The 72089-nt window shown below is 37.0% G+C and overlaps 2 protein-coding genes across 9 annotated transcripts; one reads left to right on the top strand and one right to left on the bottom strand.

Annotated features, from left to right (window-relative positions):
* Positions 1 to 45812: 45812 nt before the first annotated feature.
* LOC114272975 (kinesin-like protein KIN-14K) lies at positions 45813 to 57856 on the top strand. 8 transcript variants are annotated; one of them, XM_082909678.1, is made up of 24 exons: positions 45813 to 46093; positions 46593 to 46670; positions 47898 to 48124; positions 49674 to 49811; positions 49909 to 50066; positions 50171 to 50281; positions 50434 to 50713; positions 51108 to 51235; positions 51504 to 51602; positions 51725 to 51802; positions 51886 to 51978; positions 52085 to 52114; positions 52281 to 52622; positions 52703 to 52784; positions 52870 to 52965; positions 53045 to 53224; positions 53882 to 53988; positions 54075 to 54253; positions 54667 to 54831; positions 54925 to 55178; positions 55718 to 55881; positions 56410 to 56534; positions 56988 to 57204; positions 57560 to 57856. In XM_082909678.1, exons 3-23 carry the CDS (start codon positions 48010 to 48012, stop codon positions 57070 to 57072), a joined length of 3009 nt encoding a protein of 1002 aa, XP_082765804.1. In that variant the 5' UTR covers positions 45813 to 46093; positions 46593 to 46670; positions 47898 to 48009; the 3' UTR covers positions 57073 to 57204; positions 57560 to 57856. The 8 variants fall into 8 exon arrangements, with proteins under 8 accessions (XP_082765804.1, XP_082765802.1, XP_082765805.1 ...); XM_082909676.1 differs by having other exon boundaries at positions 45814 to 46093; positions 56999 to 57204; XM_082909679.1 differs by having other exon boundaries at positions 45815 to 46093; positions 57141 to 57204.
* A 3700-nt stretch (positions 57857 to 61556) lies between these two features.
* LOC114272987 (uncharacterized) lies at positions 61557 to 64344 on the bottom strand. The gene is made up of 4 exons (XM_028214729.2): positions 64249 to 64344; positions 63990 to 64152; positions 63831 to 63894; positions 61557 to 62331 (listed from the first exon to the last, which is right to left on the bottom strand). The coding sequence occupies exons 2-4, from the start codon at positions 64121 to 64123 to the stop codon at positions 62041 to 62043; spliced, it is 489 nt and encodes a 162-aa protein (XP_028070530.2). The 5' UTR covers positions 64124 to 64152; positions 64249 to 64344; the 3' UTR covers positions 61557 to 62040.
* Between the last annotated feature and the right edge of the window lie 7745 nt (positions 64345 to 72089).

Here is a 72089-nt window from a genome sequence, read left to right on the forward strand (position 1 = left end):
TTTATTCGACAGCATATTACTCGTGGCACTGTCTATCTTCTTTTTCTTACTTCTACTGATCAGCCTGCTAATATCTTCACCAAGGTTCATCCTTCTGGCCATTTCAGTGACTTAGTTTCCAAACTCAAGTTGGTTGATGTTTATGATGATTATAGAGAGTAACCAGCTTATGGTTTGATAGGATATCATCCCCTATTTATATAAATGAAGATTAAAGTTTGTAAAAATTACAAAGAGCCCTGAGGCATAGAATAATTACAAACTAATAACTCAGATAATAATATAATATGCTAACACTCCCCCTCAAGCTGGTACAAAGATATTTCTCATGCCCAGCTTGCTTAATATGTCATGAAATGGCTTATTCCCAACCCCCTTGGTGAGAATGTCAGCAAGTTGTTCACCAGACTGGACAAAAGGAGTACAAATGGTACCACTAGTGAGTTTCTCCTTAATGAAGTGGCGATCAATCTCAACATACTTTTTCCTGTCATGTTGAGCTGGATTGTAAGCGATGTTGATGGCGGCCTTATTATCACAGTATAACCGCATGGAGTCCATCTGATCAATACCTAAATCACTCAACAATAACTTGATCCATAAAAGTTTACACACCCCTTGTGCCATAGCTCTAAACTCAGCTTCTGCACTTGACCTGGCAACCACATTCTGTTTCTTACTCCTCTAAGTAACTAGGTTGCCTCCAACAAAGGTGCAATACCTTGAAGTCGATCTTCTATCAGTTACTGATCCAGCCCAGTCAGTGTCTGTATAGGCTTCCACACGAAGATGATCATATTTTGAAAAATAAAGACCCTTACCAGGAGCAGACTTCAAGTACCTCAAGATTCTCATGACAGCCTCAAAGTGAATTTGATGAGGAGCATGCATAAACTGACTAACCACACTGACAGCAACAACAATATCAGGACGGGAGTGAGATAGGTAAATAAGATTACCCACTAATCGCTGATAGCTTCTCCTATCAACGGCTTCTTTTCCTTCATCATCCCCCAATTTCTGATTGGGTTCCAATGGAGCATAACGTGCTTTGCAACCAAGCATCCTAGTTTCTTTCAACAGGTCAAGCACATATTTTCTCTGTGAGATAAATATCCCATCCTTGGAGCGAGCAACTTCAATTCCCAAAAAATACTTCAAGCTTCCCAAGTCTTTGATTTCAAACTCACTAGCTAAATATTTCTTCAACATAGGTATTTCCCCACTATCATTGCCCGTAAGAACTATGTTATCTACATAAACAATAAGTGCTGTAGTCTTACCACGTGAGAAATGTTTCACAAATAAGGTGTGATCTGCCTGACTCTATTTGAAACCATATTTAAGCATAGCCTGAGTGAATCTTTCAAGCCAAGGCCTTGGAGACTGTTTAAGACCATATAATGACTTCCGAAGCTGGCATACTTTGCCTTCTGTCTAATGATCTTCAAAATCAGGAGGAATGTCCATATATACATCTTCTTCGAGGTCACCATGGAGAAAGGCATTCTTGACATCAAACTGATAAAGCGGCCAATCTAGATTAGCTGCTAGGAAGAGAAGTACTCTGATTGAATTCATCTTAGCCACGGGTGCGAAAGTCTCCTAATAATCAATGCCATATGTCTGAGTGAACCCTTTTGCCACAAGTTTTGCCTTGTAACGCTCAATAGAACCATCTGCTTTGTGTTTCACAGTATACACCTATTTACATCCCACAGGTCGTTTGCCCGTAGGTAACTCAGTCAATTCCCAAGTGCCATTCTTCCTAAGTGCTTTCATGTAACGCCCTCAAAATAATACACAAAACCCACCATTCCTGACGTGCATTGATATAAGAGAAATAAACCTCTTTCCATTCATCAGAGTAGTCCTTACAAATGTATTACATGTTGACAACAAAAGTAAATGCCCAACGGCTTACAACTTTCCAAGCCAACACTTGGTTACACAAAAGAGAGTACTAACTCATATCATATTAAGCCCTTGGCCTGAACTTACATGTAATACAACAAAAGATAACAAAACAACAAAAAGAGTCTTCAACTTCCAAAACCTTCCAAGCTATGTCCTTGGAGGTGGCATATCACCTAGACCTGAAAATGATGTCCCATATTGGGTGAACCACAGCCCAGCAGAGATATACTAAACCAAATATAAGTAATGACTAAAACAATAGCATTTGATAGATGGTTAACACTTATAAACCAGTTATATCACAATACAGTTCCATGACACTTGTGTCCATGTTACATTCCATTTTCCTTTGCTGATCCAAATCATTTCATATACATGGCTCAGACCCTGGCCAAACAATTCAATGAGGCTATAACTCATATTCTAACACTTCCATATTTCACAATAGATACACATATTTACTGTATCAATATCATATTAAAACACTTCCATACTTCACAATAGATACACATATTTGCTGTATCAATACTTCAATTTAATACACATATTTGCTGTATTAATGGAGTCCATCCCCTATCTCCTCCCAAACAGGTTTGAGAGTCCATCCCCTATCTTCCCTCAAACCATGGAGTACATCCCCTATCTCCTCCTACACATTACACATATTCCAAGTATGTAAACAATAATCATATACAGGGATCACTCAATACACATATTTAATGTACTATTCCAACCGTCATGTTCAATGACATAATCAATGTGATTAGTTTCAGTTTTTCCTAATCAACATACAGTGTCTACAACAATCAAGACTATCCTCCACCGATAGCCCAAAGCAATTATTTCTAAACTGAAAATAAATGCATCAAATGGATATAATATCAACATTTTCATAAGTGAGTGATAAATTAATCCAACTACACCATTTAATCCCACAATTTTCCAATTTCAATATTCTCAACTCAATTTCTCATTTCCCAAAATTAATTATACAAATTAATTTATCATAATAATTAGGGCATTTTTCCATATTTCACATATCAACCTTAAGGTTTGATTTCACCAATACAACAACATTAATTCCATTTTTGTTGGTCTCATACACCCATAGGAGTTAATACCTTGAAAACCCCCTTTCCATAATTTACAAATCAATCCCTAACTTTTCCAAAATTGCCCAACAACCCCAACATATCAAAATGCCAAAAATTAAAGACAAAGCTCATAAGATGGAGTAGGGTATCCCTACCTTAAAATGAAGAGCTCAAATGGAGAAGATGACCAAAACTTGAAGTGCTCCAAATCTGAGATTTTTCAAATTAAAACGAAGCTAAAGCCACCCTCTATCTTTCTTACAAAGGACTTAGGGTAGAGACACTCAAGAACTAGATCAATCCCTGGAGAGAAAGTGTGTAGAGAGAGAGAGAGAGAGCTCGGATCTAGGGTTTTGAAATCAAAAGAGATGAAAAAGTGAAGTTGTAGACACCCCATTTTTGACTGCCCTTAAGACTTGGACGCGACTGGTGGTTTACTTGATGGAGAAAGGTGTGCAGAGCAAAGGTTCAGTTTCTTCAGCAAGGACAGAGTCAAATCTCAACTTCATACCCTTTTTCGACTGAAACAATCTTGATTAAAATATTTTAGACCGTAAAACCCTCTCTTTCAAAACGTTTTTGAAATAAAGTTTTTACGATGTTCCAAGGCTCGCATTTTGTCAAATGTTGCGCTTTTCAGTAAACCGAGGAAGGACAAAGTGGAAATGAACGAAAGAGAGATGAAATCTTTGAAAAATCTTTCAAATCACCTTGTCTAGGGGTTTGGAGTTGAAGAAAAGAGGAGAAGAGAAAGCAAAACTAGTTTGGGAGAAGTTTGGCATGAATTCGGATAGGACCAAATCTGCGCGACTTCACCGAAACGGGCATAACTCTTTGCACATGAGGAATTTTAATGCGAGGTTGGCACCATTGGAAAGCTAACTTCTGGGGCTTCAATGTGGCCACATGGAAAACCAGAAAATCAGATGGCCGACCAGTTTTTTTGGTCAAAAGTGGTTCAGCATGAATCTGGGAAGGAGAGAAAACATCTGCGCGGCTTCACCGAAACGGGCATAACTCTTTGCACAGGAGGAATTAAGATATGAGGCTACCACTGTTGGAAAGCTTACTTCTGGGGCTTCATTTTTCAATCAATAATCTCCTAAGAAAAAGTCCGGGTGGAGGAGATATGGTTGGTTGAAGTCCGTTTGGACCGAATCTGCGCAGCTTCACCAAAACTGGCATAACTTTTTGCACAGGAGGAATTTTAATGCAAGGTTTGCGGCATTGAAAAGCTAACTTCAAGGGCTTCATGGACAACCAGCTTTGGGGCTTGAACCGTTTGACCCCTGGTCGGCCGACCAGGGGGAGTGGCCGGCCGGCCACTTGAACTGGCCGGCCTGCTTCTTGCTTTTTGCCCTCTCTGAATACTTTATAGCTGTGCCTGCTGGGGGGCATTTGGTGCATCCTCCATACATGTGTATGGAGGATCTTTGAAGCTTCCAAGAGAAGCTTTGACCTCTCTTCTCTATAAGAGAGGCCCTCCTCTTCATATCTAAGGGTTGAACAATTTTGGTGAAGGCTCATAACCTCCCTCCTTCATTGTCACTATTCCAAGCTCCAAAATCATTTTCTTGCTCCATTTGCACTACAACCCTTAGCACCACACCTCCATCATCTATTCCAGCACCTTGGAATTCATTTGAAGAGGTTGAAAGCTCACTAACTTGGTCCAAAAGCTGCTGGAGGTCGGCTCTTTAAGGGTAAGTGCCTATTTCCCCTAAACTCATATTTTTTTTGCATGATTGGTTAGCCTTATTTTCAAGCATTTCTGGGCTTAGACCCAAACTGTAAAGTGTCTTATTTTGACTCTCTCTTCAACTTTGTTTAAGGGAACTTTTCCATTTGAGGTCATTTACTTCCCCTTATCCTCTATCTCTTTTTCAGGGCTATTTTTGCATCCTATTTTAGCCTTACTTGTGAGCATTTTTGAGATTATCTATAAACTGGAAAAAGTCTTGTTTTGACATTCTCTTCAAGTTTTGTTAAGGTCCTATTTCTGTTTGGGGTCATCTTCCCCCTATGCATGCTTCATCTCTTCATGATTAAGGCCATGCATTAGAGCACTTGCATTGGCCATGGTTTGGCCTCTTAGCCACTAAAATCTAGTGGATTTTTAGTAGCTTTGATGCATTTTTTAGGGCCAAAATTAGAGGGGGGTGACCCTCTCTCTCATTGTCTTGTTTGGGGGTCTTTTGGGCCTTTCAAAGGGACCCTATTTTTCATGCATCGAAGTCTTGTTTCAGGCCTCATTCTGTGAGTTTTGGGGTCTGCCTTGGCTCTATCCAAGGCCCTTTTGGCCATATTTTATACCTACAATGCATGTGTAGAGCAATCCCATCCAAGGCTCTTCAAAGGGGCCTTTCATTGTATGCTTCCTTGACTGATTTCAGGGCCAATTTTGTGAGTTTTAGGGCTGTCATAAATCATTTCCAGAGGTGGTTTTGACCTTTTATGTGTCCATCATATAGGTGTAGAGTAACCCCTTGCATGGCCTTCCAAAGGAGCTCATCATTTTTGCATGCATTGACTGAGTTTCAGTGGTTATTTGGGCATATTTTGGCATGGCATACATTTATTTTTGGCTGGTTTAATGAGCTTTCATATGCTTCATATAGTTGTAGAACAACTCATGGTTCACTAGCTTTCTTTGCATGCTTTGTTGGACCTTGATTTTAGTACATTTTGGCCATGTCTTAAACTGATAATGTGCTTATTTTGGACTACCCTAGCTCTGTTTTTAGGTCTCATGTTTGAATGATGTTTGTTTTACATGCTTCTAGTGCAATACCCATGCTTAACTTTGAGGTTTGAGGTCCATTGCATGCATGTGCTGAGGTATTTTTATGCTTTGGGGTCGTTTTGCATCACATTTCAAAGCCTATGTTAATTCCATATTGCCATGTTTTGCACTCCTTAAATGCGTTTGAGAGTCGGGCTTGTATGCCTCATTTCCCGACCATTGAATGAGCTTCATTTTGTTGCATTTCGAGCCATCATTTTAGGCTATTTTTCCACTGTTTCAGACCTGTCTAGGGTCTGTTTGGGATTGGTTTTGCCACTGGTGCATTGCTTTGGGTACCTCTAGTGTAACACACTTCACTAGTTTCGGTATCCGGGCCCCCTAGCTTGCATTGTGTGACATGTTTGCATGTTTCGGGACCATTTTGTATCATGTTTCAGAACTAGAATTTGTGTGTTTGTATGCCATATTGCATCATTTTCCATGCTTTGGTAGAGTGACATTCGTTGCCTTAGGATCGATCCCTTGCATCGTGCATGTTTGCATGTGTTTCGATTGTCTCATTTTCATCTAATGGCCACTGATGTGAGTGTGGCTGAGGTCCACTCATGTTAGTGTAAGTCCGTTGTGCATTGTGTATGCTGTTTCAATTCATAGCATTGCGCATGCTAGGTTACATGTTAGAGCATTGCGTATGTTGTGTTACATCGAGCATTTGTGTATGCCATTTCATAGCATTGCATATGCTAGGTTGTATGTTAGTCACATTGTGCGTGCCACCTCATTTGCATTGTGTTTGGGATATGAGTTAGCCCAAGCACGGAAAACGAGGGACGTTTTGTACTCCAAGTGACGGAACGTGTCTCAATTCCCGGTTACCGACACTCCAGATTACCCATGATGGAGTTTAGGTCTTGTTATGTTTTCATGTGTATTCATCTCATATTGAGTCGTGCAATTCGGCTCCTCGGCCATCATGCATCGATATGCGTGCTTGGTGGCACGAGGATCGAGGACTACACTCCCTGAAGAGTAGTCATGCATACATATATGAAATACTTTGCCATGCCCCTTTGTTGCTCCCTGTTGCAGTAAATCAGAAATCAGCGGCCTTCTGGAGCGTTGCGCAATATTCCAAAAACAATTGCAAATAGAGGCGAATCGAGGCATTGCAATGGATTTCCGCGTCAGGCTTTCATGCATCATTCCACCATTCAGAACAGAGCTGAGGCAGTCCATAGGCTTACATGCTAGTTTGTCACTTTCCTAATTAATTTGTTAATTAATTAGGGTTTGTAATATTTAATTATTCATTCCGGACTGTAATTATTTATTCGGACTGTATTATTCTTTCGAACCCTCCTAGCGAGGGCAATGTTGTAATAAGTGTACGTGCGTGTGATGTATGTCTTCCAACCCCACGTCTTTCTCCATTTTATTTACCAGCTTATGATGGTTAGATTAGGGCATGTTTCAATTAGCATACTTATGCTTGCATGTTTGCATCATTCATCTGTCTTGCATGCACTGGGCTCGGCGCATCATACTAACTGCATCTGTATTTCAATTCCAAGTTGAATACGTGTTAGCTGTAGCATCATCACATGCCATCTTTAGAATAGCCGAGCCTATCTTAGTTGCATTTTGCATGTGTTGCATTAGGCATTTCAGCATAGTTAGGATCATGCATTTGATTTTTAACATAGCTTCTATTTTGGCATGGAGTACTAGGTAAGCTTTTTATGCTTTAGCATCCTTGAATGTGTGTGAGTGACTGACATGATAGCATGCTTTACCATGAGGCTATTTGCTTATGTGATATACCTGCCTGAATGCCTGTGGGTGAAGTTGGGTTATTTGAATTGGAACAATTCGTCAATTGTGAGTTTTAAGCCCACTAGATAGTGGCAAAATCATGTTTTTTTCTAAGCCCATCCGAGGGTGGCAAATCCACGTCTTAGCCTACTTACGAGTAGCACCATCAAACCATTTTCAAAACAAACATGAGATGTGTTGTTCCAATTCAGGCGATCCAGTCTATACTTGTATACTGTGCGCATCACATAGTAAATCTAGGCTAATAACCGGAATAAGAATGCATAAAGTTTTCAAAACTAGATATCATGGTTAGTAGAGGCCGATCTTTGATCGGGCGAGCGGGGGTGCTCACGAAGTGACCTTCCCCAATCGTACCCAAGTTCCCGAGCCGAGGTAACTTTGGTGATGACGGACACGTGGCCTTAGGCAACGAGTCAGGGTTTCCTAAATTTCCCAAAATAAAATATTTAGGTGGCGACTCTGTATCTGGCAAAGCAGTCCATGTTTGGCACTTCTTTCAAAAAAATCTGTTTTCAAAAACGATTTGTCGGATTTGGACTCTTTGATGATTTCATTGGTCTTGCATTGCACTCTGCGAGATTAGATACAAGACCGTGACATTGAGTCGTGAACTGTAGTGAGCCCAATGAACAAAACGGGGGGGATTCCCTCCCGGGACGTTCGGGGACGTCTACAGAAGTGTTTACCCGCTGCTGCCTACTGATATAACACAGGCTCGCTCGAGCGAAGGATTAGTCGCTCGAGCGACCAGACACAAAGAACCCTCGTTCGAGCGAAGAAAGCCTCGCTCGAGCAAAGAAAGTCTCGCTCGAGCCAACAATTCGATGCTTCAGGTTTGCAACCCAGAAGCACGCTCGATCGACAGAATGCTTGCTCGAGCGAAGAAACTCAAAACATACACCTTGCTCGCTTGAGCGAAGGAACGCTCGCTCGAGCCAAGAAATGCAACTCTCTGGTCCAGAACCAGACGCAGACGCAAGCTCGAGCGAAGGACTTCTCGGTCGAGCCACCAGATACAAAACTCAAGTCTCGCTCGAGCGAACAAACCCTGGCTCGAGTGAAGGATCTAAAACAAAGAGCTTGCTCGAGCGACAAAGTGCTCGCTTAAGCGAAGACACCAAAATCTAGGCAGCAACCATTTGCTCCCAATCACTCCCAACCTGTAACAAACCTGCCCAACACATCCTAGAACTCATAAATAAGGAATTAGAGAATGGCAACAAGATATATACAACAACAAGCTCCACGGAACTTAAGTCCGGATACAACAATCAAATGGGGAAAGACCGGGATCGCTATAACTTTCATTTCCTCAATCATGGCTAGTTTCAACTCAGAGGTGGCAGGAGTATCCTGAAAATGGTTAGGAATACTAACAGAGAAAATATTTGACACAAACGCTCTATATGAGGATGACAAATGAGAGTAGGACACAAGATGTGAGATAGGATGTTGAGTACAAGATCTCACACCCTTCCTCTTGGCAATAGGAACATCAAGATCAGTGGACTCAAGAGATTCAAAGTTACCTAGACTCTCATCAGAAGCAGGAGATGGCAGTGGAGGAGCAGAAATGGTCCCTTGTATCTAGTTAACTTTCTGTCTGTCTGTGTCCCGGACATAAACATGCCCTTCCCTATCCTTGGTGACATTGGGTTCTATAGTTCCAGTAGAAGAGGGTGGTGCAAGAACAACTAGGTCCACCATAGGAATCACAGGACTCACTTCCACCATAGAAATCACAAGACTCACTTCACACCAAGGTTCCCCCAGAAATGAGGACTGGGACACCGGAGAGGACAAGAAATGGGACTGGGGCTCAAAGAATATAACATCCATGGACACAAACCACTTACGAGAAGGAGGGTGGTAACACTTATACCTTTTCTGAGTATGAAAGTAACCAAGGAACACACATTTGAGGGAGGGAGGGTCCAATTTACCATGAGTAGGAGAGTAATTATGAACAAACCAGACACAACCAAATATTTTGAGAGGAATAAAAAACAAAGACTGGGAACCTAGAAAGACGTGAAGAGGAGCTTGTTTTTGCAAGAATTGGGTAGGAAGACGATTAATAAGATGTGCAGCGGTGAGAACAGCGTCGCCCCAATAGGGCCGAGGCACACTCATAGAAAAACACATGCACCGAGCCATGTCAACAAGATTCCGAATCTTGCGTTTCGCCACCTCATTTTGTTGAGGGGTATTGGTGCAAGAGGTCTGATGGATAAATCCATAAGTAGAAAAATATTATCCTAACCCAGAATCTATATATTCCCCGTAATTATCAGAACGAAATAGTTTGACAGTGGCCCCAAACTGAGTACAAATCATCTTATGAAAATTGCGAAACACAAAGAAAACCTCACGCTTATCTTTCATGAGATACACCCAAGTAGTACGAGAAAAATCATCAATAAATGCAACAAACCATCGATGACCTTTCACAGACATAACACGAGAGGGACCCCAAATATCAGAATGTATTAATGAAAAAGGAACTAAACTTTTATTAAAACACAAAGAAATTCAGACACATGATGATTTGCAAAACCATATGGAAATAAATGCTTAAGTAAACAAAAAGAAGGATGCCCAAGACGCTGATGCGATAGCCATGACTCAGCGGGGGTAGTAGAAGACGTGGTGGAAGAATAAGCAAGCTTGTCCGGTTGATCTAAGAAGTAGAGACCATTTTCTGCAATACCACTGCCAATCGTCCTTCTTGTGACAAGGTTCTGAAAAAGACAATGATCAGGAAAAAAACGTCACACTACAATTCAAATCTTGGGTAAGACGACTCAAGGATAATAGATTAATAGAAAAATTGAAAACATGGAGAACAGATGATAGAAGTATGGTAAGAGTGACTTGGACTAAACCTTTCCCAGAAATGGAAGACACAATACCATCTATAATCCTAACTTTGTCCTGACCTGAAGAGGGCTTATAGGCAGAGAAAAGATCAGAGGAGCCAGACATATGATCTGAGGCATCAGAATCAATAATCCAAGGCAAAGACTTATGACACAGGAAAACACAAGGAGAAAAGGCTAAGTCACCTGAATGGGCAAAGGACAAGGAAGCTGTACTAAAAGCAGTAGAAGACCGGCGGTCCAGCAATTGGCGCAGAGCCTCCTCAAGCTCAACATCAGAAGCTTGGCCAACAGAAGTAGAATTAGAATCAAGTGTATCAACGGCACTAGACTGATGAACCCGGGAATAGGAGCCACGTTCTCTAGACTGGCCTGATCGACCTCCTCTAGAACCAGACCGATCACCTCGACCCCCGGATGGAGTCCCAGGAAGCTTCCAACATGTCTCACGAGCATGCCACGACTTTTTACAATAATCACAGAATACAGACTCCTTAGCAGCAGACGGAGGGATGAGAGTCAGGCTGAGGCCATCTCGAGGAGTAGACAGTAATGTTGAGCGGTCAGTAGAGACAGGGGACATCATAGCAGACCGTCGACTCTCCTCATTCTGTACATAGGCAAATGCCTCCTGAAGTGAAGGAAGAGTGTCCATACCAAGAACTCGACCCCTAACTAGATCATACTCCACATTTAGGCCCACTAGAAATTTAAAGATCCGTTCATGTGCGATGAACTTCTTGTGCCCGACAGAATCAGCAGGGCAAACAGGCTTATAGTCTTGCAGGCGATCAAGGCGTTTCCAACCATTGGTGAGGAAGGTGAAATACTGAAGAACAGTCTGCTCCCCCTGAAGAGAGCTCTCAATAGAGCGGCGCAACTCAAATGCCTGTGAGAAATTCCCTTTGCGGGAATAGGTGGCAGCCACAACATCCCAAACATCCTGGGCAGTCTCCATAGACAAGTAGCCCACACTGTAGACGCGTCCCGCGAGGGGGGACCTTCGCTGCTACTACAGTTCGGACTCGCGATTTTTGTTGTCGCGGTTCTTAATCTGAACCAAAGAGTCCAAATCTGGCAAATCGTTTTGAGAAACAGATTTTTGAAAAAGTAGTGTCAAACATGGACTTCTTTGCCAGATACAGAGTCGCCACCTAAATATTTTTAAAATGGGGAAATTTAGGAAACCCTGACTCGGTGCCGAAGGCCACATGTCCGTCATCACCGGAGTTGTCTCGGCTCGGGAGCTTGGGTACGATCGGGGAAGGTTAGCTATGAGCACCCCCTTTCGCCCGGTCCGAAGACCGGCCTCTACTAACCATGATATCCGATTTTGAAAACGTTATGTGTTCTTATTCCATTTATCAGCCTAGAATTACTATGTTATGCGCGTAGCAAACAAGTATAGACTAGATTGCCTAATTTGGGAATAAACATTGCATATCCGTTTGCTTTGGAAATGCTTTGGATTTTGCTACTCGCAAGTAGGCTAAAACACGGATTTCAATGAGTTTTTCCAACTCAAACAATCTAACCTTCACCCACAGGCATTTTAAACAGTTTATCATATAAGCATTTAGCCGCATGGCAAGCATACTGTCATGGCAACATTCACACGCATGTGGGATGCTGAAGCATAAATACTTACATCGTACTCCGTGCCAAAACAGTAAACTAGTTAGCAAACATGCGTGTCCTAGTTCATGTTAAATTGCCTAATGCAACACATACAGGATGCAATTAGATAGGCTCGGCTAATCCAAGCATGGCATATGAAATGCGATCAACTATCACATATTCAATTTTTTTGAATTGAAGTACAAATGCAGTTAGCGTGATGTACCAAGCCTAATGCATGCAATACAAATGCATGGATGCACACATGCATAGCATAAGTTATGCTAAATTAAACGTGCCCTAATCTACCATCGTAAGCAGGTAAATAAAAGGGAAGAAAGATGTGAGGTTGGAAGACATACATACACTCACGCACACTTATTACAGATTTGCCCTTACTCGGAGGGACCAAATAAATATTACAAATTAATTAACTACGCAAGCTAATTAATAATTACAAATTGCTTAATTAATTAACAAATTAACTAAACTAAGGAAAAACAGTAAATCGCCTCGGGGCGAGGGCCAGATGCAACACATGCTCGGGACTGGCTCGGAATCGCACTGCCATGCATAGTTTGCCTCTGTTTTCCCTGCTCTGCTCCTCTGAAAACTGCCAAAGTCTCAGGGATGCCTCTCAGGACACTGGGGGATATCATCGGCTGAGCAGAATTACCACCGGCAGTGGTTTGTGGCCATCGGCACAAAATAGATCCACCGGCCATCGATTGACTGCCGGTCGGCACTAAATACTGCCGGCCGGCAATAAATTCCTGCAGAACCTGCAACTCACAGCAGCAGAGGGGAAAATCTTGCATGGCAATGCAATTCAAGCAATTTATGCACCCATCACATTCCTTATCATGTTAATGACTCAAAGGAGGATGTGCTCTAATTCTCGGACCACCAATCACGCATTTCCATGCATGATGGCCCAAAGAACCAAGTATGCAACTTTGATTTCAAATGCAATACAAACCAATCAAACCAAACAAGGCCCAATTCCTATCATCAAGTCAAGGAACAAGGCATGCATGCAAGATGCAATGCAACCTAAGCATGCAAGCTAAGGATGCAACATGGCATGGCAACTAACTTATGCAAGCATACAAGCATACATGAGACAATGCTAGCCAATGGAAAGGTGGTCTTAAACATGATTTTAGGCAGCTCCAATAAGGCCTAAAACAAGGGCCAAAGTGCTATAATGAGAGACCAAATACACATGCACACATACACATGTTGAAAGGCCAACACTTAGGCATAAATTGAACAACCCTCAAACACATTTGAAAGGGGGAATTATGGACTAATTAGCATGCAACATGAGCTCTAAAAATGCATGTTAGGATGGTGCCAAACCAAGCAACAAAATCAAGCCAAACATGCAACAAATAGTCCAAGTGTTCAAAGCAAGCCAATGAGGCATTGAACTACACTTAGTAAGACCAAACATGGCATGGACTAAATGACTAAAAACAGAATTTTAGCACATAACATAAGGCCCAAAAGACCACTTAGATGGCATCTAAATGGCTCAAAAACAAATGCATGTGCAAATGGCCAAAACAAGGAGCATGCAACACATGCTTTCAAAGCATCAAAGGGGCATGCAAGGCAATCAAGCAAGCATGAAAATGGGACTGAAATAGCTTATAGGGTGGCCCCAAATCACCAAAACAATGCAAAGATGCCATGCTATACATTCGTATGCTCAAGGCCAACAAGCCTAAATACAAAGGAGCTATATGATGCATGCCAAATTCGACCCAAACAACCTAGGACAGACCTAGAACATGGCAAAACATGCACAAAATCTTCACAAGACTAAGCCTAAAACATGCTCCAACAAAGGCTAACAACCTAAGACATGTTAAGGCATAACAAGGCATTACAAGGCAACTATGCTAAGCATGCATGGAGTACCAAAACCAAGTAAAAACAGAGGCATAACATGACATATTAAGCATAAAAAGCAGTCAAGTCATGGTCAATACACCCTCAAACATAATGCTCTCTCAAGAGGCCAAAACATGCCATTTTCAAGGACAACAAGGAGAGGGGGTGGCCCTCTCCTTCTTGGGACTTCAAGGCATCATCTTCACCACTGAAATCCCTCAAGATTTCAATGGTGAAGAGACCCCAACACCAAAATCCCGGAGCTAGCACAAAAGGGCACAAAATGAGGCCTTTTAAGGCCTAAGGGTGTTCAAACTTACCCAAACCACAAAACACTCTTAATAAACAATCAAGAGGACTAAAAAAAAGAACTTTTTTATGTTATACAATAAGCACAAAAACAGCTCTAAGATAGGTAGAAAATCAATGCAAAAATGGGGAAAAAGGAGACTAGGTTCTCACCCTTGAAGACCCCTTCACAAATGGTGCTCCAATGGCCTCCTTTAGCTTGAATCCAACACCAAAACTTCAAAACCAGTCCCTTAGAACCTCAAGAGCCAAAGGAAGGTGAAACACTATGTGTTTGTGTGCAATAGTATGGACTAAACACACTAAAACACACACAAGAGGGAAAAAGAGAGAGATAAGGTGTAACAAACCCTAACCCTAGATCTCAAACCCTAACAATGGCTGTCTAAGTTCTCAAAATATCTAAACTCTCCTCTCCTAAGCCAAAAGACCCCTCTCTCTCTATATGGCACTTCTTGTCTTGTAAAGCTTACAAGACAAGCTTCATAAGAGGGAGATCCCTCCATACACGTGTATGGAGGGGAGCAAAAGCAAGACAGCTGTCTTAAAATATCTGCAAAAGCAAATGCACAGTAATCGGCCGGCCAAAAATGCCATCTTGGCCAAAAAGAGTGCCGGCCGACACTAAAAAGTGCTGACCGGCAACAAATAGTGCCGGCCGGCAATATACATTGCCGGTGGCAGCAAAAACCAGCCGGTGGCCTCTAGCCACTGCCGGTGATGGGTGGGGATGGTCTACAAGCCCTACCCTGCCTCTCAAAGGCAAAACACAAGTGTTTGGTGTGAAACCAGACACTAAACAGCCAAGTTCGGAGATCCTGAGGCAAGGCGCGCGAGCCGAGACCTCCGGGAACTCCAAACGAACACAAACATGGATGATCACCGAGTGTTCAAATGGTGACGTCCAAGTCTTGAGGACGGTCAAAAATGGGGTGTCTACAGTTGCCCCTCTTTGACAGAACTCAAAAGTCATAACAATGACGGGAGTGAATGTCAAAGCCCAGAGACGACCCATTTTTGACGAGGCCGAAGACTTAGACAAACATGCAGGACAAACAAGATATGCGCCCGAAGGCAGGGGCAAAATGCAAGACAATGCAAAGAGCCGGACATAACTTATGATCATGCAAAGAAAGCTGTAACGAAGCATACATGCGACAATTTTAAGCTAGCATACACCAAACTACACTACAATGCAGAAAGGATGTAAGAGAATTATGTAATTCTCCATACGTCTCACTCGGGAGATACAATACCTGTGCGGCTCGTCTGGTTGCACCAACCTCAAATGAACCGTACATACAATATCGTGCCTGAAAAGAAAACAAACTTAACAGGTACAATATTGTTAGCAACGTGCATGACAATGCAAATGTGGATGCAAAGCGAAATGCAATATATACAAAACAATGTATAAACAATGCAAATGAAGATGCAATGTAATTGAAATAAGACAAACTACATGCAAAGCATTTGAATCATGATCCAATCATGAGCGATTCGAAACCACACCTATGTCAAATAGATTGATGGAGATAACAAGTCTGTCTACCACAGAACGGTCAACTGAACTGTGAGCATTGTAGACAGACGCAAGAACAAGTATTGGGTGGAATTGACATAAGTGGGAAAACGACCCGCTGGAAAAAAGGACTACGATCCTAATGCCGGATGCAAAAATTACACTACAATGTAATATGTATGGATATGCTAGGAAGATGGCAATGGATATGGCACGCAGGCCAAACCAAGTCTTGCCTAGGAAAGGTATGTACGCATACAGGTCGTGTGTAACACAGAAAAGGTGCCGCAACCCTCAACCAACATATCAGCGTGGAATCGGCGCGATACACATGCAGAACTGTGTTTTAACATGAAAAGTAAGGGCACATACCGGACCAAGCTCAACCTGGAAAGGCGCAAGCCATAGGCGGAAGGCGATGCAATGAATGCATGCAATCTACAATGCAATATCTACAAATATGCAATGGAGTGGATATGGATACAATGGATATGGCACGCAAGCCAAACCAAATCTTGCCTAGGAAAGGCATGTACAGGTACGAGCCATGTGTAACACAGAAAAGGTGCCGCAACCCTCAACCAACATATCAGCGTGGAATCGGCGCGATACACATGCAGAACTGTGTTTTAACATGAAAAGTAGGGACACATACCGAACCAAGCTCAACCTGGAAAGGCGCAAGCCATAGGCGGAAGGCGATGCAATGAATGCATGCAAACTACAATGCAAATGCATGACAATGCACTATGATTGTGTTTTTTTTTTGTTTTTTTTGAGATGCACATGATGCAAGTACGACGTGCATGCCATACGGAATGTAAGACGATACAAATGAACCACGCATGCCTCATAAGATGCAAAAATGATATGAAAGAAGATTTTGACAATTGGACTTATACGCTACGCGAAGCTGGTTTGTGTTCAAAACAATGCAATGTACTAACAAGTACAAGCGAGGTGCGCAAGATAGCGCGATAGGATGCATGCAAGATGCTAGTGAGATGCACAAAACAGTGCGATGCGCAAAACAGCGCGATTGAAATACAATGCACAAAACAGTGCGATGCGCGACACAGCGCGATTGAAATACAATGCACAAAACAGTGCGATTGATATGCGATATACATGGGGCAACTTTTGGACCTTGTAAAAGTCAAAAGGATACGAAAGGGATACACCTTGCATGGGTTGGAGTGCTACGCACGACAGATGCAGTCCGAAGTCAGAACGGAGGCCGGTTGACCATCGGAGGTACACTTTCTTGCACTTTCTTGAGCTATGAAGACCAAAAACTCCTCATATGGCCTAAACAAGGCTGTGGGAACATCACCGGCCGGGAGGGGAGGCCACCGGCTGTCCACCGGCTGAAGAATGATTCCATCGGCACAAAAAAAGTGTCGGCCGGCACAAAACATTGCCGACCGGCAAACAGTTGCTGAATCGGGGCAGTTTCGACTTTTCACTTCGGGTGTTTTAAAATAGGGTTTCAAAACCCTATTCCTCACTTCTCCACCGCCGAAAACTCTAACCCTCTCTCTAGAATGTTTTCTCCTTCCCGTTTCTCCGTTTCTTCGCGTTCTACGCCCGTTTCGTCGTCGGATTCGCGATTTCCTTCGCGTTTCGGACATTTTCAACCGATCACATTTTTGTTTCGGTGCCTCGTTTGGCGTTCCTGCCTTTTCGGGGTTTGTTCCCCTTGCTTCCCTCTTTATTTCCGTGCCTTTTCACATTCCGGCCTTTTCGGCCATTTTCGACCCTCTCGGGAGTCGACTTTTCGGTTGACTCTTCGTATTCCGGTCCGATTTTCCTTCCTCCGGCCATTTTCTCATCATTTCTGATATGGCGGACGATATTCCACGTGGCGGGACTCCTCCGGACCACGAGATGGATCCCGGGGTCGAGCTCCTACCACTGAGCGAGCGCCCATTCGACCCAGCGACCTACCGACCGGCGATCCATGTTCTGCCCCCCGACGGCCTGCGTCAGTTCCGGAGCTTCGAGAGGCACGTGGCGCCTGAGCTACTACTGCGCGAGCCTACCTCCCACCTTTCATTCGGCACTTCCGAGGTAACTCTCTTTCTTCTGCTTTACTTTCCGTAATGTAGGATACAAAACTGTTATAGTTAGTTGTACTCTTTAACTGCTTGAATCTGATATACCGTAGACCGTAGTTGACTGTAAACATACATACAACTGATATCTGCTTGAGACTGACACATGCACACACACTGCACTAGCCCTGAATTACTCAAACACACTGCACTCACTGTATTCTACTGCATACACACTGGCACCCAGTATTTGTCTGAATCTGTTAGATTTGCACACAATGCTATATCTGTTCTGAAACACCCAAACACGCTGACACAGCACACGTATTTCACTGCAAGCACACCGGCACCCGGTATTTGCCTGAATTTGTCAAACTTGCACACATGCTTTATCTGCTTTTTCAGAACTGCATTTTGAATGTTGTCTTGCAATTGTTACTTTCTGTTTACAGGAGGGTTCCCATACCATCCGTGGGTATGGGAATACTGGTGCTCGGGAGTGGTACGGTGAGCTCCCTGATGCAGTCCGGCGCATCGTGGATCGAGCGGGTTTTGGCGCCTTCTACCGAGGACTCTCTAGGCTCTCCACTTGTAGGCCTCTCCTTGCCGCTCTGGCGGAGAGATGGTGGGACACCACAGATTCTTTTCACTTTTCCACTGCAGGGGACATGACGATGACCCCTTACGATTTCTCGATGCTCACTGGCATCGGGGTAGGGGGGGATCCGATCCTTTTTGACATCGACATGGATGAGTGGACCGCCGCTCAGGTCCATCTACTGGGGGAGGCGCCACCCCTAGCTCGCCCAAGTTTCGTTCGATACTCCTGGTTTGAGGTCCAGTTTCGAGTCCAGCCCGTGTTGGAGGAGGAGGCGCAGATGACCCCGGAGGACGTGGAGAGGTATGCTCGCGGCTTCCTCATGTTCCTGTTCGGGACTACCATCTTCGCCGACCGGGCGAACACCGTGCCTCTCTGTCTTCTCAGCGCACTAGTGGACGTCCGGGACATTTTGCACTATGACTGGGGCGGCGCCGCTCTGTCCACTCTCTACGGGTACATGAACTCGGCTTCTCGCGGCAGCGGCCAGCTACTCGGAGGCTACTGGCGGGCTTGGGAGGTACACTTCTTTTCCGCTTTTTCATTTCTGTCTCGTACTTTCTGTACTCTGTACACTGCACACACTGTGGTCTGTTTTACATTTGCTGTATACTATACACACGGCACACACATACATTCTGCTTTACACTGACTGTACACTGCTCACACTGTACACTGCACACAATACACTGCACAACACACGGCTCTGCCATTTCTGCTTTATTCTGCATTCTGCTTCAACTGATAAATGCACTGGTATTTATCTTGCAGTTGTGGGTTTACGCCTACTTCCCTAGGCTCGCTCCTGTGCCAGTTGCGGAGACTCCTCTGGCCGTCCCGTTTTCGAGTCGCTTCGACGGGAGATGCACCCGGCGACCACGGGAGACATTCGGCTTCTTCCGCCGATACTTCGATACCATTACCCCTGCCGAGGTATGTTTTACTTACAGTTCATTTAAGCTTCACTTTTTTTTTTTCACTGTATATTTTCAAAATAGTAGATAACAAACTGTCTGTCACTTTCAGATCACATGGCGTCCGTGGGCTCCCTTGCCGGCGGCGATGCGGGATCGGTTCACTGGTGCGGAGGAGACCTCACGTTTCCGGATCTTGCTTGAGGGCCCGGTCTGTCAGTCTTGGTACCTGGGGGAGCGTTTCCTACGCCAGACCCTGGGGTTACCTGAGCAAATAGTCCCGGTTCACCCCCCGCAGATATGAGGGAGACCGAGGGGCTCACCAGCGAGTAGATGGACGACTACACCATTGGCTGGGAGGAGGCCGGCTTCAGAGGTACCGGCGACTATCAGGAGTACGTGCGGACGTACCTGATGCGACCTTTGAGCGGTCGTCGAGCAGAGGGGGCCAGGCCTGTGGCATCGGCGGCTGGGGCCGGAGCGGGAGTTGGAGTAGGGGCTGCGAGGAGGGCCCGAGTCCGTGGTAGGGGCGGAGTGCAAGGAGGACGGGGAGCTGGCTGGCCTGGCCTGCCCGCTGTACTGACTTTCCAGGGGCAGGGTGGGTCGACCTATTAGATCCCCTTCGCCCCTCCACCGGCTGGTCACGAGTTCATCGATGTCCCCGACTTACCTCCGGTATGTATTACTGCATTTTGTACAGTTATTTCATTTCCAGTTATTTGATATTCCACAGAATATTGATGCATCTGATACTTTTGCAGGCTTCTTCTGGGTACACCCGTCAGTCGTTGGCGATGAATGCCTCGATGATGGGGATGCTCCAGCGGACATTTGATCTCCTAGCCCTCTACAGCATACCGGTATGTCCTTCTGACACTGGCCTCAAACCATTCATACACTGCTTTACATAATCTGACGCACGGCACAACACCTGATACACTGATCTCACAGTATCTGACACACTGCATACACTGCATTCTGCACTGTTAAACTGCCCACGGCATTCATACACTGTACTCACATTGCATTCTGCACTGATAAACTGCTCACGGCATTCACACACTGTACTCGACATTGCATTCTGCACTGATAAACTGTCTATAGTATACTGATGCATTTCACTTTTGTGTACTTTTTCAGCCTCCTTTCCAGATTCCCATGGCAGGAGGTGCTCCAGCTGGGCCTCCTGTCCCTGCCCGGGGGAGAGATGAGGAGGGCCGGATATTTCCCCGTACCAGGGGAGGGCGTACTCATGTCGGGAGTAGCTCGCGAGCTCCAATCCTGGACGATGATGATGACGAGGAGTCAGAGGCGGAGGCCGAGGCGGAGTCCGAGTCATCGGAGGAGGAGTCCGGAGGCAGTTCTAGCTCGGGCTCTGACGATGACGCTGATGATGCTCCTGGACCCTCGTCCAGGAAGAGGACTAGGACGGACTGACGGCCCTTGGAGTTGCTTGACATGGATGCAGATTTTTGCTATCTTCTTCTTTTTGTACTTTCCTTTTGTTGGTAGTTAGATTACCTTGTACTGCCGCAGGCAGATTCTTATTTCCAAAACTTTGTACTTGAGAAAGATTATGAAATGAACAGATTTTTGCTTAAAAAGTGTTACATTTACATATCTCATGCATTGCATCGCATTCCATCATGTTACACCTCAATGTAAATGAAATTGATTGGTTATCTGAAAATTGAACACTTGCACTTGTAATAATCAGATAATTAAACAGCCAACAGCAAAATAACCCAAGCAACCCACTGCCTGATTCGGGATACACGACCCTTACTCTGTTGGGGATTAATCTGCATACAGCCCATAACATAGCATTCGATTCATTCTGCACACAGCAAATTCTGAACAAACGGCCCAATCTAACAGGACGGACCTCAAAGATGGAACCGGTTGGAGTCGAAACACATTCAAATGTAGAGAATGGCACAACATTCTGAGCATAAACGATTTTTGAAATCGAATGAGGGTTTTTCAAACTAGGATATCGAGCCTACAACTGAACAGAGCGGGGAGGACTCAAATATAGGTACACGACCTGAACACAACGAGACACGCTCGAAAAAGACCTAAACACAGGTTGAGATAAACAAAACAAAAGACACGACATACAGACGCGTTGATGAAGACGAGGGACCTCAGATCACGAGGAGCCAGTTTCTCTAGGCACTGTTTCCCACCCTGTCTGATTTGTGATTCTCACATCACTCGACTCTCAAGCTCGGATTTTCTCTCAAAACCCTATTCCTCACTTTTCTCTCAACTTACACCTCTCTATTCTTCATTCTCTCATTTTTCATCCTTCCCCGGGGTGATTGATGGATAAATAGAACGGTGTGGGTTCATGCTAAACACCATTAGCTCACGGCCATTTCTTCTGACGGGTAGAGCGCTCTTCTGGCAAGTACGTCGATGACGGGGGAAAGACAGAACGCCTGGCTCAACTGTGCCCCTAGTTCATCATTTTAACCATTTTTGTTTTTGCTTTCTACTAAAACAATTTTGATCAAAATGAGAGTCGGATTAACGTACTTGTTCGATTTTTGATTTGAAAAGCATGCAAGTCAGGCTGCAAGCACTGAAAATTTTCCTTTTTGGGTCCAAGACAATGGTTCAGTTTTGGAAAATGGGATAGTTTCCGAGAAAATAGTCAGCCTCAGTAAAAAATTTTCAAAAACTATTTTTCAAACAGCTGATGCTCGACGAGCATGGAGCTTACTCTTCGAGATGCGCAACCTTGGATCGGAGGCAATGGAAAATTGCCCCTGGTTTGAAGGGGGGTGGGAGGCAACGGGAAGTTGCCCCTAGTTTGAATGGCGGCTCACGGCGGCTCGCGGCAATGGAAAGTTGCCCCTTGTTTGGGTGGTGCCGCAGCAATCCGCAGACAGTCTTCATTGGCGGTGGTCGAACTCTCGGACACTGAGATGACGAAGACAGTCACAAAACATATATGGACACAATCACCTTGAAGGGTGTTGGCCACTGGACTTTGGGGATGAAATCGAAACCATTGCATGGACTGAGACGCTATGAAAGCGTTGGGGGCTGGACTTCGTGATGAAATTGCCTACGTATCCCAAACATGGGAATCAAGCCTTACGTAGTTCCGGTTAAGGTACACTCGGGTATTTTAACCTTCACTTTTTAGGCTCTCACTTTTGCCAAGGTGCCCGATGCGGGTTTTCGACCTTGCGAGCTTCTTTTTATTTTCTTTTGTTCATTTCTTTTTTTCTTTTCTTTTTGCATTTTTTGTCCTTTTCTTTTCTTTTCTTTTCTTCTTTTTTGTATTTTTTGCTTTTTTGCTTTTTTGTATTTTTCTCTTGCTCTAACTTTTGCCTGGGCCGCCCTTCCGGGTTTTCGGCCTAGCGAGCCTCTCAAAGGGTAAAAGTGTAGCAAGTCTATGTCAAATGGTTCCTGAACTGGAAGCCCCTCTGTGTCTAGGAGAACGGCTGTTGCAATGATTTGCAGAAGAATCCATCATGGTTGCTCTACGAGCTTCTTCCGGCGAGATCTACTCCTTCTGATTCGGCTTTGATGCTTCTTGATCGAAGGCTACTTCAAAACTGGCCACACGGGCCTTTCATGGTGTTTGTCCGTTGAACTTTCTGAACGTTCTGAACGGGTTCAAAGTCGGAAAGCAAACGGGTTCAATCTTGAGGCTGAGAGCGATCCTAGGCCGCGCAATCTCAAGAGCGGTTCCACACAGGTCTTCACAGGGCCGTGTAAAATATTTGTTTTTGAAAGTTTTTAAGAAAGCGACAAATCGCTCGCGCCGAAGATAGTGTGGAACCAATCTGGATCCAGCCAGGATCCTCCTCAGTACTCACGCCGACAAGCATGATTTCACTCATTAAAAGGCTTAGCACGCCTCTCTTTCTCTCAAAATGATCAAAATTTTGCAAAATCCGAGGAATTCCTTCCTCTTCGTTTTTATCACCGCAGTGTTCAAAAGGTTTGTTTTTTGAAAAACTTAGGTTAATGCAATGAGTTTGGCGCACAGGAGAGCAGGCGAGATGTACTATCAGCCCAATCAAATTCTCTGGCATTTATGCTGAAAGCAAGCATGACGTTGAGATAGCAACAGCTGTTCCGTTCGGATTGATTGGTGTAACTGGCTCCTTGGCAGAAACAGACTCAAAACAAAAACAGATAATAACAAAACGGCGTTCGGGACAACAACCCCAGAATCACCTAGTATTATATACAAAGGGGACTGACTCGATACAACAAGACAGACCCTTAAGCAAAAGACTGACTCAAGACAAAGAGACAGACTCAAAACAAAAGACTGACTCGATATCCAAGCCAGGATTTACAAAACTCGGTTTCACCGATGCTCAAAAATGCGTGCCAGACGCTACATCCAAAATACACCAAATGTCGCCCGCAGGCGGTCCACTTCACATACTCGCAGTATCTGAGCCCTCGAAATCCAACAACTGGGTGGCAACGGACTTGGCTGAGGTGGGTGGAAGGATAACCTTGTTGTCGATCAAATCCTGCACTTCATGACGAAGGCGGGAACATCCATCGGTACTGTGACCGGACTGTTGGTGGTACGCGCAGTACAAGGTAGCATCATGCGTGGGAGGGAGATTCTTCGGGAGTGGCCGAGGCTCCAAAGGCTTAAGATGCCCATTCTTCGCCAATATTAGTAATGCCCTAGACAAAGGCATGTGGAGGTCGTGAAAGACCCTGCGCCCTCGGGGCAGGTACTTTGAAGTTTGAGGATTCTTGCCAGATGCGCTAGCGAAAGGGTCGGCTGGCGTTGCCTTGGCTTTTTGACCATTTCCCGGTGCAGGGTTGGGAACGACAGGAATTGTCTGGGCATGACGGGGCCCATCCCGGTTTTCTGCCTGGCTTGAACTACCTTTGATCGGAGCGGGGAAAGCATCATCCACAGCTTTGATCACGATCGCAGATGTTTGTTGCTTGTTCATCCCTCTGACTTTCAGAGCCTCGACTACCCACAGCAGTTGTTCGATAGGATCGGCATCTACCTTTGCCTTGTCTTTTCCTCTGGCCTCAGCCTGATCAAGGGTCTGGGTTGGTGCTGGCATGTCGTGGATGTAGCTGGAAGCCACCTCTGGCTGGCTAAGCTCTATCACAATCCCCCCCCAGGAGCGGGGGCTCCTGTGGTACGAAATTCCCGGCATATGGCGCTGCTGGCGGTGAAGCCGACATTCCATAGGCCAAATCGGCCACGGACCTCTGGAGGTCACCTATCATTCCCATCAATTCAAAGGTGGTGGGCTCTCGAGCCTGATATAACTGGGGAGCCCAGACCGGGTGCACAACGGGCGACCTGGGCGGGTGTGACATACTGATGCTGGCCTCACTCTGCGGAGCGGTCCCCTGCTCCAATGCAGCCGTCATAACCACAACTTCTTCTGAATTTTGTGCTGCCATAAATCCTGCCTCGGCAAGGGGAGACACTGGCTATTCTGTATCAACTCTGTGACTCTCTGAGCTGAAAGGAAAAACAGGCAGCATTTCAGTCCAAACTGATCAAACACGGGCGTAGCCAAACAACTGTACCCTAATGCTGATCACTGTCCCCAGATTTCTGTTCCCAAAATACTGAATCTGATACCCGCGGATAACTGATTCCTGATAACTGATTCTCAACAATACTGATTCTGGTGCCCTCGGGCCCGATACTCAAACTCGCAAACTGGTATATGCGTTCCTGTAGAGATACACTCTAAAAGCACATAGCAAGTAAGTGAGAGCCAAAACACCCCTATGTTGGGGTAGGGTTTCCCTGTCCTATTTCGTCAGGAGCTAGGGTTTCACTACGCACACAGCGGTTTTCAAACAACCTAACATCGGGTAAGCAACCTGTCCTATTCTTGGAATGGTCACTATGGATCCGAACATGTACTAGGTCGAATGGTCAGAAAGGGTGCCCCGGTAAACCGGGGTTTGTGTTCCCATGTTGTCAGAGCCCATAGCCGGTCAGCCTTATGGACATGCCTTGACAAGACAAGCCTCTGGCAAACCGTTCAGGAATGGCAGATGGCAAACACTATGTTCCTAGGCGCACCAATGCACATGCAATGCAAAGAAACACATAAATGAGATCAAAACAGGATATCATGAGTTCGAGTCAAGCTCTCTAAAAATCCCCAGCGGAGTCGCCAGAAACTGTAGACGCGTCCCACGAGAGGGGACCTTCGCTGCTACTATAGTTCGGACTCGCGATTTTTGTTGTCGCGGTTCTTAATCTGAACCAAAGAGTCCAAATCTGGCAAATCGTTTTGAGAAACAGATTTTTGAAAAAGTAGTGCCAAACATGGACTGCTTTGCCAGATACAAAGTCGCCACCTAAATATTTTTAAAATGGGGAAATTTAGGAAACCCTGACTCGGTGCCGAAGGCCACATGTCCGTCATCACCGGAGTTGTCTCGGCTCGGGAGCTTGGGTACGATCAGGGAAGGTCAGCTATGAGCACCCCCTTTCGCCCGGTCTGAAGACCGGCCTCTACTAACCATGATATCCGATTTTGAAAATGTTATGTGTTCTTATTCCATTTATTAGCCTAGAATTACTATGTTATGCGCGCAGCAAACAAGTATAGACTAGATTGCCTAATTTGGGAATAAACATTGCATATCCGTTTGCTTTGGAAATACTTTGGATTTTGCTACTCGCAAGTAGGCTAAAACACGGATTTCAATGAGTTTTTCCAACTCAAACAATCTAACCTTTACCCACAGGCATTTTAAACAGTTTATCATATAAGCATTTAGCCGCATGGCAAGCATACTGTCATGGCAACATTCACACGCATGTGGGATGCTGAAGCATAAATACTTACATCGTACTCCGTGCCAAAACAGTAAACTAGTTAGCAAACATGCGTGTCCTAGTTCATGTTAAATTGCCTAATGCAACACATACAGGATGCAATTAGATAGGCTCAGCTAATCTAAGCATGGCATATGAAATGCGATCAACTATCACATATTCAATTTTTTTGAATTGAAGTACAAATGCAGTTAGCGTGATGTACCGAGCCTAATGCATGCAATACAAATGCATGGATGCACACATGCATAGCATAAGGTATGCTAAATTAAACGTGCCCTAATCTACCATCGTAAGCAGGTAAATAAAAGGGAAGAAAGACGTGAGGTTGGAAGACATACATACACTCACGCACACTTATTACAGATTTGCCCTTACTCGGAGGGACCAAATAAATATTACAAATTAATTAACTACGCAAGCTAATTAATAATTACAAATTGCTTAATTAATTAACAAATTAACTAAACTAAGGAAAAACAGTAAACCGCCTCGGGGCGAGGGCCAGATGCAACACATGCTCGGGACTGGCTCGGAATCGCACTGCCATGCATAGTTTGCCTCTGTTTTCCCTGCTCTGCTCCTCTGAAAACTGCCAAAGTCTCAGGGATGCCTCTCAGGACACTGGGGGATATCATCGGCTGAGCAGAATTACCACCGGCAGTGGTTTGTGGCCATCGGCACAAAATAGATCCACCGGCCATCGATTGACTGCCGGTCGGCACTAAATACTGCCGGCCGGCAATAAATTCCTGCAGAACCTGCAACTCACAGCAGCAGAGGGGAAAATCTTGCATGGCAATGCAATTCAAGCAATTTATGCACCCATCACATTCCTTATCATGTTAATGACTCAAAGGAGGATGTGCCCCAATTCTCGGACCACCAATCACGCATTTCCATGCATGATGGCCCAAAGAACCAAGTATGCAACTTTGATTTCAAATGCAATGCAAACCAATCAAACCAAACAAGGCCCAATTCCTATCATCAAGTCAAGGAACAAGGCATGCATGCAAGATGCAATGCAACCTAAGCATGCAAGCTAAGGATGCAACATGGCATGGCAACTAACTTATGCAAGCATACAAGCATACATGAGACAATGCTAGCCAATGGAAAGGTGGTCTTAAACATGATTTTAGGCAGCTCCAATAAGGCCTAAAACAAGGGCCAAAGTGCTATAATGAGAGACCAAATACACATGCACACATACACATGTTGAAAGGCCAACACTTAGGCATAAATTGAACAACCCTCAAACACATTTGAAAGGGGGAATTATGGACTAATTAGCATGCAACATGAGCTCTAAAAATGCATGTTAGGATGGTGCCAAACCAAGCAACAAAATCAAGCCAAACATGCAACAAATAGTCCAAGTGTTCAAAGCAAGCCAATGAGGCATTGAACTACACTTAGTAAGACCAAACATGGCATGGACTAAATGACTAAAAACAGAATTTTAGCACATAACATAAGGCCCAAAAGACCACTTAGATGGCATCTAAATGGCTCAAAAACAAATGCATGTGCAAATGGCCAAAACAAGGAGCATGCAACACATGCTTTCAAAGCATCAAAGGGGCATGCAAGGCAATCAAGCAAGCATGAAAATGGGACTGAAATAGCTTATAGGGTGGCCCCAAATCACCAAAACAATGCAAAGATGCCATGCTATACATTCGTATGCTCAAGGCCAACAAGCCTAAATACAAAGGAGCTATATGATGCATGCCAAATTCGACCCAAACAACCTAGGACAGACCTAGAACATGGCAAAACATGCACAAAATCTTCACAAAACTAAGCCTAAAACATGCTCCAACAAAGGCTAACAACCTAAGACATGTTAAGGCATAACAAGGCATTACAAGGCAACTATGCTAAGCATGCATGGAGTACCAAAACCAAGTAAAAACAGAGGCATAACATGACATATTAAGCATAAAAAGCAGTCAAGTCATGGTCAATACACCCTCAAACATAATGCTCTCTCAAGAGGCCAAAACATGCCATTTTCAAGGACAACAAGGAGAGGGGGTGGCCCTCTCCTTCTTGGGACTTCAAGGCATCATCTTCACCACTGAAATCCCTCAAGATTTCAATGGTGAAGAGACCCCAACACCAAAATCCCGGAGCTAGCACAAAAGGGCACAAAATGAGGCCTTTTAAGGCCTAAGGGTGTTCAAACTTACCCAAACCACAAAACACTCTTAATAAACAATCAAGAGGACTAAAAAAAAGAACTTTTTTATGTTATACAATAAGCACAAAAACAGCTCTAAGATAGGTAGAAAATCAATGCAAAAATGGGGAAAAAGGAGACTAGGTTCTCACCCTTGAAGACCCCTTCACAAATGGTGCTCCAATGGCCTCCTTTAGCTTGAATCCAACACCAAAACTTCAAAACCAGTCCCTTAGAACCTCAAGAGCCAAAGGAAGGTGAAACACTATGTGTTTGTGTGCAATAGTATGGACTAAACACACTAAAACACACACAAGAGGGAAAAAGAGAGATATAAGGTGTAACAAACCCTAACCCTAGATCTCAAACCCTAACAATGGCTGTCTAAGTTCTCAAAATATCTAAACTCTCCTCTCCTAAGCCAAAAGACCCCTCTCTCTCTATATGGCACTTCTTGTCTTGTAAAGCTTACAAGACAAGCTTCATAAGAGGGAGATCCCTCCATACACGTGTATGGAGGGGAGCAAAAGCAAGACAGCTGTCTTAAAATATCTGCAAAAGCAAATGCACAGTAATCGGCCGGCCAAAAATGCCATCTTGGCCAAAAAGAGTGCCGGCCGGCACTAAAAAGTGCTGACCGGCAACAAATAGTGCCGGCCGGCAATATACATTGCCGGTGGCAGCAAAAACCAGCCGGTGGCCTCTAGCCACTGCCGGTGATGGGTGGGGATGGTCTACAAGCCCTACCCTGCCTCTCAAAGGCAAAACACAAGTGTTTGGCGTGAAACCAGACACTAAACAGCCAAGTTCGGAGATCCTGAGGCAAGGCGCGTGAGCCGAGACCTCCGGGAACTCCAAACGAACACAAACATGGATGATCACCGAGTGTTCAAACGGTGACGTCCAAGTCTTGAGGACGGTCAAAAATGGGGTGTCTACACTCACCAATTTCTGGAACCATCGAATAAATAAGCCAACCTATAATCAAAGAGTTGGTAATCTCCCATTGGTCATAACCCGGGTCAGTGGTACTAGGTGTCTGTATCCTGCCATCAACGTACCCCATCTTCCCTCTACTCTTCAAAAATATAATCAAACTCTGAGACCATGCTAGATAGTTCTGACCATTAAATAAAGAGGTGGTGATTTTCAGACTAGGGTTGGGGTTCTCAGGCATGGTAATAGGTATAATGGGACTCTCACTCCTAGGTGTTTGAGAGGTTGGGGATACACTGGTGGAATCTGCCATGGATACTATATTACCGACCCCACAACAAAACTGGTGGCAATCACAAACCCGGGAGGTGGTGGTGAAAGAACAGGCACAATGACCACTATAAAGGCATAACAAAATTTAAGAAACCATAAAGTTTGTTTGTTTGTTTGTTTGTTTGTTTTTTTTGTGTGGACAAACTGTGTTGAAGAAGATCAAATAGAGCTTATACATGACATGTCAAAGATAAGACTAAACAGAGGTTATACCAGAGAAGAGGAGGTAACAGAGGAGATTGACGAAGAAAATCGACGAACTGAGGAGATCGACGAAGACCGAAGTGACGAACTGAGGAGATCGATGAATTAAGAAGATCGACGAAGTGAGGCTCGACTGAAGAGGACAAACTGTGTTGACAGAGGAGATCGACGAAGATGATGTGTCACACCCCAAAATTCGGACAATTAAATATTATATTAGGACTAACCTCAATCAATATTCCATCATCCAAATCCTAGGGGTGAAACAAAAAAAACTAAACGCAAGCCAAACCATCCACCATAAATTCATAACTAACCAATACCTCAACATCAAGGTAATAATAAATAGTCAAAACAACTTAAATAAAGTACGGTTACAAACCATGTCAATTTATTCCAATACTAAAGGCATAAAAAAAATAATAATAAATACATAAACTAATATCAACCCTAAGCTCAAGAAAAGAAAAGAAATCCAAACGACAAGTCCAACACTATAGTAAATCCACGTCACCACCGTAGCCCCAACTAATCCTGTAAAGGAAGCTCGGCTGCGCTCAAATAGAATGCACCCGAGTTGCCAAGAGATAAAACGGGTCAATATACAGGTATACTGGTATGAGTACAAGATTCAACACCCACGCGTCCACCAGACACAAACAAAAATACATTAAATTCTTATTACGGGTCAAGACAAGTAGTTCCAACAGCACCGAGACAAATAGGTAGTTTCCCGAGATACGGTGGCATTTAGTTTCTTGTCCGTACATAACGAAATATAAATTGATTATAAAATAAACAAAATAGAAATAAAAATATGGTGGGTCAGCCCTGCATGAAAAGTTAGTAAGACCCACCATCCTGGAAAAAAAATAAAGTTAGTATAAATTAATCATAAGTAACTTGCTGAAGAAGTATAAAAATGCACCATTTCATGCTTAAATAATTCGAATTGACCAAAACTCAAAGAACTAAAGTTTTATAGAATCAAATTTCCTAAAAGACAATGCGACCGAATTTAATAGAAACTGAACAGGTTGAGAGAAAAACTTGATATAAAAACCTAGACGGATTTTAACCAAAAAATCTGAAACTGAAAACGAACAGAAACTATCCTAAGATGATTTTTTTTGGAAAAGTTCAAAACACGAAAAGTGTGCAGAATAATGTTTTACTTCAGTTTATTGAAACCAATAAAAAATGAGATCATTTCGTGGGTTAAAACAGCCTCTAAACTCTGCCTTGCTAAAATAAATCAAAACTACAATAACCAAGATTATCCGATTATAAGTTCTAATCGATCTTTTTAAGAAAAAGTTAAAATATAAAAGTTGTCTAGAATCACGTATACATGCCTCTTCTCAAATTTCACAATTTATCGAGGTCGTTTACTATTTTTCAATCTATACAAATCAATACAATTCACACTATATCAATAAACTCATAATTAAATTCTTTGTACCTTAACTCCACCACTTTGGCCCTCCACTTCTGGCCTACACATATATCCCATGTGCCTCCCGTATACCTAACATCGCTCCGAAGCCAAACTTGCACGGGGATATCGTCTCGAGTTTGACTCACACTCCCCGAATGGTTAGCATATACGTACGCAAGTAAATCAAAGCACTCGTCTACTCATGAGAACGAGGCAACAATATACATATACAAAACATCTCACTCATGAGAACAAACATAACAATGCCAAGCCTAAGGCATTCAAATAAATCTCATAATTCTCACTTTTTTTATACACTCTTTCTCACCAACACTCAAATAAAACAACAATCCATGGAGTCATGGTGGAGTATAAGGAATTTATCTATGGGTTCCTAATTAATTTTAATTTCATATAACCATGGGTGTGATTACAATCATAAAATAAATCCATATAAAAACCCTAAACATGTCATACACAACTAATCAAAATAATTAAAATTCATCAATCAACTAATAACCCAAAACCTTAAATACACAACTAAACAAAATAATTAAAATCAATCAATCATCTAAAAACCCTAAAGCTTACATACACCACTAATCAAAATAATTAAAATCAATCTATCATCTTTATACAAATATAAAATCGAACTAACATCAAATAAATAAAAAAAATAAAAATAAAAATAACAAATTAAACATAAATCAAGGGAAGTGGGTTTTGTACTCACAATATTTTATTGAAGATCAAAGAATATTTGGAGAACTAATAGAACCACTAAAACAAAATCCTAATCTTTCTTTTTCTTCCCTCTCCTCTTTCTTCCTTGCCGCCGTCCCTCTCTTTGTCTTCTTTGATTTCTCTCTCTCTCTCTCTCTCTCTCTCTCTCTCTCGCACACGGCTTGGTCTCTCTCTTTTTTGTTTTCTTTCTTCTCTTTTCTTTCGATCTCTTAAACCTAGTTGAATATTTCTATTATATTATATATATAATAACCTAAGAGCTAGCATAGCCTAATAATATTATATTACAAACCTAAATCTCAATATATAATAACTTAATAAACTATTATAATATATTACATTATATAATACAACATAATTACAATATATATAAATATAAGATTAAATATATATATATATATATATATATCTATATATATAACATCTCTTTATATATATATATATAACAAATATAAATATTTAAATATTTTGATTAATTATATATAATTAAATAACACTTTAATTTAATTAATTACCACATTAAATTTATTAAATATCACATTAAATTCTCATGTGACCACACAATTAATAAAGCTAAAAATAAAATAAGATAATAATAACCATAATAATAATAAATAATAACTTAAGAAAATTAGGGTCGTTATACGATGAGTGACGACTAAAGCTGCGAAAAGAGACGATGGCATCAAAGGAGTCGACTGAGGTAGAGGACCAACCCAAGTAAGTTTCGAATCCTAGAGTGATTGTTAGTGCTAATTTCGACTAGCAAGAGTGAGCCAAAACCCTAGACAGGCATTAACCCACCCGAAACTACGTGAGTCTTTGTCGGTGTGAGCCGAAGCCCCTCAGGGTAGAGTCAGCGTGAGGCAAAGCCCCTCCGATGGTGACTGGTGGCTGGTGGTGCCGATTTGTAATAGGAACAATATAGGTAGCTAGGGTTAGGTATTAGGGTTTTACTCTGATGCCATGATTATTGTAGAGAGTAACCAGCATAGGGTTTGATAGGATATCATCCCCTATTTATATAAATGAAGATTAAAGTTTGTAAAAATTACAAGGGAGCCCTGAGGCATAGAATAATTACAAACTAATAACTCAGATAATAATATAATATGCTAACAGTTTATCCTCTTTGAGTTTGAGGAGAGATGTTAATATATATGGTTAATATATATATTGTAAATATTTAGGTATATTCCCTAAATATCTAGTATATTCCCTATAAATTTAGGAGTTCTTCCAAAGTCGTAAATCTAGGAGTCCATACTTGATTATAACACTCACCTATATATAGGAGTCGATGTACCTTGATTCTGTAATATACAATTCATATATATATATATATATATATATTTCTCTTAACCATTTTAATAGCCCAAATTAATTTTGGAAAGACCATTACATAGAGTAGACTTTTTTTTAAAAAAATTAAAATAAAATAATAATAAAGTAACACTTGCATGAAAATGTGATTTCTTAAAATTTTCTCTAATGACAAGTAAAGTTGTCACAAAAATCCAATCATAATGAATGTCAAGTATGAAATTTGGTCCATTCCAACTAAACACTTGATTGTGAAATAATCTCGTTTTAAATGCCAAATTCTATCCAATGATAATCTCAAGTTAGACATGTTACCCACTTTTCATAAGACCATATATGCATTTCAATATTACTCAATTTAGTTTAAGCCTATAATCTTTTACAAGAAGTCCATTTGCATAATTATTAGAACCCATATAAGAGACTTATTTTTTTGCTTTAACAAAATTTCATTGCTTTAGCCAAAGATTTTTTTGTTTAATATAATTTTACGTTGACAAATATGTTATATATTTTTTTTGTTTTAAAAAAAATGGACTTTTTATTGATAAATCACATTTAGAGGTGTTCTATCCCAATAAGTCCACAAAGGAAAATTATAACCTAATTAGTCCTATATGTTTATACTTTTATTTCAAAAAGTCATTTTTTCCTTATTTATATTTTTGTTGGATTATTATACCCTTATGTCTATTATTGATATATATTACCTACAAAAATGATATACACATTTCCCTCTGTTTTCGTTGTGATAGGGTTTCGTTCCTATAGGAGAGAAAATGATGACACAGAGTTTGTGGTAGTGTTTCGTTGCTGTAAGGTTTCATTCCGTGGGAGAGAAGATGGCGACTTAGAGTTTGTACTCTGTTTTTTTCCTGCCATAATTACGATTTTAGCTGGAAATCAAAGGAAGATAAGGGGATTTGAATCGAAGAAACAAAGGAGATGTTTTACAAACTTGTCCAATCGATTAATTGAAACCCATCTTTGACTGGATTGAATTAAAGGAAAATAGGAGATGGATTCGAATCGAAACTATTTTTGTATCTAGTCTGTGTTGTTATATACTTGTTCTTCAAATGTGGGTTTGATTTGATTTAGATTGGAGGAATGGTGAAATTGTATGGGTTGTTAATGATAGTGATAATGATGAAAATGATGATGAAGATGAAAATATGGGTGATAATTTTTTGTGTTTAGAGAGATTAAGTTTTTTTTTTTAGATTTCTAGTTCTATTGTTGCTGTTGTTTTTTATTTTTCTGTCAATCATTGTGAATGCTCACACTTCATATTGTTTGGAAGTCTGAGAAATGAGGGTTGGAATTTTGTGGAGTGAGGTCTCTAGTACAGTAATAAGGCTTTCTTTATAAAGAAATGAGGTGGATTTAGTTTGATTTGGATTGGTGTAATGGTGAAATTGTAGGAGGTGTTAATAACAGTGATAATGATGAAGATGATGACGAAGATAATGAAGATACAGAGGAGGATGTTGGTGATATTTTTTATTTTTTGAGAGATTGAGATTTTTGAATTTTTGATTATGTTCTTGTCATTGATTTTGATTTTTTGTTGTTGGATTTCAATGTAGCAATGATTTTTTGAGTTTGGTAATGTGTCCGATATAAAAATGATGTAAATGTTCATATTACTAATCAATGTTAATATTCACATTAATTTGAATTGAAAATTTGTCATTGTATTGTTAATTGGTGTTAATAATATTCACACACCCATATAATATTGAATAGTGAATATGTTTTCACTGTGTTCATTACCACTGTGATAAAAATAATGTTAAGGTTCATATCAACATTGCATCAAATTACACAATCACAAACCTCAACTTTCATTTTTAATACAAACATGATGCGAGTGTTCACGCTAAAACATACGAATGTGAAGGTTCACATGAATTCTAGAATGTAAAAAAAGACACTATGCTTTCAAAGTGTTAATTACCAATATGGAAGGGTGATATTAAAGTTCACATCAAAATTGCATTGCCCACAAATCACATTAAGCCAATGATTATGTGCACACAATTATAAAGCAACTAATAACAACATGAAGGTTCAAATTGATTTTTTAATCTCTAAAAATATGACTACATTAACATTCCATTAACCACAAACCATTACTTCTATGTGTACACAAATATGAAGTGTATATTCTTGCACAATCAGATTGTTGATGTGAATATTAACATCACAAATAAAACATCAAATAAATTAATTTAGTTACATTAAGTCAATAGTTATATGTACATAATTATAAAACAATATAAACCAACATGAATATTGTAACAACCCCAACCTCTGATTAATGCTAATCCATGATTAATTATTCCTAATTAGAAATTTAGTTGAATCTTGAATTAAAATGCATGTGTGTGTGTTGCATTGTTGTGTTTATATCTGTTAGGCGTAGAAAGATCTGTTCACGATTTAATTTCGGTTTGCGAATTGAAAGCCTTATCGGCATTCAAATCAGAAATTGACTTGATTTATGTACTAGTTAGAATTTATAGAATTTTATGGTAGGTTTAATTAAAATTCGGTTCGGAACGATTAAATTTGATTAAAATAATGACATTTATTTATTTGTGAGCCATTACCAGTTATTAGGCTAATTGAGCCCCACTCACCTCCTTTAGTCATTCTTAACCACACTTGAGCTTTGAGAGGAAGAAAACGTGGGAGAGAGTGAGAGAGGGAAGGAATTGGGATCAAGCTTGAGAATTAGGAGAAATTGCTAGGAGACCTTGGTGGTTTGCTCAAGAACATCTCTAACCATAAGGAATTGAGAACTTTAGGTAAGAATGTTAGTCTCTAGCCTTATAATTTAGTTGATTAATGATTGAAATCAGTTATGTAGGCGAATTAACATGTGAATTGAATTAAAGGTTGGGAATTAAGAATGAATTCATGCATGCATGCATGTTTCATGGCATTTTAGAGATTTATTTCAAGAATTCCTTTATGCATGTGTTGAGTCTATTCTAATTTTGGAAACATAATGAGTTTCATGTGATTTGGTAGCATTTGATCATGTTTTGAAGAGCCTTAGCTCAAAAATGTACTTGCATGTGATGTTCATCAATTGATTTTGAATTTAAGTTGAGTTTGTGCAAAATTGATATCCTTTTGGGCCATGATTTCTTGAAATGATCTTTTAAACATGTTTTTCTATGAGTTGTTAAGTGTTTTCCAAAGTTTTGGACCTAGAAAATTGAGTTTGATGCTTCAAAGGTCGAATTTGAGCTTGGTGATCAAATCTGGAATTTCCAGAAATTTGATCCACGCTCGAGCGTGGGACTTTATGCTCGAGTGTGAACCCTGAGTACGTGCACTCCACTCGAGCGTGGAAGTATACGCTCGAGCATGAAATGCATATACCTAGAAGTTCTTGTGTTTTACAGTCCGCTCAAGCGAGGTTCTGAGTCTCACGCTCGAGCGTAGGTCGAGCGCCCGTTGAGCGTGAAAATCATGAATCCAGCACTTTTCCATGAGTTTACAGTACGCTCGAGTGAGGAGATTCACGCTCGAGCGAAGCTTCATTGTCTGCATGTCCGCTCGAGCGAAGGAAGCCACGCTCGAGCGTGAACCTTATTTTTAGCAAATCTTGAGAAATGTTTTCCAACGCATTCTTGCATCCTCATTCCATCCTAGGCATTTCTAAGCCATGTTTAAGACCCCATAATGAAGATTAAGTGTTAGAAACACACTAAGAGCAAACGACGTAAGTTATGTACAATTCGAACGTGTATTTCAAGTGTGTGTTCGTATGTGTGTTCATGTAGGTCACGCGCCTCAGAACAAGTGAAGGGCCGTCTTACCATCTAGTCAGGGCTATCAATCATCTGTGAGTGATAACTTTGTAAAGTTATGTTCAATGTTAAGTATTTTCTGAATATTATGATACGAAGTAATTAGTTCTCTGAAATGGTATGCTATGTTTGAAATGAATAAATGGTTGTCCAAAATTCTGAAAGTTATTCGTGGCATCCTTAGCATCATATGATATGCGTCCCTTTATGGGTCATCAAGTCCCTTTATAGGTCATCAGGTCCCTTTATGGGTCATCAGAAACGTCTCTGTGCACATGAGTCATCAGAATGCCTTCAAGGTCGTCCCTTTATGGGCCATCGGATTTGTTAACGCTAAGGGATGTACCACGTATGATTATATGCGAAATCTGAATATGGAAATGATTATGAATATGTATATGAATCTGTTATCATAAGAATTTGATTTCTAACTCTGTGATGGACATCATTCATTAAATCCTTTACTCTGTTATTATTCACTGGGCTTTAGCTCACAGTTTATATTATATATGTAGGTGAGCCGGCGTGTGACCAGGGCAAGAATTGACGGCCTTCTATTCTGTTTTGTCAGCCAACCGTTGTGCCTTCCGAGGAGGTTCCGAACGAAGCCTAAGCCATGGCTGTTTTTGTATTCATGCTAGTCTTTGTGTATGCTCTGTAAAGTCAGGTCTTGGGAAGTACATTCTGTAAATACTTTGTAAATATTGTGTATCTGGACTGGCATGTTTATGTATATATAAATAAGTTTTGAAATGTTCGGTCCCATGTACGTTATCACAGCTCATTGGACCTTGTCTATTTTATATTATTGCTTTCGTAGCCCCTTATTATTTGCTAATCTGTTCAGAGGCTTTTGGTAATCCACGGATTACTGGCCGATCACGGTGCTAAACCTACAGGGGCGGGTTTGGATCGTGACAAATATTAACATTGACTTTGTAGTAGCAAATATTATGATAACATACCATTATGTCTTATTAAGCACAATCAAAATAACTAATTATACTTCTTTTGTCCAATGTATTCTAATGTTCACAAAATCGCAAAGGATATGAGATTCATATTCATCTTTTTCTCTCCAATGTAAAATGTGTTTCTGGATACCTTATACTTCTTTAGCACACATACAAGGATATCATTGAACTTCATGCATTTGTCAAGGTCAACTTTATTGGTCCTCAACACATCAAACAACTGCCAAAATGACGTTTTTTTCGAACAATCCAGCTGAGGACAAGAAAACTTGATGCTTGCCATCAGTTTTACTAACCCAATAATGTTAGATCGGTAGTTGACCTTTTTCATGTTCACTTTTTGGAGGGCTGGCTATTTGTTCAAGTTCGTCTTTGACGTTGAACTATTCTCTTTTTCTTTTGCTGTGAAATCTATAAGCAACATCTGTTTGTTCAATTAGAAACAAATTTACTATTAATGGTTACAAATGATAAATGATAATAAGTACAAACTATATGTCATGTGAATAGTGAAATGATTATGGTAAATGTAGATATGAATAGCCGATTTAAATGTTCACATGGGAACATTACAAATCATGAATAAACAAGAAGTTAAGTACATGTGTGAACATTTACATAATATATGTCTAATGTGAATGTCCACAACAACAAATTATAATTCGATTCATATTAAACCAAATAGAGGGAGGACAATAATTGGGGGTTCCAATAATTTGTTTCTAAATGCACATTGAACCAAAAAGATAGTGGGTAATATGGTTGTTCACATAAACGCATTATAACACATGATAAAACAACAATGAATAAAGTTAGATACATGGTGTGAGTGTTCATATGGGTTATTACTCAACAACAATGATAACCAGATGATGTAAATATTTATATCGTCTGTGTAGGAATTCACATTGAACCAAAAGAGGGGAGAAAATAATCAGAAATTGGTGGGTCAACAAGTCCAATATTAATAGAATGGGAAAAGTAAGGAGTTTATTACAAAAAATAGCAAATGACAACAAAAAACCAACAATAATAATCAAATCGTGTAAATGTTTACATCAGTTAGGTTTCTGATGTGAATGTGAATGTCGGGGGTTACTTAATCACAAATATAACCAGATGATGTAAACATTTACATCATCTGTGTAGGAATTCACATTGAACTAAAAGATGGGAAAAAATAATAAGAAATTGGGAGGTTCTAATTATTTAATCACCATCAACAATCAATATGACTAACAAGTCCAGTATTGACAAAAAAGGGGAAAATAAAGAGTTTATTACAAAATAGTAGCATATGACAACAAAAAATCCATAATAATAACAAATTATGTAAATGTTTATATCAGTTAGGTACGTGATGTGAATGTTGACATCAGATGTTACTCAACAATAATGGTAACCATCTGTGTAGGAATTCACATTGAACCAAAAGATTGAGGAAAAAAAAATCAGAAATTGGGGGTTCTAATTATTTGATCACAATCAACGATCAACAACACTAGCATTCACAGAAGAAAGGAAAATAGAGAGTTTATTACAAAATAATAGCATATGACAACAAAAAACGACAACAATAATTAGGTAATATGCTTACATCAGTTATTTAGGTTTAATTGAACAAAAAACAAAGGGTAGAAGGATAGGTGCTTACATTTGCTTCTCATTGTGGCAAGCCATGAACGAATCGCGGTTACAAAACAATAGCATATGATAACAAAAAGCAACAATAATAACCAAGTAATGTAAATGCTTATATCAGTTATTTAGATTCAATTGAACGAAAAACAGAGAGTGGAAGAATGGGTGCTTATATTTGCTTCTCATTGTGGTCGGCCACGAACGAACCACGGTTGGTGATATCGAATCAATGTAAACATTCGCAGTGGTGGATCGAAACGGAATACCAGTCGTCGGCAACTGTGGACGGCAGTAGATGACAATAGGATGGTGGTGAAGCGATGTGAAACCTAGGGTTAGGGTTTGTGAGTTTTGCTGCAACAGTGATGGCTTTGGAAAGGAATGATTTGGGAAGTGAAATATGGAACGATAATGGAATAAGATTGGTTTTGATTTTAGAATATAACAGGTATATAAGAGATTGAGGGTGTTTTAGTCTTTTAACCTTAAATAGGACCTAATAGAATAATAAAAAAAGAACATGGGTTAGATGGAATAAAACCCTTAGAAAGATAATTTACTAAAAAAAGCTCCTCCAAAAAAATTGATGCAGTACCAATGACTTTTTTTGGAAAGTCGTTAATTGGGTATTAAGGAGTTGTTTGGGATGTCCTAAATAAGTGCACTTTTTGACTTTTTAGACTAAAAATTGAGGAAAAAAAAATGATTGTTTGGGTTAACTTTTTGACTTTTTATGAAAAAATGCGTATTAAAAAATTGTATAAACTAGTGTGTAGAGAAAATTAAGATTGAGAGTTGTGTAGCTGTAGTTTTTGACTTTTGGTGAATAGTAATAGCTTTTTAACTTTTTGAGTAATTTTTTGACTTTTTTTCAACTTGCCAAACTTGACCTAAATTTTGAAAAATAATTCTTACTCAAAGTGATCTAATCAAAATTTAAATAGGAATTGATTGAGTTTGGAGGCAATACATGAGGTCCAAAAAAGCTAAGAAAATAAACCATATATAAAAATGGACAATTTTAAAATTTTTGGATGGGCAAGCCCTCTACCTCCACTATTGGAATAAAAAATGGGGATTTGGTCATAGCCCCCTCACTATCTAATTTCTTTTTCAAAAGGACAAGAATTATATAAGTACTTTTAAAACCCCCTGATATTTTAAAACTTGTTTCTTTTACTATATTAACCTCATATCTATCAGCTCTCCTATTATTACATTTTCATTATGTATTTCAGAGTAAAATTTTACTCTGTATGAGAGTAAAATTTTACTATGAATGAGAGTAAAATTTTACACTCTGAAACAAAAGGTAAAATTTTACTCTGTATAAAAGTAAAATTTTACTCTGAAAAATAAGTAAACTGTAAGACTCTAAAGCTAAAAGTAAAATTTTACTTTGTATAAAAGTAAAATTTTACTCTGTATAAAAGTAAAATTTTACTCTGGTTCTATCAAATGAAATTTGATGTTTACTCTGAAAAATCGATGGAACTTTGAGTTTTGAGTTTTGAATCAGGCCTATAATCCTTGAATCAATCGATGTTTACTTTGAAAAACATTGAATCATACCTATAATCCTTGAATCAGGCCTATAATCTGAAAATTTTAGAGAAATCTCAATTTTTCATACCTCGGTTCTTCAGATTTTTCAGATTTTACAGATTTTTCAGATTTTTAAAACTTTGAGCTTTCAAAAATCTATATATTCGAATTCAAATCTCAAAACACACAAACACACACATATACATAGATACACATATATATATATATTCGAATTCAAATCTCAAAACACATATATATTCGAATTCAAATCTCAAAACACACAAACACACACACACACACACATATATATATATATATATATATATGTATTAGCGCGATTTGCAAGTTCTCCACAGCTCCGGCCATGGAGGAAGCTAGGATTAGAAGAGAGAGACGAGATAGAAGATGAACAGTTGAAGGAGAGTTGAAGGAGGAGAATTGAGAAGATGCAGAGAGAGATCGTCGGAGCTTAGGAATGACACAGCTCTGGCCATGGAGGAAACTAGGGTTAGAAGTGAGAGACGAGAGAGAAGATAAATTTTGTATCTGGATTGTGTATATGTGAGGGTATAATAGTCTGATAAAATATTTAAATAATAAATTTTGTCTTTTATGCAAGATTTTATAATTATGAGGGGGTTTAGAAAGTATAATTTTTTTCTTAGTCCTTCTAACAATTAAAGCAAAGTAAAGGGGGTTTATAGCCAAATTTCCTAATAAAGAATATATATTTATTATAATACCATCTTTTTATATTAAATCGTGGATATTACTCATAATTATTCACGAGTTTGCATATATACTATCCTTATTAATCTTACTTTAAAAATAAATTGTAATTATATCACATTTATAAAAAAAAAGAAATTTAACCCTTAAAAGATGGTCAATTTGCACCATTCCATTCTGCCCATGCATCCCCATCCCGTCCCGTATGGGTTTTTTCGTCCCTAGAGCGTGAACAGATTTTGCTTCTCCCTCCGTTCTACTCCACTTTTTATCCAATTATATTTATTAAATATATATATATATATATAAAAAATATGATTTAATTTTGAAATATTTACTGATAAATTTCATCTCACAAATAAGTATTCCAATTAGTTCTAAGTTTTTTCTATTGATCTGTTAAGTTTTATTAGTGGAGAGTTTCTTTCTATGTGATCATATTTTTGATTTTGTTAGTGTTTTGATGGATACCTTTTTATTAATGTGACAAATATGATATAATACTTTAATGTGACAGGTATTAATGTAATACTCCAACGATATGACATTCTAAAAAAAAAAAAAAATTCCTTAATATATTTTTCCTAAATGTGATACTTAAAAAAAAATTAAAAATTTCTTAGTGTACTTTTTCTAAATATGATAACGTGACATGCATGATGTAACACTCCAAAACTTTTACTCTAAAAAAAAAAAAAAACTCTTTACTACGTTTTTCCCTAATGTGACAACGTGACGGGTATGATGTGACACTTTAAAAAAAATAAAAATTCTTTAGTGTATTTTTTCCTAATGTGATAATGTGGCGGGTATGATGTGATATTTCCAAAAAAATAAAAATTCTTTAGTATACTTTTCCCTAATGTGACAACATGACGAGGATGATGTGACATTTCAAAAAAAATAAAAACTCCATAGTGTACTTTTCTCAAAAGTGACAACACAGCGGGTATGATGTGACACTCTAAAAAAATTAAAAATTGCTTAGTGTACTTTTGACACTCCAACGTAGCGGGTATGATATGACACTTTAAAAAAATTAAAAACTCGTTAGTGTACTTTTTTCAAATGTAACAATCTAACGTGATGTGTATAATATGATACTAAAAAACTCTTTAGTGTATTTTTTTCAAATGTGACACTCTAATGTGGTGGGCAAATGAGTCATTACACATCTAAAAAGACTAAATGGATCGCAGGAAAAAAAATATGGGACTATATGGATTATAAGTCCAAAATATAGGACTTATTGATCAATCTTCCATTAATTTTTTTCATTGTAACAAAATTAAAATTAAAAATATTATACTTGATATTAGTTTTTATTCATTAATTTTATAATTTTTATGGGTAAGGCTTATCTCCAACCTGGTTTTAGACTGGATCGTACTGTTGGGCTTTTGTGGAGCCCATATCGATAATCCAAACCGTTCAATGTGTAAAGTTCGTTGAATACTTTATCCCTATTGACATCATATTGATCGAATATCGATTTCTATTTGATCATATCACATTTCTATTAATAATTTTTTTAAATTATATTAAACGTTGACAGAAATTTGATCTGATTAAGTCACTATTAATATCTGATCAACGTGACTTTTTACAAGAATAAAATATTTGACGAGTAATACACATCAAATGATTTGAATTATCGATAAGCTCCGTGGTGGACCCACAGGACCCAATAATACGGTCCAATCCAATTATGGATGGGACATAAACCGCACCCAATTTTAATTAATATTTTCATTATTTAACTTACAAAATCAACCATCACCCTCACAATTTGACCCATCCAAGATTGGATACGGGGAGGCAAATTACTTTAAATTTGCTCCAAATTCAACTCAGCACCATCCTCACTCAAAAGTAGTCCCTGTAAGACTATTTCCAACGTATCATCAATTTTTTTTATCAAAAAGTTATTATTTTTTCTTATTCCAATAATTTCATCATATGAGTATCAAATTAAGGATGGTTAGACCATCTCCAACGGTGAACCAAATCCCAGCATCAAATTCAAATTTTGATGAAAAACTTACTATTTCAAGCTCCAACCGTTGCACCAGATTGATATCAAAATGAGATTTCAGCAAAAAAAGTATCAAACTGAGAACGAGACACAGATTTTACCAAATCACTGTTATTAACCGTTGAAAGAGGTACACCGGTCAACCAGTAAAAGATTCAAACAGTTCAGGAAAAAAAGTTCAAACCGTTAAAAAAAAAAAAAAAAAAATTTTGCCTAACCGGTCAACCGGCCGGTCGACTACCCGGTTGTCCCGGGATAAATTTGGTGAAAGGTGAACCGTTGGAGCGAGTGGTATCAATTTAGTGAAATGGGTCATTTTTTACTCAAATTTGGTGAAAAATTTGAGTCACCGTTGGAGATGCTCTTAGAAGTTTTCATCAAATCACTATTCACAACAATTTTTACCACCGGATGTCTCTCATATTACCACCTCTTTGCAAAAATTTATGAAAAAATTACATTGACCGGTCGACCGGCCGGACATCCGCCTGGTCATCTGCGCTGATCGACTAGTGTGTTGATGAAAGCTCAAAATTCTCCGTTAGATTACTTGATATCAAATGAAATTTTTACCAAATTTAATTAAAAAAAAAAAAAAAAGAGTACACCGTTAGATGCTCTGAGTCCGGATTCTCGGCCGCCCTACCCGGCAGCCCCCCAAAACGACGTCGTTTTGGGGGTTTTTTTTTTTTTTTTTTTTTCTTTTCTTTTTCGTCTTCGTCTGGCTTTCTCTCTCTTCGAAACCAGACCAGAGGGGAGGGAGGAGAGGAAGAGGGAGGAAGGAGGAGGAGGAGGAGGAGGAGGGAGGGAAGGGCCGGACTGGAGGGGGCCATAACCAGTGGGGGAGGAGGAGGAGGAGGCGGAGGCGAGGCGGTGCAGCTGCGGCGACGGCGGTGCTGCGGCGATCCGGATCGAGCGACGATCGGACGGCTGCGACGGCCGGCGGCGAGGCGACGAGCTGCGATGGCGAGCTCGCAGCCTCCTCCCTCCTCCTTCCTCCCTCTTCTCCCTCTCCCTTCCCTCTGGTTCGAAGAGAGAGAAACGGCAGAACGAAGACGAAGAAGAAAAGAAAAAAAAACAAAAAAACAAAAACCCCCAAAACGACGTCGTTTTGGGGACTGCCGGGTAGGGCTGACGGGTAGGGCGGCCGAGGATCCGCGTTCTAGATGCTCTAATATGACCAAAATAAAATAAAAATTAAATTACTGTGTTTTGTTAGTTCATTTAATATTTTACTATTCCAAAATATTTTCAATAAGCTTCAAAATCTCGAGTCAGGAGCCTCTCCTTGCAAGCTTGTGCTTGCGTCCGTCCTTGCAAGCCTTCGGGTCTATTTTTAGGCGTAATTTTGATAATCCGAACCGTTTATATTTTATGATTTATTCAGTATATCATACCTGTAAAAAATCAAGTTGATCGGATATCAGAAAGTATGTGTTTGAAAAATTGAACTAAACACTATTTTTTAAAGAATTTAATAAACAGTTTTCCGAACATATGCTTTCTGATATCTGATCAACTTGATTTTTTACAGGTATGATATACTTAATAAATCATAAAATATGAACGGTTCGGATTATCAAAATTGGGCCTAAAAGTAGACCCGAAGGCCTGCAAGGACGGACGCAAGCACGGAAACTGCAAGGAGAGGATCCTCACTCCAAAATCTCGTGGCCATGGCGGCGTACCACTTTCCACCTTTCACTGACTACCACACCCCCAAAGAACCCAATGTGGGAGGCCTTATGGGTCGACACGTGTCATACAATGCACGAACAATCTAGACCCCAATTCTTGTACTCCTACTTTCTCGGAACACAGACAGATTATCCACCTCTCTTAGGAGACCAACCAAACATGGAAAACCAGTCTTCAATTCTCAACAAAATCAACCTCATTTCATTTTCTCTTTCCTTTTCTTCTCTGCCCACTTTCAATCTCATTTACGGACCTCTCTGTCCCTTTCCTCAGGTGGGTTTGTGTTCTTTTTTTGTCAAAACGATTCGTCACAGCATTTGGGTTCAGTCTGAATTTTGAAAATGTACTGATATTTTAGTGTTTTGTGTTGACTAATCAATTGGGTTTTTGTTTTCAAGTTCTGTGTGAAATGGCTTCTTGTTTTTTGTACATTTGCGCTTGTTTTGGGTTCGCATTTTCAAATTGATTTAAAATTTTGTATTTGGGTAATGATTTTTCAATCAATTCAGATACTTCTGAGATTTTCCTGGGCTTCACTCTGGCAATTTTGATGGCCTGATTTGAGTTACAATTACTAGTATCATCATCTTTCAACTGGTTTTTTTTTTTTTTTTTTTTTTTTGACTTGGCTTGTAGAGGTTTAATAGTTTAATGTGATTGCTTTTGTTGATTTGATCGTGTCAAGTGAATATTTTTTATGGGTTGTAAGCTATTATGTTGCTCTTATTGAGTTGGGTTTTGAATTCTTTGATTTATCATAATTGTATTGCAGTTTCTTCCCGTGATTGTCGAGTTAATGTTTGGCAATTCAAGTGTTTGTAGAAAGGTTCTTCTGTCTTCTGAAGGCCAGGTATGTCAGTTTGCTTTGTTGTATGTATAATTATATATGTTGTGGCACTTTATTAGAGACAAAACATAATGGTGTTCTTTATTGGTATTGAAAAAGCAAACCAAAGAATGAGAAACCAAATGAACAAAAAACAATGCTTAAGCTTTAATTCAAATAGGGCATTAGCTAAAGTCAATTACAAAGCATTGCCCGTCCCTTTCAAGTCCTCTTTTGCTTTGAGTCCTCTTGTAACCGCTAGCCAGGAGCCAAAACATCCGTTTCGTCTCCCTGTTGGACCTTGCGTATTCATTATAGATGTGAACGTGTAAATAGTAATATTTGGGTATTGCTCTTGATCTGATATTTTTTTAAGTTGTTACATGCTAAGAAAAACTATGCTTCATGGAGAGTTTAATGCTAGGTAAGTAATGGATGATGCTTTCTAATGGTGATTAGATGTACGATAAGGATGTTGATGTGATAAGTAAAATTACTTGGAGACAAGATCAGGAACGAGCACACGGGCAAAAATTGAGTGGTGATTTTCTTCTGTGCTTTATGAGTTTGTCAAAAGCACTGGAACTATATGCTTGACATGTTTGTAGAGCTATCCATTGAATATTGATGATCCTAGAGAAATGGAATAAACTTGGTGGTACCGTTGTTAGATGGGTAACACACAAGAGAGGCTAAGAGCACGGTTTGGGTAGAACCAATGCAATTGAAATGCACAGAACTACTGATATTTATAGAATACGTATGTCCTTTTGTTAATAATCACAACCATCAAAGAAAAGGTCTACCCTAGCAAATGGTTGTATCTCTTCCACATGTAACCGTTTGGATTGATCACTTCTCAAACATCCTCTCTCTCTCTCTCTCATATGGGAATAACCATCATGTTTCATGTGATCACACAGATCAACAAATATTAGTTCTGAAAAAAATTAAGCTTTTTCCTTGACTAAAACTGTTTCCATTAAACACTTAACAATACCTTTTTGCAGAATTTAGTTCTTGTTAAGGTCTTTCCTTGATAATAGCTCTAATGCACTGCCATGAATATTCACTCAAAATCTGACAAGTGAGCATGCGATTGTGTAAAGAACGCCTGGTAACAGTCACATGCATCATAATTCTAGCATCTTCCTACTTAATGTATGATATCACGAACTCATAAGACCACCTACTTTGATTTTGTCACTGTAAATCTCTCAAACCTTAACAAACCATTTATCTTTGTGGTAGGGGATAGAAAAAGGCAACTCAGTCTGAGTATTTGGGCAAGTTTATTTAATTGGACTAAACTGAGTTGGGGTCAAGCTACCAGTTAAGGACTAGAAGGGGAAGAATTGTTGACATGGTTTCTTCATGTGCAACGGGCATTGGCGGACAGAAGGGGCGACAGAGGAGGGCCACCGACCCCCTAAAGCTCAAAATTTTTCCATTAGTATCAGTAAATTCATCCTTTCATGGTTAGTATGATGAAGTGCTGGCCCCCCTTCACAAAGATAGCTGGCCCCTCCAAAGATGGAACAAGCATTCCTAGTAGCTTGCTGGCAGATAGAAATGCATAGCTGTGAATACCCTTCGTACTTGGATTAATATAGTATTGGGTAAATCACATCCATAGTCCCGTAGTTTATTTCTTGTATCAATTTGGTTCTTTTCATTCTATTTGCATCAATTTTACCCCTTGAATTTTTCACATTATGTAAACCAAAAATGGCCTTTTTAAGAAATTGAACTAAAATCAAGGACAAAATAATCCACTCACTTTTCTCAAAATGATTGAGGGGTTAGCATAGTACACAGAAGGCAGGATACAAAAGCTAAAGAACTTGGTGAGCAAGCATGGGCGTTGATATCCAATTTGAAATAGTCCATTCCCTTTTGAATGGATCATTTTGTCCCTTGATTTTTGTTCAATTTATTAACAAGTGTTATCAATTACACAAAATTGACACAATTTGAAAAGGGCAAAAGTCATAAAATTGAATGTATAAGGACCAAATTGATACAAGAGGCAAATTACAGGGACAACAAATATAGTTTACTCTATAACATTGGTTGAACTAGAGGATAATTTTGATACAACTATACATTCTCATTCTTTTATGTCCATTATGGAACTCGTCAGGTAATGAAAAGCTAAATAATAAATTTAAACTTTTGTTGACTGTATTACTGCCTGGGCATGAAGTAACCTGACTATCTTGTGGTTTCTAGTTATTTATCTCATATCAATTTGGAACTTAAGTTTCATTTGTTTGTTAGAGCACCCATGCTAGCCTATTTAGGTTTGCGATTTTAAGAATTAAGCTGGTCAGCTGAGATTTTAGTAAATTTTGATAATTATTTTTGAAAAATTATATCGAAATTTGTAATATACATTTAATTTAATCTGTGGCTTGAACTGAATAATTATAGATTTTGGTTTGCCTTGCTTAGATTTTAAGACCCATGGTTTCAAATTAATCAAATTGATGGTAAGATATATATATATATATATATTTTGGGGTAAATATTGATAGAGAAAAGTTTGATATAAGTTGAACCAACCAACTTATGTCCATCTCTTGGTCCCTCCTAATCTTTGTTTCTAGGTTCACCACTGGGAATGAGGACTTTGTGAATGTGTTAGAAAGGATTTAATTGGCAAATCAACAGTAAGTACAAGATGAAGACCACCGGAAAAAAAATAAAAAATGATGGTGATAAGAAAAGAGACCTGGCCTATGATTTTATATAATTACTTGAATGCTGAAAAATTGGATTCAAGATGTGCTCAAGTTATTTAGGGTTTAGTGCAATATTGAAACAACATTGAAATTTTTTTATTCATGTTATATCTACCTCATTGCAACTTCCAAAACAATGTGACGATTCTCTATTTTGGGCTTCCAGGGGTTGTGTTATGATATTCTTTCTTTGTTGTTCTTGAACTTTTGGTCTCTTTTTTTTCATGAAAACATCACGCCTTTGTGCTTATCCTATGTTTACATCCTTGGGCTGTGATGCCAGATGTCCCAAGCAAGCATTCCATGAAGAAATTTACAATGGACCACCAAGCAAAGGGGTATGGGAGACCTAACAACACAACTGTACCTATTAGTAGTAATGTTTTTGAACCTACGACAAGTAGTAATGGTGAGGTTGAAGGTGAGTAACATTGAATATAAACATAATTTTCTTTTCCACTTATTCACTAAGCTAAAATGTTTCTTCTTTCGTCCCCCTTTTCCCCTCTTTTCTACAGGTAAACAACGGGTGGTTTTGATAGAGTGGTTAAACAGCATCATTTCCAATTTAAGTTTGCCAACAAATGCTTCAGACGAAGAACTTAGAGCTTGTTTGAGTGATGGTACTGTTTTATGCCGGATTTTGAACAGGCTGAGGCCAGGTTCTGTGATTGAGGTTGTCAAATAATTATGGATGGTTTTCATAAAATTTATAGTAAGATCTACGATTGGTTGTTGTATTTAATGATTATGCTCTTAATGTGATTTTTTTTCTTCTAGGGTGGAGGCTCTAACCACCCTTCAGAATCACGCTCAGATAATGTAAAAAGGTTTTTGGCAGCTATGGATGAAATGAAATTGCCCAGGTTTCAAATATCAGACTTAGAGAAGGTATTTAATATTTACATGAACTAGCATTTGAACAAAATACCATTCTCTTATGTTCTTTCACTTGCTGTTTTATGCTCCCCAGACCTCTTAACCATTTTTTTCCTTCTTATTCTCATCTCTCTTCCTCTACTGTTTACTTTTACATGATTCAGGGATCTATGAAAATTGTTTTGGAATGCCTTTTCACGCTTAGAGCTCAATTCATGCCACATGTTGGTGGATCCAATGTTCCAAACTCTAGCTCACCCAAAAAATCTGGAGTTGATGCTAGTACAAGATGGAAACTTTTAGGACAAACACTTGGAGGCGGTGATGGTTCTCGAGGGGAATTATCTCCTCGAGCAAATCCTTCAGTGTTTTATGGAGAAGAGAGAAGGAAGACTGCATCTGACTCAAAGTTTCAACGTGCTTTGCGTAGTCATGTCATGGCAGGTATCTGTCCTGCTCTCTCTGTCTCTACTAATCTGTCTACGTGTGAACAGTTTCTTTACGGTTTCAATGAACCATGCGAAAAGCCCATTGTTGTATGAATCTAGTATGATTATATGTTGAGGACAGAGACTTAGATCAATGTGTATTCTTTGGTTTTCCGCGGTTTTGCATTCAGGTTTGGTATATGAAATATCATGCCATAAGGAATATGATTTTATATTGTATTACCAGCTCTTGAAACTGTCAAATCTTCATGGATTTGAAACTAATAAATAGATTTGAGCAACAGATGTAGTTTTCATATGCCAAACATGGCTTAACTTCTTGTACTGCTCAGTTTCTTGAGTTGACAATCAATTTTTTGATTTTCAATTTCTTGCTCCCCCTTCTGTAGAGCCATCAGCTGCATTAATACATCATGTTGGACATAAGTTCCACGAAGTTTTTCAGCTGAAACAAGGATCCTACGCAGATCTTCCTGCAGCAAAGATTACGGAAATGATGAGATCAAACAGTTTGGATGTAGGTTTCTAAGACATTTAGGCATTGATTGGATCATGAATTTGGGTATTGATTTGGAAAGGGAAAGGAAAAGGTGAGGGAAATGTCAAATGAATTATAAGCTAATTTTTTTTCTCAATTTCCCTCACCTTCTACTTTCTAGTTCCAAATCTCTATCCAAATCAATGATCCAAACATAGCCTTAATCATCGGCGAATCTTATCATTTAGCTACAGTGTATATTTCTATTTGTGATTTTTTCAGTTTGTGCCTCTTTAAATAGTTTCAGTATATCTCTGTGCAGAACGCCCCGACTCAGTCGCTCTTGAGTGTTGTGAATGGGATTCTAGATGAAAGCATTGAAAGGAAGAATGGGGAAATACCTCATGTATGAAAATAAGAGGAGATATTGGTGTTAAGTTCATTTATATTCTTATTAATATAAGCATGTTTGCTTCTGAAGACACGCTCTCACATTTTAAGTTGCTTTCTTTTTTTTTCCCCCTTCAGCGTGTGGCATGCCTATTGAGAAAAGTTGTGCAGGAGATTGAGAGGCGTATATCTACTCAAGCAGAACATTTGAGAACTGTAATGCAATGCAGATTTGTTTTTTTACTTGTTTTTTTTTATTGATTTCTGTGCACACATTTATTTATTGTTTGTGATTTCAGCAAAACAATCTTTTCAAGGCTCGTGAGGAGAAATATCAATCAAGAATTAGAGTACTTGAAGCCCTTGCAACTGGGACTAGTGAAGAGACACAGGTAGGATACATATGTTTTATTCATAGTTTTTTTACCCTAACAAATTAATGTTTTTGTGCACTTGGTACTCATCGGGTATTCATCAAATGAGATTTCTTTGTTACAGGTTGCCATGAACCAGCTCCAGCAGACAAAGGTATAATTTGATTTTGGAGCCACTTCCTTTCTTTATGTTCTTCTTTTGTGTATTTTTTTCTTTTACATAGATGAGAAGGTATGCTTCTTGTTTATCTCTAACCTTGAACTGCTTGTGAGAGGGCCTGAATTGATAATTTTGGGATTTTTTTTTTCTTACATCACAGACTGATAAGACCAAAATGGAGGAAAAAAAGAAAGTTGAGGAACAAGATATGGTCAGATTGACAAAAGAGAAGGAACAAATTAATAATGAAATTTTGACATTGAAACAAGAACTGGAAATAGCTAGGAAAGCAAATGAAGAGAGCTGCATAAAAATGGAAACAGAAGCTAAGGGAAATCAACGAGAGCTTGAGAAGAGGTTGACGGAAGTTATGCACCTCCTAACGGAATCCGGGAAAAGGGTTAAAGAGCTTGAAACAAATTCCAAGTCAAAAAGTCAGCAGTGGAACAAGAAAGAGCACATCTACCAAATATTTACAGAATTCCAGCTTGGTGCATTGCGGGTTTGGTTTTGTCATAATACTCTTTACTTTATATTCCAATTTTTAATGTAATATTATATTTTACTTATTAAAATTTTCAGGAATTGAAGTTTTCGTCTCAGTCCATCAAGCAAGAAATTTCGAGAACACAAAAGAGCTATTCAGATGAATTCAATCGCTTAGGTGAGTATCTTTTTTTACAAACCTTTGTGAATTTGTGCTCTATATGATGTCAATACTCTCATGAATTAAATTCTAACTTGTTCAGGAATAAAGCTTAAAGTTTTAGCAGATGCGGCAGAAAATTCTAATGCAGTCCTTGCTGAAAATAGGAAACTGCATAATGAGGTTCAAGAGTTAAAAGGTGCCAATGCTTTATTTTACATTGCAAAAGTGTAAATAGATAAGTTTTTATATTTTCACATATGCATTTTCTTGAATAGGAAATATTAGAGTTTATTGCCGGATAAGGCCATTTCTTCCTGGACAGACGGGGAAGCAATCAATCGTAGAATACATCGGTGATAATGGGGAGCTGGGTGTTGCAAACCCTTCCAAACAAGGAAAAGATGCTCAGAAATTGTTCAAGTTTAACAAGGTCTATGGTCCAATGGCAGCTCAAGGTTTTCATTTTATATTTGAGAAATTGTGCCTGTTTTCAATTGTTTTTAATAGATAATGGCACTAGCTAAGTGTTGTCATGTTTTATTCTACTTAATTATGAAGCACTGACACTCCAAAACAGGTGTCATAGTGGTTTCGAATATGGGGACACGTACGAGACCGGCTGGCATGTTCTTTATGTAATTAATTTGTTTTTCGGGGACGCACCGGGGACACGCTAACTAGTTTTTCGCCCCTTCTTCTTTAATACTTTTGATGAATGTTGGATGTTGAATGTTTATTACTTTTTGCTTAGATTTAATAATTAATAAATCATCCATAAAAAAGACAAAAATGATGATAATTTACTTAAGAGTGTTTTTATTTATTTATTTATTTATTATTTTTATATTGGGCTAGTGTTAGTTTTTGTTAATTTTGATTGTTTGTGAATATAATATTCATATACATAGCAAATAAAAATATATAATAGTTTTTTTTTTTTTGCCATGTTTCTGCTGTGTTCGTGTCTCTATTTTTTTATTTTTTTTTGAATCTTATTTTCCTTTGACTGTGTTTGTGTCCATGCATCTTAGCTACTTAAATATGTCATCTTAGTTGAGTGACATTGTGGGGGTGTGACACTTCACTAATTTTACATTTTTGAATGTTGGCAGCTGAAGTATATTCTGACATCCAACCATTGATACGATCTGTTCTTGATGGGTACAATGTATGTATATTTGCCTATGGTCAAACTGGTTCAGGGAAAACGTACACAATGGTATGTCTCGATTTTATATTTTCACTTCATGAATATTTGCAGATAATTGTTAAACATAGCTTATGCATCTGATGTGTTTCTTTCAGACTGGGCCTGATGGAGGATCTGAAGAGGAATGGGGGGTAAACTATCGAGCTCTAAATGATCTCTTCCAGATTTCTCAAAATAGAAGTCGCGTCTTTATGTATGAAGTTAATGTTCAAATGGTTGAAATATATAACGAACAAGTGCGCGATTTACTATCAAATGACGGCTCTCAAAAAAAATATCCTTCCCAATGTATTCTAATTTTTGATTTCACATTAAGATTTGCTTAATATGCATTTTAGTTTCACTTGGATTTTTCTAACTTCAATGATTACCCAAAAGAGCTCTCCCTCTCTCCCAACACCCCATTTTCCAACTTCAATGTTGTAGTTTTCAGAGACTTCTTAATTAAGGTTGTGTTTGGATCATGGATTTGGATAGTAATTTCTAAAGGGAAAGGAAAAAGTGAGGGGAATGAAGAAAAAATTTAGCTTATATTTCATGCACACTCTCGCATCTTTTTCTTGTCACTTTCCAAATTCTTAGCCAAATCTATGATCCAAACATAGCATAAGTGTTTTTCTAGTCAAAATGGATATAACATCTTACTTTTTAGTTACAATGAATCTTTGGTTTCCTTGATTTGCACACACTTGGGATTTTGTCTACCTCCCAACCCAATGGGTTAGCTGTCCCTGATGCTTGTATGCAAACAGTCAAATCAACCTCAGACGTAGTGGAATTAATGGAAACTGGATTGAGGAATAGAGCTAAAGGCGCCACTGCCATGAATGAAAGAAGCAGTCGATCACACAGGTTTTTATTTTCAAATATTAAGAATTTATGCAAACTATCAACATTTTATCACCACTGTGTCATGATTTTGATGTGGATCATGTATGCTCACAGTGTTGTCACTATTCATGTTCGTGGGACGGATACGAAGACAGGTGCTTCTTTGCGAGGTAGTCTTCATTTGGTTGATCTCGCTGGAAGTGAAAGAGTAGATCGCTCTGAGGTAACCGGAGATAGACTTAAGGAAGCTCAATATATAAACAAATCTTTATCTGCCCTTGGAGATGTCGTTTTTGCTTTGGCACAAAAGAGTAGTCATATTCCATACAGAAACAGCAAGCTCACTCAAGTCCTTCAAAGCGCTCTAGGTACTTGCTTATTCCCTTTTCTCTGGACATGCATCAAATGGCTTCAAAATTTCTGTAAGAGCATGATTGGATCAAGTATTTGAGCTTTGATTTGTGGTGGGAAATGAAAAAAGAAGGGAAAAGTGAATTAGATACAATCATACAAGCTAAATTTCGTTCCCTTTTCTTTCACTTCACAAATCCCTCGTCAAATACTTGATCCAAACACACCCTATTTGATCTTTGCATTTCTCTAATGCTAGATGGTTTGGAAGGTGCTATGTGCATGATCCATATAGCGATGCTCCATATCTTATTCTTTTACTTCCTATATTTTGAAGGTTACCTTGCCCTGTTCAACTGTTTCCATAATTGTTTGATGGAGTGGGCGTTATGATCGATTATTAGGCAAAGTTTAAACTACGATGGGGTGAGGGTGATTTGGATTTTGCAATTGGGAAACCAAGGAGACCCAAACGGGTGCTTTATTTAGTAGATAGTATAGATTCTACCTTTTTAAAGTTATGTTTTCTATTTAATTTTTTCATTTAATGCTACAGGTGGTCATGCAAAGACCCTAATGTTCGTGCAGCTTAATCCCGAGTTAAATTCATATTCTGAAACTGTAAGTACCTTGAAGTTTGCTGAGAGGGTCTCTGGAGTAGAGTTAGGCACCGCACGAAGCAGCAAAGAGGGTAGGGATGTTAGGGATTTAATGGATCAGGTGCTCTTCGTTTTCGTTTAATTTAATTTTTTTTTTGAACTCTGAATTTTTATTTTATATAGTTTCAAACTTGATCTCTTCATACCTCATCATCCCCTCTACTAGTACTTTGGTTTGAAGATTATATGCTGATGAAGCAATCTTTAGCTAGAACATGTGTGCAAATGGGAATTTCGGATTTGAGATCAACCTAGGCATCTAAATATATTAGCACGATAGTTTTAATTTTAGATTTGAGTGTTCTTTTATACTTGAAAAATATAAAGGTCGTGACCTGTAGTGATGGCTTTGAGTCGTAGGAAATAAAATTTATGATATTATTGATATGGATGTTCTTTAGATATTTAGAAGGCATACATCTTTTGCATCATACATGTCACATTCTTGTCATATGTGCATAAATTTCAAACATTATCGAACTTGGAAAAGGGTAGAAATAAATTTATAGCCTTTTGTTCTCAAGGAGCATTTATTCTAAATTATGACACGAACACAGTGTGTCGGCTTCTAAAACTTTTTACTATGTAGGTGGCGTCTCTCAAAGATACAATTGCAAAAAAAGATGAGGAGATTGAGCGGCTGCAACTGCTTAAAGATCTCAAAAATGTGTTCCCAGGTGTCAATGGCGAGAAGCGTGCTACAAGCTCAATTAGGTAAGTATCTTCCTTTCCAAACAAAATTTCCATAGGTGAGACTTGTCTGAAAGAAGCTTGAAATTTTCTGATGGAAAAGACTCAGGACTTGCTCTCCGTTTGTTCTGGTAGAAAACATTTTCTAGAATTTGGTATGGTGGAAAGCAAAATCCACAAAAAAAAACATTTTCCATGATTAATGGAAAACAAGTTTATTTGAGTGGAAAATGTTTTTTTACTTTTGAAACGTGTAAAATATTTTTCGGACTAAAATCTTACCAATGGCACCACACTAGTACCGCCACGGCCACGACCTCGACCCCTGCCACCCCACTAGCACCACCACAAATACAACCACTAGCACACTAGTTTCAAGGTCGTGAACAAACATAGGAAAATGTTTCCTTTAAAAAAAATATTTTCTATTGGAAAATGTTATCCGCCGAAACAAACGGAGCGCTAATGAAAAAGCAGCTTCTGTTCAGAACAACCTCTGTGGCAATCAAAACCGGCTGGAGGAAAGATAGCTCAGAATTTTCTGCAGATGCCGAGATCTTAGAATTCAGAAAGGCAGAATATGAGGAGAGATAAGTGATATATCTGATTGTCATCTTTCTGTGTATACAGACACTAATGTGGAATCGAATATTTTTCCCCTACTGGTATGAAAACCATCAGAGAAAACATACAAGTGAGTACTACTTATTTTCTTAGGAATTTCTTGAACGGTGAAATTTCATTGTTCATCATACTTGTGGTTTCATGAGAATATTGTTAACCACTTGTAAAAACATGTTTTTAGTATTTTTCTTCCCCAACTTATTAAAAACTGAAAATTGGGGCATGGAACATTTCTTGCTTAGAAAACAAAATGAATAACTAGATTGTGCTTGAAAAAAATTATTATGCAGGGTTAAATTTTTGCATCTAGAATTCCCAGACTCTTACAAAAATCACCAAAGAACTCTTCGTGCTCGCTGAATAATCTGAGCAAGCTATTTATCGTGCCATTGGTCTTTTTAACTGTCTTGTTACAACTATTTCAGGTTCGGAAAAATCTGCTAGTGGAAGCAATTTATCAGCCAAGCTTCTCAAAAGGTGGCACGAGGATGAGTAATTGCAAATATTGAACTTTGTTTTACATCGTTTTTCTTGTGCAGTCGCATGGATTTTGCATTATCATGTAGTTCGGTATGTTTTGTTTTTTTATTTTTTATTTTTAAAATAGAAAAATGTAGTTAGGTTGCTTGTATTTCTTGATTATCTTTGTTTTGGTTCCCACATCAGGAAATTTTGTGTTATTTGGGTGTTAAATTGATAAATATTGAAACAGTAATTATACATATTGATTCTTTTAGTCAGATTATTATAAACTTTCTTTCAGAACCCATGTATATCCGTTACGAATTTAATATTTTCTTTTTTCATATTTAAATTTAAAAAAAAAAAAAAAACATTATGAAACCTTTCATAAAAGTTCATTGATGTAGTTAGGTTCTTTAACCTAGTGTTGCTGCCTTTGCACGAGTGAGGTGACAGTCCAACATCCAACTCATGCAGATGGGAAATAACTTGTAGTATGAAGTGGTTGAAAAAATCTTGCTTCTCATCATGGTCCATTTCAATGATTCAAGTTACTCATTAAATAGCAGCACCGTCTAGTCTGATCTTGAATTGGAGGCAAGCTACCCCGTAATAAACGATCCTAAATGGTGAATTTTTTCCGTAGCTTTCAACAAAAAATTGACCATAATCCAAGTGATGAAAACAGTGAAGGGATAAGTAGAATATTGGTGAGATGGTAACACACCATGTGATAGCCCTATCGATTTTGTCACCCATTAATGAATTGTGTGCAAAATATCTTCAGAAGTCGTTGAGTACTTGATTTCTTATTCGAAAATGGGAACATGTGGCTTTAGAATAATTCGGTGGTGGGTGAGTTTGGTTAGCAAAGCACGTAAAAGGGTTTGTTTATTTGGATGAAATATTTTTTAAATTGTTAATTTTAGGGATATTAGGTTTTGTTTGGGGACAAACATATTTTAGTCAAAAAATTGAAAGTTACTATAAGTTATCATATAACTCTTTTTACTTTTTTACGCATCTTTTAATAAAAGGTTAAAAATTTACTAAAATAGTCAGTTCCCAAACGATGCCTTAATTTGTTTGAATTGTGTATCATATTTCATATTTAGATTGATTTTATTTTATTTTTTATGAAAAAGCACAAGGTTTGATATATTATAGATCCGATAATAAATTGTCTAATAAAATATATTAGAGTACAAAATATATCCCAAAAGAAATAAAAAGAATCTCCACGCAGAGAGAATACAAGTCTCCACAAATGAAAAAAAAATAAACCTTCACCTAGGAAAGAGAAATCCTCCATGAAATGAGAAAACCTCTACATAGAGAAATATTATTGCAATAAAAACAAAAAAAACAACATGATCATCACCAAACAAACAATACTAATCACTTTCACAATCCATTCATCATCGCAATCTGTAATTGTGGTACCTTAATCCCTGCCTCGATGTTACAAAATAAAATATTATGGATTTGAGATGGTCGTCTAGCATATAACAATGAATTTAAGTCAAGAATCATATTTGAGTTTAGATCTGAACGCTTCATCGATGGCAAACCGATGATGGAGACAAGAGGAGCGGTAGTGACTAGCATGGTGAAAGAAATTGCAGGAGAAGAAACAGAGAGGAGAGAAAGGTTAAAAGTACCACCCCCTCCCTCCCTTAAGAGTAGAGAAAGAGAGAGCGACTGAGGTTTCTAAAAGGAAAATTTAGTCAAAATCCCTCCATTAGTTTCTTGTTTTGTTAAAATGACAACTTAATTTATTTTGCTTCATAAACCCGCTAAGGAGGAGGCGCATAATTAAGTAAGGACAAAGTATTTTATTTATTTTTCTTTCTTTTGCAATATTGCTAATGCGCGCGCGCACGCACACACACTTATATATAACAGAACTCTTTTGACAATTAAATGCTTTTATTTTATTTTATACAAGTTTAAAAATATTGTGAATGTATATTTTTGGTTGTTTCATTTAGCATATGTACTCTATTATTTGTAACAGCAAAATGTTACTATGAATTAGAGTAATATGTTACAGTCAAATAAAGTAAAATATTGTTGTTTACGTCAATTTCGATGGTATTTTTTTCTTTAAGTATTTCATAGCCAACATAAATCTTATTTGATAAATCTTAATGAGAGGATTTTAAAAAAACTAATTTTATTAAAAGCCGACATTTAGATTAAAAGTTATATTATCTTAAAATTTAAAATATTAAATTACTCACTAAATATATTTTGATAGTAATATTATTTGTTGGACTTTTTAAAAGAACTTTTTATACTTGTTCTTAATGCATTAAAATTTTATTATGAGAGGAATTTGACCAACTCTACCTTTTGAAAACAATAGGTTTTAGTTGGTACAATTTTAAGACTAGGATTGAAATTGAACTTGTTTAGTATTTGGATTGACTTATAATCATTGGAAGGATTTAATAAAATCTTATTAATTTACAATTTAACTAGTGAGTTTGAATCTCTCATTTCATTTTATATCATATTCCTCTCTCAATATTCATTAATCTCTTAATTGGAGAATATTATGTTCAAATGGACTATTAATTTGAATTCTAATTTTCTTTAACCAAATATTGAATTACACATTTTATTAAATTATTAGTCTAATTTCAAGATTATGTCCATTCAAACAAAGTCTAAAAGTGCAAGAAATTTTTTTGATAGATTATTAAACCAAAAAGAGCTAATTATACTTGGCAACTTTACATTTTTGTTAAAATTTAATTTTAACAATTAAACACGTATATTTTAAGTTAAATTATAATATATCACTCCTTCATCAATCTGAGGTTAATAAGATTGGTAAAATTAATGCCATCGTTTTGAAGTATAAAGTAGAAGAGTATGAATCTCATCATATTCTATTTTATAATTCCAATCAAGTTAAGCCGGCAATCATGGCTATTCAACTATATATCACCTTTAGCGGAAGGGTTTGTTTGGTACATTGTTTTTCTCTCACTGTGGGTCCTTCAATTGTCACAGTTAGCAGGCACGCCAAACAGAAAAAAGCACAACCATAACAATCAGTCACTACTGTCCTAGATTTTTTTTTTTTTTTTTCTTTTCTTTTAATATTTAAAATTTTATATTAATAGTCAAAATTCACTCAAATGTCTCGCAACAGAAAAAAGTTATTAGATGGTCTCAGGCAATAATTCTTTCATCAATCAATAAATGTCATCTATTATAGTCCAACACCAAGGGATGAATCTCACTCTCCCTATCAATTCCTCACCTTCTATTCCTCACCTTCTACTCCTTTTATCAATCATGATACTCTTCAAGCACCATCTCAGACCATGCCCACCACCCAACCACCAAATAACTTCTCCCAATCATTTCATTTCTCATTCTATTTACCAATCACAATATACTTAAAATACCACGTGATTACATGCCTAAAATACCACGTCACGACACCAACTTACTTCTCCCATGCATAAACATAAAATATGCACTACCATATGAAATTCTTGACAATTTTATTTTGATACCATAGACTTCCCCAAGCATGAAGCTCTTATTTTGATATAATGTTACTTTTAGAACTTTCAATTTTAGTGCTCTAATCCGGACTGTTTTACAAATCCTCTCTTTTCTCTCTCTCTGAGTCAGCAATACAAATTCTATACATATAGGTCTCTTTCTCTCACTTCAATTATTTGGATTAGCACCCAACAGGTCAGCTGCATCTACCACGAAAAGTGGTCAGCCTGCCATATGAACTTTCAAACAAAGAATAGTACCCCACTTCAACCCCTCACCATTCAAGTGTGTCCATCCTCACCCTGACAAAAGCAAACACAGCCACGTACCTTCCCATGTCTTTTTATCACACAACCCACCCACCTCTCCCAACTCGCCTTTTCATATTATTTATGCACACTCACTCAACGCACATTCAATATTTAAAACACCATAAACAAACAACTTTGTTTTCATCTTTATATATATACACTTGTGCTTGCTTTGGCAAACTCATTTCCACATCCTATTATACAAAGGAAATCAAATTTTGTTGCAACAATTCAAAGAACAAAACTCAGAAAATTTCAAAGCAGACACATCTACTTACTCCTCACCCTTCCAATTACAATGCAGGACTAGACTCGCAACAATATGTCTTAAAAAACTCACCACCTAAAAACCCAAGACAATGGACTTTTTACTCTTATTGCAGGATCATCCATCTCTCTCCTCATCCATTCAAACCTAATTACATATACATTTTGCATATTCTCTCATTCAAACACAACCTCTAAACAAATGATTGAACCATTTCAACCTTGTATATACAAAAGCAAAAAACAAAACAATGTTACAAGTCCTCTTCTCCCCAAAATTCATCTTCTTGCCTCCCCCCTCCTGCTTTTGGAGGGTGTTTTTGCTTTTTTTACTTTTATTTTTATGCCACAACGGATATGCTTCTGCGATCTCGGTTTAAGCAATCGAACCCCTCGACTCTCACAGTGGCCTGTTTGTGACCAGATTTCACCCAAACGCATGATCCTCCTTTGCGTGCGGACGAGGATGGAGATTTTGGCAGAATGGGTGCCTGCAGTAATGGACTAAACATGTTGTTGCCGAATTGCGAGTCTTGGATTATAGGGTTTGAAGCCCTGCTGGGTGGAGACCCACAAAAAAATGGTGGCGATGAGGCCACTTGATTATTGGATTTTTCGGCACTGTAACTTCCCTGTCATAAATATTAATTTAAGTTCTTTGGATTAGTCGTTGAAAAAAAGTAGTCAACAAGGATAATTAACTGTTCATAGATGAAGCCAAACAATCAGGATTGTGAATACACTTTCATTGCTAATTAATAAAACTAAAGAAAATGAAAATACCGCCAAAAAGGGGGAAAAGAAATTTTAAAAAAAAAAAAAAAACAGAAATTAGGGCCTCGTGTTTTCTGGTTTGTGTTGCTTTAGATTTGTTAGGGAGGGTGGATCTTGATAAAAATTTGTTCCATATTTCATGGTTCTGTCCTATTACCCTAATATTACATTATATTTTATAGTAGCAGTACCACATCTCTCTGTATTTTATTATAACTCTGTCAGATCATAATGAAACCATGGAGAGTGAACCACATAGTTTTTATGGTTTTGATTTTGCATCTCATAGATCTAGTTAGGTTTATCAATTCCTAAGATTTTCTTTATAGACGGAGTGTTGCTTTGGATTTAAAACATACATAAACATTTTCACATGATTTTCTGTTTTCCATTTTTCCCCCCTTTTTAAATAAACTAAGCTTAGTGAAGATTTTTGGTTCGTAGTCGAGAATTAGGCCACTTGATTTTTCTCCCTATTTCTCACTAGCCAAACAAGAACATACTACAATTATTTTCGGAATACAAATTGAAAATTAAGGCTAAATTTGGCAACCTAAAAATAATCCATCTTTTTATCTTTTTTTCCATTATATCACCTCTCTACTTTTCTGTACATCTTTTCATAAAAAGACAAAAAATACACTTATTTAAGTCATCCCAAACAACCCTTAAAAATAATTTTGAAAACTAGATATCCAGTAGTTTCTCGGACCAAGGGATGCTGTTGTGAATAAGTCGGCCACGATCTGTGGTGGCCCAGTGGGATTCTTTTTTGAGAATTTTTTTTTTAATCCAAATCATTTATATTATAGGGCTTGCTGAATAGATCATTCATGCAAAAAAAAAAAAAAAATGAAATTAATTGAAAATCTATAACCCTATAACAAGAACACATGTTTTCTAAAACTAAACAGTTAACATCTTAATAATTGTTTTAAAACAATTTGAATCTAATCATGAGGTTGTTGATATCGGATTAAGTAGATTTTTCGTATGAATGCTATACTCGACAAACCATACACATGGACGGTTCAGATTATTAAAAAAAAAAAAAAAAATCAGGAAAAACCCCCCACCGCAGCAGAATCCCCAAAGCCGTAGTTTCTCAATCTCATCGTAAAGTTTTCATGTTCAGTTTTTAACGATTACAAAATATAACACCAAAAGTCAAATTATTTTCATTTTATACTTTTCGCAGCAACCAAACAAAGCGCCCAGAAAAGAGTTAAATTGTTTACCAAACCTCTCACATGATATGAGACCTTTGTGTGATCCCATTTTGGTAGAAAATTTGATAAATTATTTGGGGTTCATAGCATTTTCCTCTAGAAAATACACACGGAGGAGAAGATTATACCTTGGTTAGAATGATGTCAAGAAGTTCCATCCCTGCTTTGGACTCGTAAATCTCAGTTTGATGACTGGAATTTATTCGATAAAAAGAACGAAATCAGATTACTTTATACAGAAATCGAGACTAAAATCAAAAAAAAATTAAAGAAGTTAGGACATATACTTGAGATGCCATCTCGAAGGTCTGATTTGGTCGTTTATGGAGGGATTCGACAGGCCGATTCGGCGAGGTTTAGGGCAGAAGACGGAATCAGAGGCTGAAATCGAGACCCCGCTCTTCTCCCCGCACCGATTCATCTTCTCTTCCTGTTCACAGATCCAAACGCCTGCACACACAAAAAAAGAACAAAATAATTCAGATCCAATCTTCCATAGACATATATACAGAGAGAGAGAGAGAGAGAGAGAGAGAGAGAGAGAACCTGAGCAGGAAGAGAATCAGGAAGGTGTGCTGGTGCGGAGGCTGAGAGGGAGAGGACTGAAAGAGAGAGAGCTTGGAGTGTGGTGCGAGTGTTTATATAAGGATAAATTCCAAATAAATTTGATTAAAATATAATTAAAATATGAATAACTCTGTAATTTTAAAAATTACATTTCAGTAAAAAAAAATTTAATTTTATAAATCAGGAAATTAATTAATAATTTTTAATGATATTAGAAATATTTTTAATTAATAATTTATATAATTTTATTATTATATAAGAGATTAATTATAAATTTTATTTTTTAATTAATTTTGTTAAATAAAAAATACTAATAAAAAAATATTTATAATTTTTCAAATTATAAAAGATAATTTATACTTTAAACAAATTTTTATTTATAATTTGCCCTTTATATAATCCCTTCCCTCCGCCCAACTTGTTTGTCAATTTCCATTTTTCCACCTTTTTTCCAATTAGATAGTAGCAAGTGAATTGGGTTTAATTGGAATTAAAAAGAACACAATAAATAAATAAATAAGTAAAGTAAATTAATAAGATAGAATGTTACATTTAAACTATACTTATTTTATTATTTTCTCATAAAAAATTAAAAAATCAAAAAATCAAAAAGTTTTTCTCAAGCAAAATTAATTTTACCAAGTTAAATCAGCCAAAAAATCATAAAGTTAGACTAAAAAAATATTTGCCAAACGAACCCTACATATTAAGGAAAAAATCAATTTATAATAAGAAAAGCCTTGTGGCACTCAAAACCTTCCTATTATTTTTGTAGAATTCTTATTTTTTAAATAATTAAAAAAAATTCTATTGCCTAATTTTTATTGAATCATTAAAAAAAATCTGATTATACCTTGATTTATACATTTCAAAAGAAAGGGTTAATGAATTCATTTAAAAATTTCAAAAGAAAAAGTTAATTAATCAGTTTTAAAATTTAAATTTTTATACCACTAAAATATAGACTTCTATAGATTTTTTCTCTTGATGTTTATTTTTTAAAATAATTAAAAAAATCTTCTATTAATTGGATTTTATTAAATCATTTTAAAAAAATCTTATTATTTCTTGATTTACACATTTCAAAAAAAAAGTTAATTAATCCATTTACAAATTTAAATTTAGAAATTTGAAAATGAAACTTAATTAATCGGTTTTAAAATTTAAATTTGTGTACCATTAAAATATATGAATCATTTCACATCTTTCATAGAATTTTTCTCTTGATATTTAATTTTTTAAGTAATTAAAAGATTTATATTTTATTGATTGATAAAAAGCACCGTAAATATTAAGATTTTTTTAAATTTTTTTTGATATTGAGTTATTAAAATATGTTATATTATAGGCTTAAACCAAGAATTATTGGGAAAACAAAATTGACTCTGATTAGATTTTTTTACTAATTTTTAATATCTAATCCAATATTCGAACTCCCAAAATAACTCAGACCGGTCACATGAACCGATAAACACAATTTTTAATGATTAAGTGAAAGTCACGTTGAAATAAAGTCAAGTAGTTTTTAGGTCGCTTCTAATGTTTAGCCCAACACTACAAGTCAATACTAATTTATTTTTATATAAGAGTTATGTCACAAGACAATTTATAATTTTGAGTAGATAAATTTTTAGGTTTAACAAAATAAGAAAAAATTAGTATATTAATAAATTTAATTTACTACGAAATTAAAATTACAAAACTTGAAAAACGAAATATATTTATATTTAGAATAAATATAATTTTTGTAATTTATTCTTTAATTTTACCAATTAAATTATGACATGCAGTTCTTTATTAAGAATTTAGAATGCACAATTAATAATATTTGAATAAAAATCTTCTTTTATATGTAACTTTGATAAAAATAAATAAAATTTAATTAATTATAAATTATTTTTACTATATAATTTAAATAAATTATATATTATTATTTTAATTTTAAAATTATTTTTAATTATTTATTTATACATGTGCATATAGCACGGATAATATGCAAATCTATCTATACTATATATTAAGCAAAAGGAGATTTTAAACCCCAAGTCTTGTGGGAGTTCCAATCTCTCAATCTAAATTTCTTGATTTTTTGATTTAAAAAAAAAATCTTAGCATTTATTAACTTCTCTCAACTCCCAAGTCTTACCCTCATAATAACACTTTAATGCATTAAGAACAAACATAAAAAAAATTCTTTGAAATTCAACACATATGAATTTCTTGAAAAGTCCCAACACATATGATTATTATCCCTCATAATAACACTTTAATGCATTAAGAATAAGTATAAAAAAATTTTTCTTAAAAAGTCCAACACATATGATTATTATCAAAATATTAAATTTTATTATAATATAATAAAAAAAAGACATTTAATTCCTTGAAAAGTCTAACACATATGATTATTATCAAAATATTAAACTTTAATATAATATAAAAAAGAAAAAAAAGAAGACATTTAAAAAAAATATTTAAAAATCACAATTTATATATATAGATAATAATATTAAACTTTATTATAATATAATAATAAAAAGATATTTAATTCCTTGAAAAGTCCAACACATATGATTATTATCAAAATATTAAACTTTAATATAATATAAAAAAGGAAAAAAAGAAGACATTTAAAAAAATATATTTAAAAATCACAATTCATATATATAGATAATTGTAAAGACAATCCGAGCATAGCACAGTGATATGCTACTACTATATATTAAGCAAAAGGGAGTTTTTAACCCCAAGCCTTGTGAGAGCTCCAATCTCCCAATCTAAATTTCCTGATTTTTTGATTTAAAAAAAAAAAAAAACCTTAGCATCTATTAACTTCTCCCAACTCCCAAGTCTTACCCTCATAATAACACTTTAATGCATTAAGAACAAGCATAAAAAAAATTCTTTGAAATCCAACACATGAATTCCTTAAAAAGTCTCAACACATGTGATTATTATCCCTCATAATAACACTTTAATGCATTAAGAACAAGCATAAAAAAAAATTTCTTGAAAAGTTCAACACATATGATTATTATCAAAATATTAAATTTTAATATAATATAATAAAAAAAGAAGACATTGAATTCTTTGAAAAGTCCAACACATATGATTATTATCAAAATATTAAACTTTAATATAATATAAAAAAGGAAAAAAAAGAAGACATTTAAAAAAAAAAAGACATTTAAAAATCGCAATTCACATATATTGATAATTATATCTATATCTATACTATATATATAAGCAAATGTAGTGATCTCTTAAAAAATTCAAAACTCTCAATCCTAATTTCTCATGAACCTCTTTCCTATGTGGCACATCCATTCTTCTCTCATTCTATTTTCCTATTTTTTCTTATCATTTTTTATATTTTTTATTTCACTTTTTAATTACTTATGGCATGGATATAAAACATTTTAAAAATATTTAAAGAAAAAGGATTTTCAAAATATTTAAAAATAAAAGATGAGTTTGATTCTAATTCAAATTTCTTCATCAATTTATGTCTTACCCAAGGATATTTGAAATAAATAAATAAATAAATTTATAAATCTCAAAACCTAACTTCTATGACAATATGAAATTAGGCAAAAAGATTGGAGAACAAAAATAACGTTCTAAAGAAATTAAACGGGTGATTTAACCAATTATGCAAGATTTTTAGCATCTTATGTGAAAAGAATCACATGTTTTAAATCTCATATTGTGTTTTTTCCTTTCTTTTACTTTTGCAATTTATCTAAGTTTCTCTTTCTATATTCGTACAATTTATCTTCAAATTTGCATTTAATTTTTTTTTAATCTTTATCTTATATTTACAGGATCGATTCTTGCTTTTGATTTTTAATTAAGTTTATTATATTTTTATCTGATTTTCACTTTCTATATTCTTATAATTTTTTATTCTTTCTTATTTCAATTAAGTAGCTTTAGAAGACAAAATTTGATTAAATTATAGGTAGTAGACACAAAATAGAGTTAAAATTTGTATAATAAGATAACATAATTGCTTATTTTTTAACTACACAAAATTTAAATTTTAAAAAATTATAAGTGGCACTTAAATCTTATCTGATTTTTAACATACTACCTCGATTTTATTTTAGTTTTTTTTTTTTACAAATTTTAAAAAATTATAAGTGGCATTTCACTCTTATCTAATTTTTTAATTATTACCCTCTCCATTTCTTCTGTCATTAGAGTTATATTAGATTTTATTTTTCTTTTGAAGTTTGTCTTATCTTTCTTTTTAATTTTAAATTTCAACTTTGTTTTTTTTTTTCAATTACTGAATTTCTCTCTACCTCATTTTTCTAGGATTTGTCTAATTTTGTTATATATATATATATATATATATATTTATTTATTTATTTATAGTTTATCTTCAAATTTAAACTTAATTTGTTTTTATCTATATCTTATATTTACAAAATCCACTCTTACTATTAATTTTCAGTTCAACTTTTTTTTCTTCTAAAATTTATTTAATTAAATATAGTAAGATCACTAAATATATTATTTCAATACCCATCTAAATAAATATCATAGTATTTAATTGTTAATTTTTAGCATGTTCAACATTATTTACCATTTTTTGCTACTTGCCCGTGCATAGCACGGGTTACCGCTAGTACTATATATTAAGCAAAAATGGATTTTTAACCCCAAGCCTTGTGGGAGCTTCAATCTCCTAATATAAATTTTTTGATTTTTTTATTTAAAAAAAAAAACCTTAGCATTTATTAACTTCTTCCAACTCCCAAGTCTTACCCTCATAATAACACTGTAATGCATTAAGAACAAGTATAAAAAAAATTCTTTGAAATTCAACACATATGAATTCCTTAAAAAGTTCCAACACATATGATTATTATCCCTCATAATAACATTTTAACGCATTAAGAACAAGCATAAAAAAATTGCTTAAAAAGTCCAACACATATGATTATTATCAAAATATTAAACTTTAATATAATATAATAAAAAAAAGATATTTAATTCCTTAAAAGGTCCAACACATATGATTATTATCAAAATACTAAAGTTTAATATAATATAAAAAAGGAAAAAAATAAGACATTTAAAAAAAAAAAAATTAAAAATCGCAATTCACATATATAGATAATTATAAATATATTAAGAAAAAGGGGGTTTCTAAACCCCAAGTTTTGTGGGAGCTCTAATTTCTCAATCTTAAATTTCTAAATTTTTGATTTAAAAAAAAAAAGCTCAGCATTTATTGATTTGGGACCTCTAGCATTTTTGACTTTAAGTAATGCTAGAGACCCCAAATATTCTACCAAAAGTTTTACCAAATGTCTCACATAGGTGTGGGACCCACACAATGTGGGTCCCCATGTGGGTCCCACACCCATGTGAGACATTTGGTAAAACTTTTGGTAGAATTTTTGGGACCTCTAGCATTTTTGACTTTAAGTAATGCTAGAGACCCCAAATATTCTACCAAAAGTTTTACCAAATGTCTCACATAGGTGTGGGACCCACACAATGTGGGTCCCCATGTGGGTCCCACACCCATGTGAGACATTTGGTAAAACTTTTGGTAGAATTTTTGGGACCTCTAGCATTTTTGACTTTAAGTAATGCTAGAGACCCCAAATATTCTACCAAAAGTTTTACCAAATGTCTCACATGGGTGTGGGACCCACACAATGTGGGTCCCCATGTGGGTCCCACACCCATGTGAGACATTTGGTAAAACTTTTGGTAGAATTTTTGGGACCTCTAGCATTTTTGATTAACTTTTTCCAATCCACATGCCTGCATTTATTGATTTGGTCAAGATCCTAGCATTTAAAATCCCCTTATACAAATAATTATAGATACAACATGTGCATAATTACTGCAGTAACCTTTTTAATTTCTCTGGTACACTATGGTTAGTGATAAGATTGTTAAATTATTTTTATAAAAATCTTAAAAAACATAATTTATATATTTAAAAAATTAAAATAAATATAAATATCTATAATTATCCTGTGTATAGCACGGGTGATAGGCTAGTGATATATTAAGCAAAATGGGGTTTTTAACCCCAAGCCAATCTAAATTTCCTGATTTTTTTATTAAAAAAAAAACTTAACATTTATTAACTTCTCCTAATCCCCAAGTCTTACCTTCATAATAACACTTTAATGCATTAAGAACAAGCATAAAAAAAATTCTTTGAAATCCAACATATATGAATTTCTTAAAAAGTCCCAACACACACGATTATTATCCCTCATAATAATACTTTAATGCATTAAGAACAAACATAAATTTTTTTTTGAGAAGTCCGACACATACGATTATTATCAAAATATTAAATTTTAATATAAAATAATAAATAAAAAAAAGACATTTAATTTCTTGAAAAGTTTAACACATATGATTATAATCAAAATATTAAACTTTAATATAATATAAAAAAGAGAAAAAAGAAGATATTTTTTTTAAAAAAAGATATTTAAAAATCACAATTCACATATATAAATAATTATAAATACAATTTGCTAATAATATATAATGAAAAGTGTGCTTTTCATTAGAAGTGCTCTTAAATTGTGCCATGTGTATGTCTAAAAATGTGCGATGTGTCAATTATCTCTTTGAAGCCAAAACCTTCCAAAACTACATAATTAACAATTAATGTGTATCATAAGTATTTCACAATTTCTAATATCAAAATATCTCTGTTTATTTGCTTTCTCAATTTTCATTTCAATATGAATTTGCACTTAAGGAAGTGGAGAAGGCATTAAAAATTTCGGTGGTGCTACATGCACAAATTAGTGTATTAATACTCGTTATAACATTATTATTGACTCTTCTTATTATACAAATTACAAATACCAAAAATCTCTTAAATTATGTCACGTCATCAATTGGTACACTAATTTTGATTTTATTTTGATTGCCTTCAATTAGATAATTCTTCACTACTACATATATTTTGATTTATTAGGAACATATCTCTTCGTTTCTCGGAGATTAAGATTTTGATCTGAAATATTGTGATAAAATAACTCTCATTATGAAATTTTCAATTTGTAGTCTATAATTTTAAAAAATAAAAGTTTAAAATTTTGAGAATAACTGTGTGTTTAATTTTGAGTAATTAAATGTTGAGATTTGAAATCTTATTTTATTATTATTGTTTTCAATTAGATATGCACTATTTCATATAGACATTCGTATTAAATATTTATTTCTAATTTGGATCTTTTTGTGATAAATTTTCATTGATGTTGGATTTGATCATCCATTTTTTTCAGTTTGATTTGTGTTGATCTCAATAAATTGTATTTAGTTTAAGGTTGTTTATCCTTTGTTCTAATCAACTCATGTATTGTTTGTATTGATGAGATTGATTACATGATATCATTAACATAAAATAAATAAATAAAAATTAAAAGTATTTTTTGATAGGTTCCAAAGGTGACAAACATTCTGATTTTTTTTTTTCTTTTTTTCCTTTTTAAGGATTGAATCCACCTAGTACTGCATTTTCTGAAATATTTGCACGAAATAAAGAAAATGTTAATTTTTTCATCTATTTACAATGTTTCATTGTTTCAATAAAGCTGTTGTGGGTGCCTTGACAATCAACTTGACACATTACATAATAAAGAATCCACTTTATATATGTATAATTATAAATAAAATCCACACAGCCTTGTTTGGTAACTATTCCATTTATAATTTACAGTTTATGTGGGGATATATTTTCTGAATACCAACACGTGGCATGGTGACGCCGACGTGTCAGCCGAGGTGCCACGTGCCCTGGTAGTTAAGCCGAGGTAATCTCAGAGAAG

This window comes from Camellia sinensis, chromosome 15 (genome assembly GCF_055761805.1).
Source record: "Camellia sinensis isolate YWXY chromosome 15, ASM5576180v1, whole genome shotgun sequence".
Lineage (NCBI taxonomy): Eukaryota > Viridiplantae > Streptophyta > Magnoliopsida > Ericales > Theaceae > Camellia > Camellia sinensis.

Bases quoted from the DNA above. Each gene is read 5' to 3' on its own strand.
- LOC114272975 (XM_082909676.1), top strand. From the start codon at position 48,010: ATGGTTTCTTCATGTGCAACGGGCATTGGCGGACAGAAGGGGCGACAG. The intron at 51,979-52,084 runs GTAGGATACATA...TCTTTGTTACAG, and splicing joins GGACTAGTGAAGAGACACAG to GTTGCCATGAACCAGCTCCA. The intron at 52,785-52,869 runs GTGAGTATCTTT...TAACTTGTTCAG, and splicing joins AGATGAATTCAATCGCTTAG to GAATAAAGCTTAAAGTTTTA.
- LOC114272987 (XM_028214729.2), bottom strand. From the start codon at position 64,123: ATGAATCGGTGCGGGGAGAAGAGCGGGGTCTCGATTTCAGCCTCTGAT. The intron at 63,895-63,989 runs GTATATGTCCTA...AATAAATTCCAG, and splicing joins CCTTCGAGATGGCATCTCAA to TCATCAAACTGAGATTTACG. The intron at 62,332-63,830 runs GTATAATCTTCT...TATTTATGACAG, and splicing joins TTGACATCATTCTAACCAAG to GGAAGTTACAGTGCCGAAAA.